At 47.8% G+C, this 52,963-nt stretch overlaps 3 protein-coding genes and 1 long non-coding RNA gene across 5 annotated transcripts; 1 reads left to right on the top strand and 3 right to left on the bottom strand.

The window, feature by feature from the left end:
- Nucleotides 1-2,452: 2,452 nt before the first annotated feature.
- RAPGEFL1 (Rap guanine nucleotide exchange factor like 1) lies at nucleotides 2,453-15,606 on the bottom strand. Its single transcript, XM_033091473.1, has 15 exons — nucleotides 14,708-15,606; nucleotides 11,874-11,952; nucleotides 10,829-10,964; nucleotides 10,507-10,604; nucleotides 8,676-8,788; nucleotides 8,251-8,418; nucleotides 7,448-7,545; nucleotides 7,215-7,337; nucleotides 6,500-6,678; nucleotides 6,317-6,407; nucleotides 5,750-5,800; nucleotides 5,327-5,414; nucleotides 5,094-5,158; nucleotides 4,664-4,718; nucleotides 2,453-4,416 (listed from the first exon to the last, which is right to left on the bottom strand). The coding sequence occupies exons 1-15, from the start codon at nucleotides 15,225-15,227 to the stop codon at nucleotides 4,292-4,294; spliced, it is 1,989 nt and encodes a 662-aa protein (XP_032947364.1). The 5' UTR covers nucleotides 15,228-15,606; the 3' UTR covers nucleotides 2,453-4,291.
- Nucleotides 15,607-18,730: 3,124 nt separating this feature from the next.
- On the bottom strand, nucleotides 18,731-36,539 carry CASC3 (CASC3 exon junction complex subunit). The gene is made up of 14 exons (XM_033091238.1): nucleotides 36,146-36,539; nucleotides 35,717-35,744; nucleotides 35,364-35,401; nucleotides 26,196-26,354; nucleotides 25,956-26,107; nucleotides 25,277-25,453; nucleotides 24,412-25,097; nucleotides 23,054-23,118; nucleotides 22,629-22,743; nucleotides 22,289-22,387; nucleotides 21,819-22,033; nucleotides 21,077-21,199; nucleotides 20,878-20,919; nucleotides 18,731-20,428 (listed from the first exon to the last, which is right to left on the bottom strand). Exons 1-13 carry the CDS (start codon nucleotides 36,374-36,376, stop codon nucleotides 20,896-20,898), a joined length of 2,112 nt encoding a protein of 703 aa, XP_032947129.1. The 5' UTR covers nucleotides 36,377-36,539; the 3' UTR covers nucleotides 18,731-20,428; nucleotides 20,878-20,895.
- A 1,773-nt stretch (nucleotides 36,540-38,312) lies between these two features.
- MSL1 (MSL complex subunit 1) lies at nucleotides 38,313-50,869 on the bottom strand. 2 transcript variants are annotated; one of them, XM_033091239.1, is made up of 9 exons: nucleotides 49,466-50,869; nucleotides 46,754-46,977; nucleotides 45,370-45,755; nucleotides 43,415-43,462; nucleotides 42,897-42,961; nucleotides 42,183-42,250; nucleotides 41,631-41,755; nucleotides 41,390-41,462; nucleotides 38,313-40,840 (listed from the first exon to the last, which is right to left on the bottom strand). In XM_033091239.1, the coding sequence occupies exons 1-9, from the start codon at nucleotides 50,231-50,233 to the stop codon at nucleotides 40,750-40,752; spliced, it is 1,848 nt and encodes a 615-aa protein (XP_032947130.1). In that variant the 5' UTR covers nucleotides 50,234-50,869; the 3' UTR covers nucleotides 38,313-40,749. The 2 variants fall into 2 exon arrangements, with proteins under 2 accessions (XP_032947130.1, XP_032947131.1); XM_033091240.1 differs by lacking the exon at nucleotides 43,415-43,462.
- Nucleotides 50,870-50,983: 114 nt separating this feature from the next.
- Nucleotides 50,984-51,977, top strand: LOC117013783 (uncharacterized). The gene is made up of 2 exons (XR_004421375.1): nucleotides 50,984-51,066; nucleotides 51,492-51,977. It is a non-coding gene; the product is annotated as an uncharacterized LOC117013783 (long non-coding RNA).
- Nucleotides 51,978-52,963: the final 986 nt, after the last annotated feature.

Raw genomic sequence — 52,963 nt, 5'->3', positions numbered from 1 at the left:
TGGCTGTGGAGTCAAAAAACTGGATTCAAATCCCTGTGAGCTGTGAGACTCAGGGCTCAAAACTTGGCCTCTCTGTGCCTCTGATAAGAAATCTCTCAAGACCTCAATTCTCATCTGGAAAGTAGAGCTGATGGAGCCAAAATCTTGGATTCGTTGGGAAGATTAAATGAGAGAATGCACATAAAACCCAACATAGTGAGTGACAACACTCTTCCAAATGTCAACTCTTTATCATCACCCCTAAAAGATGACGGATGGGTCTAACGATGCTGAGCAGGGGACAAGGGGAATAACTCATAGCACTTTTTCTGCCCTACCTGACTCCCCACTTCCATACTTTGGCCCTCAATCCCTACGCTGCTTCACGACCTGGGTCACCTCTTCCAAAAAGTTTTCTTTTATTGTGCCCCACCCACCATCCCCAGACTGGTAAAGAATCTCCTTGGCTTAATTCCCAGAGCACTTATTATCTTATGTCTTGTCCCACTCTACAGCTCCTATTTCAACCAACCTAATTTATTAATTCAGCAAATGTGTATTGAGTGTCTTCTCTGTGCCAGGTATTGTTCTAAGTACCGAATAGTGAACAGGACAGACTTGGAGCTAACATTCCGGCGGGAGAGTAACCATGAAGCAAATACACAAAGAAGTATCTATGATGTCAGGTAGTGATGAGCGCCTTGAAGAAAATACAGGATAAGGGGATAGAGAGTGACGGGTGGGGTGGGGTGGATCAGAGTGGTCAGGAAAGGCTCAGGGAAGAGCAAAGGTAAAAATCCCTGCGACAAGAATGAGTGCTATGAACAGTAAAGTGATGAGCGTGGCTGGAGTAGAGTGAGGGGAGAGGGGGTAGGAGATAGGGGCGGAGAGAGAGGAGTTTGATTTTTAACCGAAGTGTTATCAAAAACAGGGGAGTGTTATGATCTGAATTGTTTTAGTTGAGGTATAAAATAACTCCAGTGAAATCTACAAATCTCCCATGAACCACTCAGTGAACACACGTGTAACCACCCCCCAGGTCAAGCTACAGAATATTTCTATCACCACAGAGGGCTTCTCCATACCCCTCCCCAAGCAATACTCTCTCCCTTCCCATTGAGTAACTACTATTTTTACTTCTAAGCCCATAGATTAATTTTGCCTGATCTTGAACTTCTCTTAAATGGAATAATACAGTATGTGAGTCTTATGTGTCTGGCTTCTTTTACTCGGTATTATGTCTGTGAGATTCATTCATGCAGGTAGTCGTCATTGGTTCCTTTGTGTTGCTAGGTGGTATTCCGCTATAAGAATATTCCACAATCGATTTATCCATTCCCTTGTGGAAGGACTCTTGGGTTTTTTCCAACTTCTTTATCTTCTTTATCAACAAAATGGCTATGATCATTGGTGTACGTGTCTTTTGGTGGACATAGTTACTAATTTCTCTTGGGTATACACCTAGGAGTGGAAATGCTAGGTCAGAGTTGAGGTACACATTTAGTTTTAGTAGATACTACCAGACACTTTGCCAAAGTGGTTGTACCACTTTACACTCCCACCAGTGGTATATAAAAGTTCCAGTTGTTCCACATCCTCACTGACACTTGGCATTGCCACTCTTTTTAATTTTATCCATGCATGATCCGATTTAGGTTTTTAGAAGAGTACCCTGGCTGCAGTGTGGAGAACTCCCTAGTGGAGTTAGGGGTGGGTTGGAGAGAGGAAGCTGAGAGCCCAGGTAGGAGACTCATGTAGTCATCCACGGAAGACATGGGAGTGGTTTGGACTCCGTGATAATGAAAGAATCATAGAGAAGTGGACCAATCCAGGATATATATAGGATATATCCAGGATATATTCTGGAATTGCAGCCAAAAGGACTGGACAATGCGATGAGTGAGGGATGAGAGAAAGAACCACTAAGGGTGACTCCTATATTCTTGCCTAGAAAACCTGGGTAGATGAGACGATCATTTCCTGAGATGCAGAAGATTGAGGACGAGGGAAGGTCAAGGGCTCGTGTGCAGCTGTTTGAGTATATGGTATCGCCTGGAGCTTAGATGCCCCACACCTTAGTATAACTGGTAAATATTGGTTGTATGAATAGTGCTTGCTGTCTGCAGTGGACGATCTGGGTTAGAGGCCCTCATCCAACCCCTCGTTTTCCCTGTAACTTGGACCTTATGTTAGGACTGCCCAGCTTCCATCTTTCTCCTTACAGTGTTAGAATTAAACAAGATCACATATCTATGGCACCTGGAACATGCAAGAACTAAAATGTGCACTCTTCCAAGTTCCAGGCACTATGTGACCTGTCTCATGAGGTTGGCACCTTTCCCTCTCATCCACATTTTCGAAGTCATTCCAGAACCATCCTGCTGAGGGGCCCAGTACACTCATGTAGTCCCCTCTACCTCCATCCACTCTTCCCCAGGCTCAAAGAAACAGAATGGAGAACAGCAGGTGGGTTGATTCATAGACTTTATCGGCTTTTTCTCCACCCAGCAGTTTCTGCAATGACAACTGAGCCTGTACAGTACACACGGTTCACTCTGTTAAAGCTATGGGCACAGGGAGGGGGCGGGGAGGCCCCTGGGAAGGAGGCAGCAGGGCAGGTGTCAAGGCCATGGGCAGGCAGCAGCCAAGACTGGACCAGTGGGCCCCAGTGTCCAGGATGGTCGTGGGAGCTGGAATGAGAAGGCTGCTGAGAGGGGTCAGGGCTGCAGGGAGAGGACGGCACACCTGCTGTTGCAAGGAGGAGGCAGGGAGCACGAGGGGGGCCTTGGTCACTGTCTGTAAGGGATGGAAGGGGGTGGGACACAGCGTCTGTGTATGTGGGGCTGGGGGTGGGGAGGAACAAGCCAGGCCGCTGTATAAAAGGGACTGTACAACATGACCTATGATACATTGTTTACATATGATACAAGGCTCTTTCCCTCTTTGAGTTTTAAAAAATAAATTTACAATTCCAGAGCTTTTGGTAAAAAATATATACACCCTCAATGCAGGAGTAACAGCTGCTTTTGCTGCTGCTGCTGCTGCTGCTGCCTCTTCAAAAGGGAAAGAGGTGGTGCCAGAAAGGAGGGTGAGGCTGTGCCAGGAAACCTCACCCAGTAGCTGCCAGGAGCCCCTGCAACCCCTCAGCCCTAGAGGCCCTGCGGGGAGAGGGAGGGGAGACAGAGAGGTAATGAAGGCATCGCTAGAGTCTAGTCTTCCTTTACAGTCTCCGCCATTCCCTCCCCCCACTTTGGGGGTCTACCTGCCCCAGATACAGGGGTCCATCCCACCCTAACTCTGATGAGGGGGACCAAAGGGGTGTCAAGACTGGGAAAGGATAAAGATCATGTTCTTGGTGTCAGACATAGAGCCAGAAGGGGGACCATAACTCCCTTCTTAGCAGGGAGACACCCCAGAAGCAGGAGTGTGGGCAGCGGGTGCCCCAACTCCTGATTCGGCCACACCCCAGCCCACTGTAACACAGAAGGAGGGCCCTATAGGCAGCTTAGGCCTGTGTTTCCCTGAGCATCTTTTACCCTCTCACTGGAGCCCACCCAGGCACCTTCGGACGCCTGACTGGGGGACTGCCAAGGGCTGGTGGGTCACCCCTCCCACCTGCTTCTGCTCCCTGTCCTCCTGAGCAGCTTTGCCCACAAACCTAGGGATGCAGGGCAGCATGAGGAACTGAGCAGGGAGGTGGGGGTGCAGAAAGCACCGACCCAGGGGCAGAGTCGACTAGGGTAGCACCAAACAGAAGGACCACCCCCAGCACACACAACACCCTCCCTCAATTACCCGATGCACTCCTGCTCCTTAAAGAGCGACCCATGCACACGCACGCACGCACACAGACACGAGGGCAATATAATATGGGGGGGGTACGTCCAGGGGTTCCAGCACTGACGAGGAAGAAGACGGACAGGTGGTGGAAAAGAAGGCCAGTCCCTCCCCCATTTCCGTTCTGCGAGATGGGGGGTGGGCTTTGCTTCCTGTTTGGGAAGAGGAGGTTGGAAACTCCTATCTCAGAAACAGACCTCGATGGGAGGGGACAGAGGAAGGAACTCTCTGCCCCCTTCCCCTGCCAGGGCAGAAAGCAGCAGAGTGTGGTTTGGGCTCGAAGGAGCAATGGGGAGAAGACTTCAGCAGGATGAACAGGCTTATGCGTCCAGAGGGAAAGTCCATCCAACTCCTTCCTGTGGGGCGGGAAGTTGCTCCAGGGGAAAGATGTCAGAGGTGGGGTGGGACATCGTGCAAAGTGCTTGAGTGCCAGGTGTCCGAGAACCCTGGTGGGGGCCGACTACAACCTCTGTTCTCACTGACTATTCGCCTCCAGCTTGTAGGAAAGCTCGAAGAGGAGGTTCTGGTTGTCAATGACTTGGAACTGGCGTACGTAGGCCTTGGTCTGTAGGTGATGGGGCGACGCCTCCATATCCAGGCCTGGGGCAGAATGAGAGATTGGCGGTCAGGCTGCCAGCCTCCCTTCTTCCTCTACACACACACCAGCTGGAGGAGAAGGGTGCAGACTGGGAAAAGTGTTGGGCAGAAGGGCCCCCGGGGAGGTCGAAGGAGAGCATGGAGAACTGACAAGTATCAGGAAGTAAACATTTGAACAGGGCGTTCTCCCTGAACCCTCCCGCTTAGGCAAAGCTCTACCTGTAATACTCTTGGAACTCTGGGTACTCACAAAGGGGCCGGCTCCGGTATTTGCGGACTGTCCTCACTTTTTCAGCCACTGAATGCTGGGAGAGGACAAGGAATGAGCCCTGAAAAGGGCACAGAAAGACACTCCCCCCCTCCCCTATGCTTGCCTTCCGCCAACCTCCAACTCTGTTGGTTTTACTCCCTCCAGTCCCCAATTCTGGAGGGTCTCTGAAAGACCAAAGAGGTGGGTGTAACAGGGTGCCAGATGAGGCGGAGGTAGTAGAGTTGCCCCCCAAGCTGCCTGCCAGCTCTGCCACCCGTGGGCGGGTTGCCACAGCGATGCCACCAGGGAGATAGTCGGGAGTCTGTCAGGCAAGCTGGGCACCATGGAGAAAAGCTGCTGTCTTTAGGGGGGTGCCAGGAGAGGATGCCAGTCCCCCACTTACAGGACTTGGGTTGGCAGTGCCACTCACCAGCTTCTCAATGTTCACCAAACCATCCACAAGGGTCTTACTCCCCTCATGTAGGAAAGTCAGGTCTAGGGGACAGGGAAAGAAGCAAGTGAGTAAGAGAGAAGGTCCCCTGGCCTCCACCCAATCTTGGGGCTCCTCTCCTCTGGGCACTCAGAGCTGAGCTGGGAGGGGGCTGAGAGTCAGAACTCGGGCATGAAAAATGTGGCTGAGGAGCATAATTTGGGAGGACTCACCTTTGAGGATCAGAGGCACAAAAGGAATCACAGGGGGTTTCATCTTGGAGATCACTTCTCGGTAGCTTTTGTGGTTCCTGCAAGGGTCCTGGCATTCCACAGCAGAGGGAGAAAGGGACAGATAGGCCCAGTGTACCCAAAGGCAACCCCCAATCCCTCCCTCATGCCACTGCGCTTGCTACATCTCCAATCAAATAGGGGTGCGAATGGGCGTCTAGCTGGGGCTGTGCTGGGGAGAAGCTTGACTGCTCTCCCTGCGACTCCAGGGAAAACAGGGTAGCAATCCTCCAGCATGGTGGGGAGGAGGGGCGGGGGTCCAAGGCACTAAAACCCTTGAGAGGGAAGCTTGAGGAAGGTTTATGGGAACAGAGAGTCTCTGAGGTGCAAGTCCAGGGGCAGAAAAAACGAGCCAAACCCACTCACTGTCAGGTTCTCAAGTTTGCGGAACAAGTTCTTGAATTTCCCTGGCAGCTTCTGCAGAGTTTGAAGGAAGGAGAAGGAATGTCAGAGTGGAGCTCCTAGGGTTTCATGGGAGCTTCTGACTAATCCCCAGGTGTTAGAGGGGGAAAGCGCCTGAGTGTCTCGCAGGGGACTGGGAAGCTGGTGGATGGGGCAGTGGAGTCACCCTTGGCTGGCTCTGGGGAGCTGGAAGCAGCCCAGAGGAATGAATTATTCTGGGGAAACGGAAGCCTCTGCTTATGCATATGGCATGCACAAAGGTGCCTCACTGAGTGCTGGATGAAATCCAGCAGCCAAGTCGGTGACCTGGCCTGGGACGCCTGCCCTTCCACTCGGGCGGGATTCCGAAGACGAATCCGCACCAGGACAGGGTCCATTAGTCGAGCTGTGTGCCCTGGACTGTATCTGCCAGAAGAGGGCGCCTCCTTCCAATCGGAATGAGCACGAGATGTCAAGACTGAGGTTGAAGGCCAAGATCCCCAGGTGGGCCAGCAAAGGTGGGAGGAGAGGAAAGGGAAGACGTCGTATCACCTCCCAGGTGAGCCGCAGGCGGCTGACCGCGGCGTTGTCCAGCCCCATGACCACGGCGTAGAAGGACAGCAGGTCCTGGTTCTGCTTGCAGCTGCGGGGGTGGGAGGCGGGTCAGTGGGCTGCCAGGTGGCGGTGGCCACGCCGCGACATCCCGGCTGCCCCTCTCCCGCGGGCCGCACTCACATGGCTGCAATCTTGATGAACTTCTTGAGCAGCTGCGCACGCTTGCCAGCGGCCTCGCAGAGCAGCACCTCGGTGGCCACCCAGTGGGTGACTTCGCTGCAACGCTGCAGCAGCAGCTCCAGGTTGGCCGTCTCCCGGCGGCCGCGCTCCCCGTGGAACACGTAGTCCACGAACTCCAGCTGCACCCAAGTGGCGGAGGGGCGGCCAAAGCGGAGGGGGTGTGGGTGGGAAGATGGCAGTGCCAAGCGGTGAGGAGGGAATAGCAGGAGGGCGGGGGTGGGAGGGGTGGAAAATAGAAAGAAAAAAAAAAAACGGGGACAGGACAGGATGCAACAGAGATGGGGGGAAAAAAACCAACCGATATGAATAATACTCTACCATCTATTGAGCATTTACTAGGTGCCAGGCGCTTGAACCATCTGATAGACATTATTGTCACTGCTTGATTTTATTTCCTTAATACTGAATATTTTTTAAATACTAACGGTGAGTCGGGTTCTGTGTAAGCAGCGCTCGGGTCCTGAACCACCCTGCGAGGGGGTCTCTGTTATTTTTTATTTTTCAGATGAGGGCCCAAAGGCTTAGGGAGGTTCTGGCAACGCCCTGCCAGAGGGCAGGCGGCAAAGTGGCCGTTCTCACCAGGGGCTGCAGCTGCACACACTGCCACCCGCCAGGCCCCCCCCCCCCCCCCCCCCGCCGCAGCCTCAGCCCCCACCTCGTGCACACATCGGAACAGCTCCCAGTGGAAGGCAGTAAGATGGTTGGCAACGTCCTCTGGCTCCACGCGGTGAATCTCTGTGTCTCCAGGGGAGACCTGGATTTCCTCCGGAAGAGGCACCTGATGGCAAGCAGGGGCACAGGGCTGGGCTCCCCCGTGGGCTGCTAAGTTTCGGCTCCCAGCCCCTCCCAGCCCTCACTCCCAGCCAAGGCCTTGTGAAGCGTTCTTACCAGGGCCTCATAGCTGTCCCGGGTGCAGGCAAACAGGTGGCTGTTGATGCCCAGCGTGGTGAAGACACAGTCTTCAGTCGGTTGGAGAAGGACCTTCTCTGCAGAAGAACAGCTGCTCTGCCTCGGCCCTGGCCACCGGCCCCCTCACATATCCCAGCCACTGTCACCACCCCATCCAGAAACTCCTCACCCCACATGGACATATTCGAGACTACTGGGTCTCATATTATCACCAGTTTATGCTATATTTTTCTGAAATTTTTCAAATAATGATTTCTTTTGCATTTTTAACCTCTTGTTTGCTCCCAATGTTTTTCACAGCTCTCCTTTCATCCCTGTGACACTGGAAAAGCAGGATTTTTTTTCCCCCATCTTAGAGGGAAATAAGGCTATGTCTACTACATTGCAGGTTTTTTGCCTTCCCACAGGGATTGGAGGCCCACCCTGTGTCTTCAGCCTCAAAAACATAGCATCCTGTGGTACTCGATGGGGTTAAAGGACTAGATCCCAAGGTGAGTAAGAGGCAAGCATCCAGATCAGCATCCAAGTGTCCTGGACCAGTGCTTCCCAAATTTTAATGTACATAGAATAGCCTGGGGATCTTGTTAAAAGGTACCTTCCAATTCAGCAGGTGTGGAGTGGGGTCTGAAATACTGCATTTGTAATAAGCTCCCAGGTGATGCTCAGGCCTGGTCCCAGCATCACACTCCTAGTAGCCAGGGCCTAGACGTCAGTCTTTACCCTGCCCCAGGGCACCAGGCTTGTGAATTTCTCTCCCCAGCCCAGCTCTTCCTGACCCTCACCTCCAGAGGAGGCCACAGCTACCAGGATGAGGGAGTCCTCACGCCCCGCAGGCTCCTCTGAGTACTGCAGTTTCTCCGTCACAGAGCCCAGAATGTCCTGCACAGACGCTGAGAGGCGGCTTCGTATGGTCACGTAAGAGTGGTCAGGCATGTAGACCCGGCAGAAGACTGGATAGAGACAGGAAGGTGGCTGTTTATCAGATGGCAGAATGGCAACACTGGCACAGTCTCCTCCAGGGCACGTGTGTTCCCCACCCCATCCCACTCCTAACCCTAAATTGGGGGGTTAGCCTCTGAAAAAGGTGCTGTGAAAGGAGTGGTTCTACTACACGGGGAGATTCCACGGAGGGTGCCCAAGACCCAGAGACCCTGCAGGGACCCCTGAACCACTCAGGAAGCCCTGCCCTCTTAATGCCCACACTCACTCTCATCGGAGCCCCGGAAAGCCACTCGGGTCTGCAGACAGGAGTCTATCCGACGGAAGTGGCGGAAGAGTGGCTTCACCTGCTTGCTGGGTGGCTGGGTCTCCTCTGGGATCCTGGCATGGACACAGCTGAGCATCAGGAAGCCCTGCCAGGCATATGGAGTGCCAGGCAGGCAACATTAAGCAGGAATACCAGAACTGGGTCAAGGATGCACTGGCATCAGTTTCATTCAGAGAGTGGTGAAAGAGGTCAGAAGAGAGGACAATGGCTAACAGGGGACAACTGTCCAAGTGACCCAAATCCAATGCCACCTCTTCCATGAATTCTTCTTTGATTCACCCCACCCACCAGGAAAGTTCACGTTTTCCCCCTCAACTGCTATAGGACATTGGGCTAATTTGTTTATGTTCACATCTTATCTCTCCTACAAGATTGAGAGCTTTTGAGGGCTGCGATGAGTTTTTTCTGATTTTTCTTTTTTCATCCTCCAGGTCTAGCACATTGTTTAGTACATGGCAGGTGTAGGTCATCAGCTATTTGCTAAATTTTGCCAACAAGGACTTTGCAGTCTGGGAGGGAGACCGATGTGCATCCAGCTACTTCTAACACAAGGCAGGAGGTGTTAGGTGATATAACAAAGGTACAAGGAGAGTTATGTTGGTATGGGGGAGGGAGAACGCTACTCCTAAAAGGAGTATCTGGGAAACTTTCATTGAGAAGACAGCATTTGACCTGGCCCTGAGAAGACAAGAAGAGAAGGGGGTGGGAGGAGGTCCTTCTGGAACAGACCGTATAAATAACAGCAGGAAGTTGGGAAAGCATAGGAGTTCAAGGAATGGGGTGTATAGAGAGAGTGTCATGGGTATAGGAGAATGTGGAGAGGAAGTGGGAAGGATTATTCAGAAGTCAGAATGGGAAGGGTGTTGAATGCTGTGTTAGGATGTTGCAACTTTGTGTTGTAGGCAATGGGGAGCCCTGGATGTTTTTGGAACAGGAGCATGATGTCGTCAAGTTGGAAAGATCTCTCTGGTGTCAGCATAAGAAGGGAGAGGAGGACACAAGACCATACATTGAGGCCCTGGATAGAAAGTTGTGGCAATAATCCAGGTGAGAGATCATGAGACCTAAACAAGGGTTGTGGTGTTGGGGATGGAGCAGAGAGAAATTGAAAGGGCGGAAGAGATGGATGGATGGATGGATGGATGGATGGATGGATGGTTGGATGCAGTGGTTTTCTGAAGCTGGCTCACACTGGCTCATGCGAGCAAATGGTTAAATTTGGGGGTATTTTGCCAACTGGTTTTTAAATAAAGCCATTTAAAAATATATGAGCATGTGTGTTTCTAATCTTACAGCCAAATTATCACCAAAAAAATTAGTTTCCTAATTGTTTTACTACATTTTACTATTATCTCTGCTCTTCAGGATATTTACATCTGTGGTATTTGTAACGGTGAAAATACTACATAATGGCCTGGTACTGCACATCTCTTCCCAACTGCACATTCAGTGACGTCATGTCATGTTGGTAGCTTGAAATCAGCCATGGTGAGGGAATTTACACCATTGAAATCATCAAAAGCTATAAATCAGGGCTCTTTTTCCTGAAGTGCTCATTGTTATATATTTATCAGTACACCATTGGATCGACAAGTAAGTAGATGGGAGAATGGACCAAAAAATGCCTGAGACAGTGCTTTGTGCTACTCTCCAGTAAGAGAAAGGGACTGAAATAAAACCAGATTGGAGCCAAAAGGCCAGAGGCAGCCCCCGTAAGAAAGGAAACTAAGGGACTTCTTTCCTGTCCCCTTCCCCAACCCGTTCCCCTCACTTTAGCTCCACTGTTTCCACAAGCTGGTGCAGCCTCAGTGTGTCATCTCGGAGGTCCTGGTAAAGGGACTCATCCTTCATAATCAGCAGATACAGATCCTGGGGAGAGGAGGAGAAACGTGAGGGCAGGGGTCTCACCTAAGCATCACTCTCTGTAAGGGCTGGGGCAGGGTCTCCATGCCTTTGAGTATAGAAGAACCATATAAGTTAAGGCCCACTGGCATCTTTTTCTTCCAGCATCCCCCTTGATGATATGGTTCCTTCAATGGGGCCCCCTTCCAGACTTAATAGCCTGCTCACCCGCCTTCTCTTCCCAGGCCCACCTTGATGATGCGGCCAGCCCCCTCTTCCTCCTGCAGCAGTCCCTGGTAGGTGTCCAAGAAATGAAGGAGCATGGCTAGACAGGCCTGCTTCCGGCCCAGCCCCTCAGGGCCCTCCATTCCTCCTGCCCAAACAAAGCTGACCTCTAAGTTAAGAAAAAGCCCTGGGCAGGCAGACCTGAGGAAACTGGGAAGGAAGATGGGAGGCTAAGCTACTTCCAAATATTCTATAGGTTTGGGGCCAGGGAGAAAGGAGATCCAGGGGTCCCTGGAACCAAGACCCCTTCATGACCCAGCCCAGGTTTTTGCTGAGTAGGCAGGGATGGCACCCACTTGACCACATCCAAGCTCCTGCTTCTTTGAATTTCACTTGAGGATATCCTGCCTGGGCCCACCCAACCTCTGACCAGCCCATGCCCGGAGCTCATAGCAGGCTAATAAAAGCCAATGGTGCTTACAACAAACCTGACCATACCCCAGTGTAAGGCCTGGTGTTTCTAAGAGAGCCTATGATATTCTACTCAGCCTGACATTTATAATTAGGTCTTAAAATAACTCAGTGAGAGGCCCTATGCTTACACGAGACCCTATGAATAGCCCAGCCAGTGACTTGTCTCTAGTAGACCCTAATGAAGCACAGCCATGACCTGATGTTTACATCAGACCCTGTAATAACTCACTGGGCAACCAGATGTTTAGAGCAACAATTCAGTGGGGAGAAAAGCACTCTTAATAGAATAATAACACCTTACATTTATACAGGGCTTTGCAATCACCAATGCACTCCCATACCTATCAGATCCATCTCCACAGCAGCCCCGTAGGTAGGCAGAGCAGGTGCTATTCACCCCCATTTTACAGAAGAGGAAACTGAGGCCTCGGGACGTTATGATGATCTGCCCAAGGTCACACAGCTGGTGAGTACGAAAATTGGGGCTGAAACCCAAGTGTGTCTTCTAGAGGAGAGCTTAGGCCCTGACATCACATGCGGGATGGGGGGAGTGGCTCCCTCCTGACCTCCCCTTTTGCTAGCTCCACAAAAGGATATTACTGGTGTAGCTCCTGCAGAAATTTCTCCGTGGGGAGGAAGAGAGAATGGGTGAGGACGATATCATCCAGCAAGATATCTGTAGAGATCAATCGGCACCACCGATGTCAGGAGGGCACTTCCAGGACCCAGCTTGACACTCACCACTCCCTTCTCTTGACTCCAAGGGTGAGTCTTCGTTAGCTAGGCTGGAGCTCCAGCCACCTGCCCCATCGTGCTCTACACAAGCGTGTACACACACACACACACACACACACACACACGTGAAGGTTCTGGGCAGCCGCTGCGGGGGTAGGGTTGGCAGCTGCCAAGGCAGCTGGAGGGAAGGAGGGGGCACCCTTTGATGGCCACGCCCACTTCAAGCTGGTCAGCTATTACACCAAGCTTGATATCTGCCCCACAAAAGAGGTAGCCCACAGAAGGGTCTCTAGACAAAGAGAACTTCTCAACAGAGGTCGGGGTCAGCAGGGTGTGCGTGTGTGTGTGTGTGCGTGTGCGTGTGTGTGTGTGTGTGTGTGTGTCCCTCCTCCCCTCCCCACCTAACAGCTGTGAGTTCCAACTAGGCAGGTGAGAACCAGCCCCATTAAAAGGGGGAGGGAGGACTGCCATCTCTTTGATCCTAAAGCCTTTAAAGAGAAACCCTGTGTCTTCTGGATGCCCAGAGATGGAAGGGTTAATGATGGAAGGGTGGAGGGGCGTGGCTCCTCCCACCACCCTTTCCCCCTCCACACCCCCACCTGGGCCTGGCTCAGCCAGTCAGCCAGGTATAAGGTCGCCCTGACTTGCAGCCAGCCCTGGGGTGGGGCAGGGCAGCCTGGCACACACAGACAGGCTGGGTGCAGCGAGGGAGCCAGGAGTCCTCACCAGGACAGGTTAGGGCCAGGTCCCCAGGCACTGCCCCAGGACAAAACCACCAGCCCCTGGCCTCCAATTCTAGCCAGGAAGGTGGAGGAAGAAAACCAACAGGAGATCCTTTACTTCAAGTCTTTCATTTCACAAATGAGAAACCAAGGCCCAGGGATTTGCCTAGAGCTAGACTAGAACCTATACTCCTGAGACTTTGTCCTTTTCTCAATATGCCTGAGGTAAGCAGAATGTCAGAGTAGAGCCAGTGGTCAAATGGGGCTACTTAGATGTTTGCGAGACTGGCTACTTCGGGGTAACTTCTCTCAGTCCTCTGCTCCCCCACACCCTGGGAGGGAACCAAGATGGCTTGAGAACATTGGTTATATCGGAGAATATCAGAGTGGCAGGTTAAGCTGATTCTCATTCACTCTGGGACTGGTTTGGGGTTCCCCAAACCAGTTACTCTGGGAATCCAGCCGGCCAGGCCAGATAATACAGGTGACAATCAATTCAGGAGTCCCTCCCCAGATAGACTGAACAGAGTCTGTCTGTGGCACCAGGCACCAGAAAGACAGTTTCCCCTTTTTCCTCCTGCCCAGCTATCCCGCTGTGTTCTTAAAGTGATCCCGAGAGCGCCCCCAACCCTGACACCCAGCTCCAGGGGTGGGGACTAGGCATAGGGATGCCCAACATCCTTCCTATACCCTTTATCTCCCAGGAGAGTGAAGCCAGAGCGAAGGAAGAGAGTTGGGGAGATGCTGCTCAGGGGGGTACAGTTTGGCGTCTGTCTCTTCCAAGACAGGCTCTGGTCCAATGCACAGCCTCCCCAGGGAATGTGTCATAGAGACACAGGGTGTGTGGTGTAGGCGGGAAGTTATGGTTAGGAGAGCTGTGTGTGTCTGATATTTTTCTAATTAAATCCAAAAGGTGTCAGCTCCCCAGGGCGGCTACAGCCTGAGCCAAAGGAAAGGACCTGGGTCTTGAGGAAAATCTAGAGGAGTGGAGCCCCCTTCCACACATCTAGGCTAGGGCTCCCTGCAGAGGTCTGAGAGGAAAGTGTGTAACCCCCAACCAGAACTCCCAGTCCCCAGACCCTGCTGGGCTTAGTGACATTCTGAGAGGCAGACCTAAAGACCAGCTAGTCTTCTACCTCACCCACTAACCAGCAATTTGGGGCCTCAATTTCCTCCAAGTTTCCTTAGGAAGGGTGCTGGTGGGGAGTGGTGAAATAGCATCATCGGTTAGGGAATAAGCCTCTCAGGGTGTGGTTATTATTTCTGAAAGAGGCCGTGTGCTGAGGCCTGCCACTGGAAGGGCGGGAGTTGGAGAGGCTCAGACCCCCCCTGGGTGCTGCAAGGGCCTGATGTCTGCTCAGCCACCTCTCCCCCAACAATACCTCTGAGTCAGCCCCCTGACCAGAATGCCTCCCTCGCCACAAGCTGCTAAGGACAATGCATCCCTTTGCCAGAGCCCAAAAGGCAGCTCAGGCCTTGTGCCTGTCTGGCACTGCCCCACTGAGTGGGCCAGCCCTTTGCTCTAGGCTTCTAAACAGAATCGGGGACTCCTGGAAGGTCTTTCAGGGTTGGGCACCTCTGGGGGTGAAGGGGTAGTGGCACGGGCTGCTCTGGGCAGCTTCCATCTTAGTGTGTCAGGCTCTAATTTTGGGCCCCAGAAGGAGATCATCAACATCAGGGACTGTGGATAAAATGAGTCTGTGGATAAAATGTCCAGGGGAAAGCAAGGGTGGCTTAAAGAGAGAAAGGTTTAGCTTCTCCAGCTGTGGGTGAGGCTGCTACAGGGAGGAAGGTGGCACTGGCATCTCTCTTCTGCAGAAGGGTCTGTTCCTCTGATGGGCCCCTACCCCGCTTCAGCTGGCCACTCAACCCCGCATCGAGTCTCCGGCACGGAGCCACCCCTACTCTCCAAGGGCAAGTAAGAGGAACCAGGTGGCAACCCCCTACTCCAGGAGGGATGAGCCGACTCCTTACCTGAGGCGGCGCTGTCCCTGGTGGCCCCTCCCGCCAGCCGCTCCAGAACCCGGTTCAGAAGATGCTCCGGCCGCTCGGGGGCGCCCAGAGGAGCCCAAGGCGGGGAAGTCAGGGGCTCGCCGGGGGACAGCTCGTCGGAGGAGTACGAGGAAGGGGAACGCAGGGGCCCCCCGCCCCCGAGCGGCCCGGGCCCCGGCACCTCCTCTAGCTGCAGCCAACAGGGTCCCCCGCTGCCGAGCTCCTCCGCGACCCCCGCTGGCTCTCCCCCTTCCTCCTCGAGGGGCGGCTCCAGCCCCGGCTCAGCGGGGGGCTCCCGAAGGAAAGCTGGGAGCAGCAGGCGAGACACACTCTGACGCCGCTGCAGCGGCCGCGGTCCCCCGGCTGGACCGCCACCCCCGCCAGGTCCCCCACCCCCTCCAGGCCCGCCGCAGCAGCCCTGACCCCCGCCGGGACCTCCCGCCACGGTTCGCCCCGCCAGCTGCGACGTCTGTTTCTTCAGAAATTTCTCCAGTGGCTTCATGCCTCCCCCCCCCCCCCGCCCCTCTCCTAGGGGCTGCCGGGGGACCCAGGTGTCCCAGGCACGGGCGGGGGGGGCGGGGACAGGATGCTTAAAGCCGAAAGGGCAGAGCGGAGGGCCGTGCCAGGCGTTGGTCTGGGGGCCAGAAGTGCCCGAGGCTCGCTGGCTGGAGTCCAGTGGCCAGTGGCCGGGGGAGGTGCCGGAGGGAAGGGGTGCCCGTTCTTAGAGGACCCCCATGCCGGCTGCAGGCGGAATGCGGCCCGAAGGGTAGGAAGGCTGCAGGGCCAGTGCCCCGGCTCTGCACTCCAGGGCCGGGCTGCGGCGACAGAGACAGCGGGCGGAGCGCAAAGCTGAGAGGACGCGGCAGCAGCGGCGGCGGCAGCGGCGGCTGCGCTCCTGACGGGGGGAAGGTGGCAGAACTGAGACCGCACCCCCTCCTCAAGTCCCCGCCCAGTCCCCGCCCCTGCCCTTGCTGGGCCCACCCCCTGGGCAGCGCAAGGCTTGAATTTGGGCGTTGGGGCTGATCACGAGAGCAACAGTTAGGGCCTGAGTAGGACTGGGTGGAGAGTTCAGAGCAGATGCAGAAATTAAGGGCGAAGGTAAGGGAGTGATATACCAACTGAGAGGGATTCCTGGCTCAGGGGCTTACAGGGACTTTCTAGGGTCATTTCAAGGAACCAGATCTGCGGTCTGCACACCTTGAGTCACTTACCTGTACTCAGATGAGGCCTACAGATTGCTGATTGGGTGTCTGTCACTCTCAACCCCATAGCGTGCTCTTTTGCCATACTCACAGGACCATGTGGTCTTTATCTCTTCTTGTAACAAGGCCTGCGAAGGCCTTGGTGGATTGGCATTGGCCCTGGGGGCAGCACCCATATGCCCTTGCTGGTTGGGCACAATAGATGGTGCGCAGGCCTGGCCTGTGAGAGGCAGGTCCTGGCAGGCAGGTAGGAGCCGGGCGGGAGCAGCAGGTTGTGGCAGGTCTATTTGGGGTGAGGAGAAGAGACAGTAGGTGGGGGGAGGAGACCAGGAGCACCAGGGCACCTAAGCCCAGCTGGCAGCAGGAAGCAGGGCCGTGGAGATGGATGACAAGTTCCAGAACTGCCGACTGACACCAAGCAGAGCGCCCCTCCAGAGTTGACACAACCATGGAGTGGGGAAAGTGATGTCAGATTCGCATTTCAAATAATCCTTATTCCTGATGCCCATCCCAGGAGCACTCGGTCCCTAAGGGTACACTGCCCCAGGAGGAGGGGAGGGGGGTAAAGAGACATGCTCAGTGTAAGCACGTCAAGATTAAGGTAACAAGGTGGGGAGTGGCACCAGGTTCCAGATGGGTTGAGTCTCCTTGGCCAACACCCCACCCGTTTACTGTGCACCGACCAGGCAGGGACAGGAATGCTCACGGCTGGGAGTGGTGGTAGAACAGGGTGTCCACCACACGTGTCAGTGTGTGCACATCTGGTCCTGTGTGCTAGAGCATCGTTCACAGAAATAAAGCTTGCACACCCATCTGTTTGTGGATTTGGAAAGGGAACAGTAAATAAGGGAGAGCACAATTTTGACTAACAAGCTGAAATAGAGACCCAAGTACCAGCTTCCTGGGCTCCCTTTATTAGATACCCCGATATCTCTGAGGTTAAGGGGAGGAAACTGGCTGGAGTGGCTTGGAGCTCCCCAGACATTTTATGAACCAAATAAGAAGAGGGAGGGCTCCACTCCCAGCACATGCCACAGTTACCAGATTAAGCTGGTTGCCTTGGTAACCTTCTCTCTGGGCAGGATTTGGGATTGTCAGGAAGGGGAAGAATTGGGGGGTGTGGAGGGTGTGGGAGCTGGAAATAAAAGGGTCAGAGAGACTTCTGGAAACTGGAAGCTTTGGGAGCAGGACTCCAGAACCTCTCCAACTACTCAGGGGTATCAGGCAGAAATTAATTCGAGACCTTAAATCAGGGAGGAAAGCCAGCATCAAGTCACGGTCCTTCTTGAGCAGCGGTGGTACTTGCCCCAACTGCACACTGAAATCCAGGGGAACTTTTCAAAAATACTGAGGCCCAGGCCACACCCCAAAACAGTAAGTGCTATGTCTGAGATGGGGCCAAGGTTTATGGTATTTTTTGGAAGATCCCCAAGTGATTCCAATAGCCCGTGTTGAAAGTCACTGCCCTAGAGGGACACCCCTATCCAAGGGGGCTGCAGATGCTGGGAGACAGCTTTGAGATTAAGTCTTTGCTGTTCTGAATCACTCACAAAGTAGCTGATCTGTGTGCTGACTCCAAGCGGGAGGAGGGCTGGCAGGGCACCTACACTCTATCATGGAAGAAACTGAAATTGAGGGAGAGATGGAGGCAAAGAACTTTTGAGAAATCAGCCCATGGATTCTAGAAGGGGATGAGGCAAGGCTGATCTGTCTGCCCCTTACACTCTTTCTGCCCACTGAGGCAGGCTGGGAGGGCAGAGAACCTAGGGCCTTTGCTGAGCTTGAGTTTCTTCTTGCTGAGCCAGTTACCAGGGCAACAGAGAGCAATGGGATCTGAGGAAGCAAGAGGCAGGGGTGAGGGGGAAGCATCTGAACATGCTCAATCCTCCTGCCAGTAACCCATCGCCAAGGGTGGGTGGCATTCCTTGCATGACCCCAGATCAGGCCCTTGGATACCCATCACCCTGAGGGGAGAAAGGAAGCAAACTGACTTGATTTAAACAGGAATTAGGGATGGGGGTCATGAGAGTCATAATCCTCCAGCCGTAGAAGCAGCACCAAAGGGTATAGGGAGAGTCCCAACTGTCATTTTAAGATGTGCCATGATGCCCATGTCCCCAGTGCACAAGGATTTGTGGGACTCAAGAATAGATGCTGTCAGCTGCATATTCAATTGCTCCCCCCAACTGTGGATTGTCTCCACAGCACCCAGGATCGGGAGGAAATAGTCAATTCCAAGTTACAAACTGCCCCGTGCTCGTCAGAGATCAAGTGGCCGAGGTAACAGACAGCACGAGCCGCAGCTGGTGGTCTTTCAATTGCCCCTCCTCTCTCCCTGTACTAAGACTGACAGAGCCTCTCCCAGACTGTGGTCCTTGGCACTTCAATGTCAGCACGAGTCTTTACTTTTCAAGAAGCTAGCTAGCTACCTGCACCTCCCTCAGCGAGGACCTAGCACAGTAGTACTGCCGTGTGGCACATCACCCTGGGAAACTTCCATGCCTAGCACAAAAGAAGGCAACAGGGATACTATGTGCATCTGAGTAAGCAGCATCTCACTACTTTTTGTCCCTGACACTTCCAAACTAAGATACTGCATGATATCCTGGTGTCTATGTGGCAATGTGGCTAGGAGATAGTGGATGGGAGTACAGACACAGGCGCTCACAGGGGCTCCTCACCTCTCTGGGCTTCCATTTCACAAGTCTGAGCTGGCTCAAGTTGTGCCTGTGACTCTGAGGAATCAAGGAGTCCTCCTCCCTCCCTCTAAAATCAAAACTCATACAAAACACTGGCAAAAAAGCCAAGTTTACAGTCTAAATTTTATTATCTTCAAGTCACAATGCTGATCACAAATATGCACCCTTTAAAACTGTAACAAAAACAACACACATGGAGAAATTCTTGCAACGAAACACAGCAAACCAACAGAGACAACTGTCACAGTGTCTTAAGGTCTGGGAATCCGGGCATGCTGCCCACAGGCTTGAGGAGAGACATATTCAGGTTTAAGGCAAAGGGAACAGCCTACAAAAGGCACAACCACCAGCTGCCCTTGGAAGAATCTCTTAGTTATTTCCTCCTGAGGGTTACAGCTTGAGTGCCTCTCCCACCTCCCCACCACACCTGTGACTCAGAGTGGTCAGGCCAGCTGCGCAAGAGAAGGAAGAGAAATAGTGACATTACTTGGGGACACAGTTGTCACCTTCTCCCTCAGGTTCTATAGAAAGACAGGGACAGTTACCCCTGGCAGACAAAAGTGCTGCAATAGGACTCTCTTCCACAGAGGCAGCAGAGGAGTGGTTCAGCGTCATGGATAGGGAGGAAAGGAGAGGGGAGCCCTTGCCCCCAAAGCGACTGGCTTCCTTAGGCCTTAAGCCCAGGTGCGGTATCTTCTATTTGCAAGGACAGTAGAACTTGAGGAAAATAAGGTAGTAACATCTAAACACTTATAGCAGGAGAGACACGGAGAAGACCTATTACGAAGGGCAGGGTAGACTGCTTGCTGTATACTATTTGCCTCCAGAGATGCATTGGTCCACAGCAACTGGAAAAGGGCTGTGATAGGAGGGATGGAGAAAAGAAAGGCAGGGCCCTCTAATTCCACTTACCTCAAAGACTGAGCCCTGAGGACTGTGTGAATACACATCCCTAAGGTGCAAAGGCTCTCACTGCAACCTCCTTATCTCACAAAAACATCTGGTTTGCCATCCTTCCCTACTGCAGAGACACTGTCTTCAGTAGAGGCCTGAACCCTATCAGTGTACAGGAACTGATGGAGGCTCAGACTCCTAAAAACCGAAATCAAAAAGGGTTCCTGCCACACACTTTGAGCTTTCCTCCACAGTGGGACACTCGGTGCAGACAGCTATTTCCATCGAGTTAGAGGAGTTAAGAGAATCCAAGTATATAATAACAAAAGCCAACCAAAAATGAAAGGCCAACTCTTTGCAGACTTGGTGGGAAAAGAGTAGCTGTGCAGGAAAGAACAAAAAGTGAACCAAAGGAGCTAGCAAACCAGAAAAATGAACTTGCTGATTTAAAAGGAGCGGGGGAGGGAGTAAAGGAGAGGGGGAAGGGAGATACTGATTGAGATGAAAAGAACGTTAATTTACGAATGGCAAGCCAGGCTTTAAAAACAAACACCTTAGAAAACAAAACAAATAGGAAGGAGCCTCCTTCCCTGGGAGCTGAAGACACTTGTATTTCCAAAGAGAAAGTGAAGAAAAGCCAAAGACCTGGGCTTCTAGATGTCGACTCAGAAGCTTGGGCTGTCTATATCTCTGCTTCTCTGAGCACAGCCAATTCAAAGAGTGGAGATGAGGAGAAGTCCACGTGTTTGTCCCTTTGTCTAACAGAGCCTGTCCTCAGAGGAACACAGGGGTCCTCTTCATTCAGCTGCTTGCTGGCAGGAGCCACCCTCTACCTTTGAAGCGTTCCTGGTAGTAGACAGCCAGTTGTAGCTCTCTTCTTCCCTGGTTTCTCATCTCTTCTGTTCTGACTGGGGTGGAGAAAAGGGAAGAACCACCAAAGTGTTAGTGGACCTTCTGGGTATTTACATGCTGTTTTCAAAAAGCCACATTCTAAATAATGTTTGAAAACAATGTCCCTAAAAAAAACAAAACAAAACCCCCATGGTGTTTCTCCTTCATGACCTTTAGAATTGGCTCTGCTCTAACACCTCAATTTTAGATTTCCTCTTTCCTTAATAAAAAAATGCAGCTTCCCAAGTGAAATTCTGCCAAGTTAACAACAGTTTCTACTTCAACCCTGATCAATGCATTCATGATACAAAGAAACCGGCAAATTTTTGGGACTTCTTTAAGCCTCCCCCAAAGATAACCCATGATTACAACTTAAAGCATTAATTAGGCGATGGTTTGATAAGCAAGTAAGCATGAGCATTAGTTTTAAGAATGTTGTAAGAGTCATAGTAAGTTGTGCACTTACTTTTATATCATGTTAGATTTAACTGGAACCCCTGCTTACAACCTGAAATAATAAAGTTGGAATTTGTTACCAGGTCATTAAAAAATTTTTAAGACTGTTTTCCATAGAAACACATCCAGAAAAGGAGGAAAATCTTATGGAAAAAAGGCAAGCTCACTGACGTAGGCGGTGCCCTATGCATGGAAAGAAGCTCTCATACCTCAGGTGGTGGGGGCTTGATGGTGACTGGCTGGGGAGTCCTCCGGGGTGGGGAGGGCTTTGGCTGCACTTGCTGCTGGGCGGGGTTATAGTAAGTCACTCCTCCATATACCTGCGATGGGGCCTGGACACCCCAATAAGCCAGAAAAAAAAGTTAGGAATTAATCGAAATTATAACGAGCAGAATACATTTTTTATTCAGGCACAAAAATAAGAGTGTTGGGGAATTTATAATTTTTAATTCTCTAAGCTGCCCCCCTTTAAAATAAAATGATTAACTTCAGCCTTAGTATGTCCTAATTATGCTCTGGTTCCTACTTCTTCAAAATACTGCCCAGCGTTCTCTAATTCCCATCATCAGCTGCCAAATGGAAGAGGCTGAGCTCAGTAGTGACACTCCAGATACCACATGGTGTCAACCTGCTGGGAGTTAAGCACTACAGGGAGGCGTAGGGCTGGTAAGTAGAATAGTTTCTTTATGCAGCTGAATAAATGGCCACCTAAGATGAACTAAAACACTTGAATGAAATACCATTAAAGAAATGAAAAGGAATAAACAGATGATGGGCATTACATAAGCTGCATTTCCAGCTTTTGACCACCAAGAGGCGTCCTGGCACCACATGCAAATCAGTGGCACTGAAATAAAATGTTTTCTCAAATGTCTTGAACATTCTCCCCATACCATGTTCTGTCTGATTTAAAGGATGTGTCTAGAAAAATCTGCTCACCAGCCATCTCACCTGCGTATTGGGATACAGATGAGGCGGTGGTGGGGGAGGCAGTGCCCCTGGAGCATAAGGATAACTGGGATTACCAAAGTTCACGACGCCTGGAGCAGAGAAGTAAGTAGGAGCAAGCAACTGCTGAGGCGGTGGCTGTCCTGGAGACATGGACACGGGCGGGGGGTAGAGGCCGGGGTTGGGCAGAGGTGCTGGTGTCTGATGGGGATGTAAACCTGGACAGGAGAAGAAAACAGAAACTGAAACAGAAGCGAACACCATATCCACGGGGTGGCCTGGCTGGCCTGCTCAGCATAAACAGGTTCAGGATGGCAGTCCTTGGGATGGACCCAAGAGGAGTTTGTTGCCCAAGCAGCCAGAGTGGCCAGCCTCAGAGGGAAGCAGCACAGAGCTCAGAAGAACGGGCTTTGTAAGCCCCCAACACACCTCCTCATGCGCTGGAAGCATACAAGCAAAGGTGTAATGCTTACCTGGGTGGGGAAGGTGCATTTCTGGCTGCACAATCATGCCCTGAGGAGGCAGTGGGGCAGGGCTGTCACCATGGGTATAGATTGGTCCCTGGAACTGCACTGTAAGATATCACATTGGGACTCTCATAAACCCTCACTCTTCCACTCTTCATATCACATGGACAAGTCTCCTTGTCCCCCAAACCCTTTAAAAGATGTTCTCAATTTTTCATGTGACGAGAACAGCAACCCATGATAACCACTGAGAGATCAGAAAGGAAATGCAGGAGGCAGGAGGCTGGTCTCCTTAGATCACTTCACCCTGCCAAAAAAAGTACCCCGACAGTAAGAAAAAACTCACGCGGATCATAGTAATGTCCTTCCATGATACTGATATGCACAGGAGGGGCAGGCGGCTCGGGCACAGGTCTTTGCCGCTGAGATGAATAGCGTTTGGCTCGCCCACCCTGGACACCCTGAAATAAAGAAAGAGGGCTGAGCAAGACTTCCAGAAACTGACTCTCATGTCAAGTTCCATCCTCCTTTAGCTGCAAAACACTTTGTATATGGCAAGTGTTTATACAAAACATTTGCAAAACGAATTGAAAAAAATCAAGATTTGAACCTAAACCCTCACTCTACATTTGTAGAGATCCAAATTAAAAGAGTCATGGGTCAATCAATGGAAAAACTGACTTCAAGACCTTATCTTGGTTGAAACAATGAACAAGCTATTACATCCAGCCCCCTCCCCATCCTCCATCTACCCTTCTTCCCCTTCTGTACCATTTCTTCCATCCGGTTAAACTGAGGTGGAGGTCCTGCTCCCATGTGTATATGGTTGTGAATACCTGTAATATACCAAAAAAAAAAAAAAAAATCACTGCTGCAGAGCAGACAGATATGAGTGGGACTCAAAGATACCATCAAGAAAATGACAGGGTGAAGAACCCAACGTGAATGGCTTTCTGCTTTTAAACCAAAAAAATTCCTTTTAAAACATCTGTTTCCTGTCAACACCAGCATTTGGAAATTTGCCCCCACTGCCCACCATTTTAATATAGCAATAAAGCTTTTGAACATGAAAAAAGATTACTTCAGTGAGAAAATACAAATTCAAATTTTCTCCACCAAATACTTCCCTGTACAGAACCACTGGGAGGTTACAAGTAGCTCATAGTAAAAAATCTTAGCCCAAACGTTTCTGAGAAACAAGTAGACAGGGGAGGGATGTTCTGTAAATCTCCCTGGTTATTTCTGGCCACAGGGTCTGAGCTGGAAGTTTGGGAAGAGATTCCCCTCTGGGTGAAAATGGCTCAGGACAAAAAAAAGGACTACATCCTAGGGACTGTCTTCCAATGGTAACAAGACTGGTAGGACGGTGTACTCCTCTATCCAAAGATCAACTCCAGATTCCAGTTTAGGCTACTTTGGTTTTGGTGTTCAAAAACCATGTGCACCAGAGAAAGATGCTGAAACTCCCAGTCTGTATGAGGATTTCCAATCTTTGTTCAAATTATGTTTCAGAAACGAAGGAAAGAGATCCTCTGATCGATCTGGTTGGAGGAAGACAAAGAAGGACGGACAAAAGAGGTGACATCTAGATAGGTCCTAGTCTCTAGAACTAGGCTGTCTAATGTACTTGCTAGCCACATATGACTATTGAAATTTCAATTAATTAAAATGAAAAGTTCAGTTCCTTAATCACTCTGGCCACGCTGCAAGTATTCAAAAGCACCATCATTATGGAAAGGTCTATGGGCACCCTGGTTCTAGAAGATTAAGGAAATCAGAGAGGCTTCCCTTTCAAAGAGATGAGAAGACACTCATCCAAATTCAAATGAATAGGCTTCTGCCTTCAAATTTTAACCGTTAGCTTAAATAACAACACTGCTTTCTGAACTCAGGAGCTCATTATTGATGATTGATCAGTTAATAGAAGGCAAAGTAGTGGGGTAGTCTTGGGTAACACATAAAACTGCTGAGATCCTTGGATGAGTACACATAGGAATCTATCTGCTTCTTGTAGTTAATGACAACACAGATATTTGTCACACACCACATCCCTGAGAGATGTAAGTCCATTGCACCTAAACCCAACGATGCAAAGAAAAAAACCTAGTTACTAACCCTAAGGTACCTACCCCGAAGTTCACGTGGTTGCAGAAATGAAGGCTGCCCTGGACTCCAATTCTGTTCTGTTATATTTAGTTGTGCCACATCCTGCTCAAGTCCACCTGTAGTAGAATCCACTGGAGTCTCCCAGTTCCCAGTCTTAGCAGGTGGAGGAGGAGCAGTTTCTGGAACTGGAGGTGCTGGGGTCAGCCCTTCGGGTGCAGGGGGCACCTCCTCTGCAACCTTCACTGCATCTCCAGCTTTGATTCTGGTTCTTCTCACCCGGGAATAGGATTTCTTCTCAATAGGCCTGTCAGGGGCTGGTGGCGTAGTGTCAGGAACAGGAGCTGGTATCTCTGAGGCCGCCTCTTCCTTCTCAGGACTGCCAAGCACTTGAGCATCTGCTTCTGGAGATGGATCCCTCACAGGAGTCTGTTCTAGGCGTCGTGACCGGTAACTAGTCTCATGTTTAACAGTCTCACCAGAACGGCCACCATGCTGCCCACCAGCGTCCACAGGCCTAAAACCAGCACGACCTTCCTTGAAGCCCCCAGATCGCGAGTAATTCCTGGGAGCAGACATGCGGCCAGTTCCTGCAGCATTCCTATTGATAAATGTCCTTGGCGGTAGGGTGCCCCCAGGACCCTGGTGGCGATGGGACTTGATTGACCGCTCACCAATCCAGCTTGGATCTTTTTGTGGAGGACTCCCAAACCTGAATAAATGGAATGGAGAAAGACTTAAGAAATAACAAAAGGGACCATGAGAGATATAAACTAAGGAACAGGGAGACTTCCCACATTCCTCACCCATTCAATTATGGGCTAAGATGGCATTTTAAAAAGCAGAGTTCTTTCTACAATACCAATAGTCTAGGCTCCAAAATTTCCTCACCTGGGTTTCCGGATTCTTCGGGGTTTGATGTCATCAGGATTGTGAGCTGAACGGATGTCATAGCCGTAAAGAGCAATGAGTTCCTGTCGGGACTTTGGAGCCTGTTCATCTTCCCGGAACTTGTCATGCTCCCAGCGACCCTCATCTTTCCAGAGTTTTCGCTGACGCCCCTTGGGTCTGATAAAACCAGGGGAAAGTGTCTAACTAAAGATGTTAATGAAACAAACAGGGTTGAGCAGGGAAACAGGAGCTTCGTGTAGTCTCCCCATCTCCCCAGACAGATTCTACAAAGTGGGCCTCCCAAAAGCAAGAGTGGATCACAGGCCCTCGGGGCCTGCCAGGCTCAACTGCAACAGGAATAGAAGTGAGGCAAGATTTCACTTCCAAGTACGCAGCACCTTGGAAACCTCTCTCCAATAAGGCAGCCTATACCAGTACTTCATGTTCCAGAGACCAGATTAAGGCAGGCAGTGGAAGTGTGGGTCTGGGTCCCAGCTGCTCCATCAAGACTTATCCAATATTCTAATACTCACTTTCCTCATTTGTGTAAGAGAAATAATAATACTTACCTTAAAGTGTTGTGAGGAGTAAGTGAAATAATACAGGTAAAGCACTTTGCAAAGTGCTGAGGGTAGGGCAAACGCTAAGTATGTACTAAACAGCAGCAAGTGGCCGTTACCTGACTTCCTCCTCCTGAGTTTGCCCTCGAAGGTCATGCTCAAAGAAGAGCCCTTTCCGAGGGATATATGCGGGGTTCTTCCGATCTTCATCATCATCCAAATGCTTGGGGCCCTTTTTACCCGCTTTGTTCTCCACAGGCTCTGTGCTCTCCTGGAGGACAGACAAAGGCCTCGTACTCCCTCCGCAGCTGACAGACCCTCTTTCAGCCCCCAAATGGAGGCCTTTGGGAGGTACTGACCTGTCCATCCCCGCTCTGCCTCTCTCCTGTCACAGTGCCTTTGCTCTCAGGCTTTTCTTCTCCCTTTTCTTCTTTTGCTGACGAATTAACAGCATCATTGGCTTCTGATTTCAACTCCACTTTGGAGTTTTCCTCTTCACTGTATTCCCCTTCTTCACCCTGAAAAAAGTTTTCCTGTCAGCTGTGGAAATAGGATCTAAAAGGTGCATATTTTTATTTTCCATTCTTTAGAAAACATTTTCTAACAAAATTAAGAATTAAAAGCAAGCATGTCAATATTCTTACTAGAATTTCTAGAGGATAGGGACACTGTAAAAATAAAATCACATAAAAATATACCCAAAAAGATAACCTATATGTCCACATATACACATGCTAATATTGATCCATATAAGCTTTCTAGGAAGATATGCAAGCGACTGTTAACAGTGGCAGCCTCGGGAGAAACAGCCTAGGGAACATAGATGGGAGGCTTTAAAATGCCTCGCACACAGAAGGAGCTTCGTCTTTGTTAATTTCTCTCTCCATGAATTGTCTTTTACACATGCAGTGTCTCATAACTATACTCAAGTTGTGAATTCTCTCATCTTAAAATAGCTTAGAGCATACTCCCAACCTTTTAGATTACATGGACCCCTTTTTAGGATATAGAAATTTAATGGATCTCCATGAGGTAGCAGCTCAGTAGTGTATCCACTGACTGAGAAAACAGGATAATTTTCAATAATACTTTCAAATAAATTTGTTTTATTAATTTATATATTCAAAATAGTAGTATGTAAAGGTGAGAGAGATATATTTAGTCTATAGATAATGAGAGCTGAGCAGGTGGATTTGCAAGCCCCTTATATAACCTCATCATTTAACAAGACACCATTATCCTCAAGCTGGAAAATAGTGGCTTACATTTTTATGTTTATGATATGAGTACCCAATTTTCTGCAGCATGAGATCCCCTTAGCCAACAACTCTATCCAGAATTATATAATTATAAAATTTTAACTTGGGAAACCTTAGAGAACAGCTTAGAAATTGCACCTTAGAAATGAAAAAAACATGAAAGCCTAAGTGCTCTCTCTCCTCCCCACCATCTTTTTCCCTTTCTTGTCACATCAAGATTAGATAATCCTGCTTGTGACAAAGAAAGCATTTCTGTCCATTCAAAGGAGCGTCCTTAATCCATTCTCTAAATAGAGGCCACTAGGAAGGGTTAGGTGTGGCTAGTTCTAGGCAAGGAACAGGAGCAGCTCAGGCTCACACTAAGGGGGAATGGCTTTAGACTAGAGTTACTCTCATTTCCTGTCCCCCCAGGACAAGGACCTAAGGTTAGCCTAGGGAGGATGCTTTAGACCTGTGAGAACACAAACAAATGGGTTCGAGGGAATGTGGTCTAGTCCCCACTGCAGAGTGAACATGGCAGGGTACCAGTACATCTTTGCCACCTGGTAGACACATGTATAACTGGTCTCTTATTCTCCTCCTGGGTCTGGCACTTGACCTGAACCATGTACCCTTGTACAACTCCAGACTTAGACCAGCCTCAGAAATCTTATCAGAGACTCATTGTAAGATTCCCGATGAAGCAAGAAGATCTCAAGCTCTAAGTTTCTGCCTTTTCTTCAAATACAGTTGAGTCAGTCTGATTGGTCCACACAAGCTGATTATTATAATTTCCCTTCCCCATTCTTCCCTTTTCATCACCTGGGTATTTTGGCCTATAAGTGCTTTGGGTTAGGATTCCCAGAAAGGTGATACTGGTATCAGTTTTCCCTCCTCTTTAGACGGGGATAAGTGGGTGGTAATTATTCAGTTCTTTCCTTGATCCTGTAATTCCTTGCAGGTTCTGAAGCAGAAATTGCAAGAATCTTGCTTGGTATGTGTGTGTGACCTTAATTCATTACAACCCACCCCTCCACACACATACACTGAATGAATTCAAACATCTTAAACTAATATCAACATGATGAATGAGGGAACTTTGTTTTATGCTCTTATCTCCTGTGGTCTGTGGTGGAATATCAAATGAGGCAACTCATAATTACAAATGAGAAACTAATTTTGTATCCAGGGCAGGACAGAAAAATACAAATAGTACAGTGCTGAGGAGATTCCAAATTAGAGTCAAAGTCTGGTCTAACTAAAGCCAAAGTGCTACTCTAGGAACATGCTGCTTTGGCTAAGGGCTGACATCAAACTCCTTACTGCTAGTTCCACCATTTCAGTGAACACTCTTCTCAGCTCGACTCCTTCCCTGGCAGAATTCTCACTACAGAGGATTTAGCTCATTCTTCCACTTCCCACATATCCCCGAGGAAGGGGTGGAGATGGTGTCTTCCTCGTTTCTCAATGTCTCTTCCAGATCTAACACCTCTTCCAGATCCAGCCTTGTTTTAACCTGCTCCTGTGGGCTCCTATTACCTGGCTATCCCTCTATGCCTCCGCCTGGGCCCACCCTGTCAATGCCTTGAAGACTTCAGCAATGAGTTCAGTCTTCACCTCTACTTCAGTCATCCGTTTCCATGGCCACACTTCAGACCACTCTTACCTGTGTGGATGAAAAAAGGGGTTCTATGGAAAGTAACCTCACAGGGTGATCTAATCATAAATTCCTAACTGGGCAGGTCATGGTGGGTAGTCACACCTCAGGCATATAACTTCTTTAGTAAAAGGTTTATCTTTGCCTTAATTAAGCCCTGTTTGTTGCTTCTGTGCATCTAGGTTAACACAACTTTGAAATAAGCCACACTCAGGAGAGCACATAATCTTGTTAACTATCCTATAATCCAATCCTTGCCTTGCTTTCTCCCACCTCTCTTATCTACTCTAATGTTATAGCAGCATTATTCGTAATAACAAAAAAACAGAAACAATCCAAATGTCTATAATAGATGAATAAATGAACAAAATGGGGCACATCCATACAATGGAGTATCATTCGGCCATAAAAAGGAATGAAGTACAGATATATACTTCAACTCGGAAAACTGCTACGTTAAAGAAGCCAGTCACAAGAGTCCACGTATTACATGATTCCATTCATATGAAAGGCCAGAACAGGGAAATCTCTAGACACAGAAAGTAGATGTGTGGCTGCTTGGGGCTGGGAGGGATGAGGATGGAGGAACTGGGGCGGAGGCTGGTAACTAAAGGGTACAGGGTTTCTTTCTGAGGTGATGAAAATGCTCTGAAACTGTGGTGAGGGCCGCATATATTCGTGAATATACTAAAAACCACAGAATTGTACGCTTTAAAGGGATAAATTGTACGGCACATAAATGTCAATAAAGGTTTTAAAAAAACCCTGCCTATTATTCCTGTTCCTACAGAGTTTTTCCCTTACCCTTTCATCTGCAACTTTAAGATATCAACTCCCTTGACCTCCCCACCTTCTCCCTCTTGGTCCTTTCCCACATTCACTTCCCTCTCTGAATCCATTCATTTCAATCACTAATAGCACTCTCCGTTCTCTTACCTCTCCCATGTGCCCAAGACTGGATCAACTCAAATGGCTCCCCTCTCTAGGCCTATCAGCAGACTACTGGCCACCACTGAAAGAGTTAAGATAACTTCACATATCAGTGCCACCTCCAACCTCAGCTACTCAAACCTCCTTTAGTCTTACCACTCCTACCTCGCTCCTCCACCCACTTCCTTCTCCAAGTCTTTCCTTCTATTTCACAAAAAAGGGAACACCAGCTTCTTCCCCCCGCCCCATACCTTTCCTTCCCACCTCTCTGTCATTACAACGGGAGATGTTTCCCTTGTCTGGTTCCTACTTCTCCCATATTCAGTCAAGAACACCAGTACATGCATTATTACTCCCTCCCGTTTCTTTCCCTTTCTACTCATTCCTTCAATCTTTATTGGCCAACTTTAAAAAATAACCACCAAACCTTCTCTTAACCTCATAGGCTTCTTTCCAGCTACCATCTCTCTAGCCTCCCCTTCACATAGTCAAGTTTCTTTAAAAAATTTTTCTTGAAAGATTCTGGGAAAAGGGTAGTAGCATAGTTTTTGACGTCTTCAAATCTCCACATGAAATGGGAGCTTTTAGACAGCAAAATCAAAACCCTTCTGACAACATTTACAAAACTACGTCATAAGGTATCCCTAAGACCCCAAAATATAAGCACGTAAGAACAAAGCACCAACAGCCATAAGACCTGCATCTGATTGTGTCAGGGACAGAAAGCAGAGAGAAGTAAATGGATCTGAGAACAGGAGAACCCTGAAACAATCAACAGGGAGTCAACAAAAAGCAAAACTGAGAACAGCTGAAACTAGGAGGGAGTTTACTGTCTCTTACAGCATGAAGATCCTGCAATAAGAAGGTCTGAATGGGGCTAGTCTAACCCCTCTGAAATATTGAAAACTGACCTGACTACCAAGGATCCTTTCTAGGATAGGGTCCCACACCGAAGAGAAACTGTTGAGAGGAAGAGGGATAAAAGGAATGAAGGAAAGAGAAGGTACAAAACAAGTTAGGGAGGGGAACAAAAGCAGGAAATCTCAGAAAGCAAGCCACTATATATTCTTAACATTACTGGAAAACAACAGAAGAGAGAGCTCTATGAAGTTAGAATAAGCCATTCTGAGTTACTTCTAAAAGATTAGGAAAACTAATTTTACAGAAAAATACAGAGGTCAAATACCATATAAACGTATTGTAAGGAAAAAAAAAAGTAGAATAGTATTTCTACAGACAATGGAAGCGTGCCAAAAAGACATGCATATAGGGCCGGCCCAGTGGCTCAGGCAGTTGGAGCTCCATGCTCCTAACGCTGAAGGCTGCCGGTTCAATTCCCACATGGGCCAGTGGGCTCTCAACCACAAGGATGCCAGTTCAATTCCTCAACTCCAGCAAGGGATGGATAGTGGGCTCCGCCCCCTGCAACTAAGATTGAACACGGCACCTTGAGCTGAGCTGCCGCTGAGCTCCCGGATGGCTCAGTTGGTTGGAGCGCATCCTCTCACCTACAAGGTTGCCGGTTCGACTCCCGCAAGGGATGGTGGTGGGCTGTGCCCGCTGCAACTAACAACGGCAAATGAACCTGGAGCTGAGCTGCGCCCTCCACAACTAAGACTGAAAGGACAACTTGACTTGGAAAAAGTCCTGGAAGTACACACTGTTCCCCAATAAAGTCCTGTTCCCTTTCCCCAATTAAAAAAAAACAAACAAAAAACAAGATGCGTACATCAAATCAAGACTGTAATTTTTATTTCCAAATGAGCTAAAAAGACATTAAGAAAATTATGTGAGGCATGAAAGAACATCAGTGAAAATTAGAAAAACTCAAAAATAAAATGAAAGAACTCAGGAAGGTGTTGGAAATTAAAGAAAAAATCATTTCAAAAATAGTATAAACTAGAAAGAACACAAAAATGAATACAACAGTAATGCCAGAAGAGAATAAAAAGTGGAAAGTATTTAAAAATCAAAAAGAGGGGTGAAAAAGAGGGGTGGTCAGTTGGCTAGAGCACAGTGCTCATAATAACCAGGTTGCCGGTTCAATTCCCACATGGGTAGGGAGCTGCGCCCTCCACAACTAGATTGAAAACAATGACTTGAGTTGGAGTTGATAGGTCCTGGAAAAACACACTGTTCCCCAATATTCCCCAATAAAAAAAAATTAAAAATCAAAAAGAAATGGGGGCAGCCAGATGGCTCAGCTGGTTAGAGTGCGAGCTCTGAACAACAGGGTTGCCAGTTCGATTCCCACATGGGCCAGTGAGCTGCGCCCTCCACAACTAGATTGAAGGCAACAAGCTGCCGCTGAGCTGCTGGAGGGGCGGCAGGATGGCTCAGCTGGTTAGAGCACGAGCTCTCAACAACAAGGTTGCGGGTTCAATTCCCCGCATGGGATGGTGGGCTACGCCCCCTGCAACTAAGACTGAAGGACAACGACTGGATTTGGAGCTGAGCCGCGCCCTCCACAACTAGATTGAAGGACAATGACTTGGAGCTGATGAGCCCTGTAGAAACACATTGTTCCCCAATATTCCCCAATTAAAAAAAAAATAAAAATGGAATAAAGAAAAAGATAAAAAGTATTACAAAGGAAGGGTTAAATACTGAAGACAAAGAATATTTAGGAATTCTATGATATATGCCGTGGAGCACATCTATCTATGAACACTGACCTACAATGACCAACACCAAGACAAATGCTAATAGAATTACCGGACCTTAAAGAAAATATCCTGAGTATACCTAAAAACAGCAAGTGACTTGTAAGGGAAAGAAAATTAGGTGATCATCAGTTTGGCTCAAGATAAAATCTTTGGTTCACACTGTCTTTCCATGAATCTGAAAACACCAATTTGCAGGACATACAAAGGACAGAGGGAATGCATTGAATTGAGTGAGCAACCATCAAAATATTTTCAACAGATAAATTGTAAGAAAAAGGATGAAAAACTAACCTGTAGGCTAAGAGATATATCAAATTTTAAGAAATAGGCAAGACTGAACTGTAGTGTCTAAGTATACACAGCTAGTAACCAAGAAGAAATGCAAGCAAATAACAGATTACTATGAAAATCAGGATAGCAAATCTTTTTCTCTAATCTAGACCAGCACAATCCCATAGTGTTTTTATCTGTGCTGTCCAACACAGCAGCCACTAGCCATATGTGGTACTGAGTATGTAAAATGTAGCTATTCCAACTGAGAAACTCAGTTTTAACTTAGCTTTAATTAATTTAAATTTAAATAGCCACTTTTGGCTGGGAGCTAGCACAGGTTCCTCAATCTCAAAACATCCAAAATTTAACCCACTACTGTCCTTCCTGAAACCTTCTCCTCCTGTGGTCCCATTCTTAGTGAATAACACCCTTCACCAACCTGGGCATGCCTTTGACTCCTTAGTGTAGGCTTCACGTTCAATCAATCGAGAAGTTCTGTTAGTACCACCTAAATCTCTCAAATCGGTCTACATCTTGCCAGTCCCACTGCCATGTCCCTTCATGTTCCTTGGACTATCCTAACAACCTCTGAACAGCTCTCCCTGCCTCCAGTCTTGCCTCATCCACAATTCATCCACCACACTTAAGCCTTCAGAAGCCTTTCTTTCCTCGCTATTAGGATAACATCCAAACTCCTGTATATACACAATGTTAAGCTGCTATAAATTCAATCACAACTCACTGAACACTCCAAACTGCATGGTAGTCTTTCCAATGTTTCTATTCTCTATTGACTACTCCAAACATTCCCTGCCCCAAAACCTCTCATCTCCCTTTTACTCTTTGCAGACAACTTCACTGACTTCAGAGAAAATAAAAGTCATCACATTCTGTCAATTCCGAAACCTAAATAACTTTCAGTTCTGTCCACTTCTATTTTCACTGCCACCATTCTACTCCATGCCAAACTTACTGCTGGCCTAGACTTCCACAATAGCTTCTTAACTAGCATTTGTCTCCAATCTTGCTGCCCTCAAATCAACTCTCCCCACTGCAGATAAAATTATTATTATAAAAATTCGCAAATTTTACTGTGCATAAGCATCAACCTAGAACCTTGTTAACACGTGTCTCAGTCTTCCTTCCCTCTGAAGATTCTGTTTCAGGAGGACTGGCCAACTGAATTTTCTCACGCATGGGTTCCTTAGATCTGAGAAAAACTGCTTTAAAAGTTAAGTCTAATCATATCACACTCTTGCTTAAAACCCCGTCATATTTTTTCACTTCCTTGGGATAAAATTCAAATACTTTTTAACCTGTCCTACTTATAAGTTACTTTCAGATTTGGACTCGAACTCATCACTTCCCATCCAGTCATACTAAACTCCACACTCTCCAATTCATCATGCAGTCCATTCCTTCTAGAGCTTCCCAGACAGTGTGCCCTCTACTTAGAAAACTATGCCTGGCTGTCTCCTACTCATCCTCCAGGACTCTATTTTAATACCCTAGACTCTCTAAGCGTTTCCAAAAACCCTAACCCCAGTTAGTTGCTCCTGCTCTGTGCTCCCAAAGCATCCTGTTTCCAAACGGGATCATGGCACTTACCAAACATTATTATAATTACTCAGCTGTTTTCCTCTGCTGACCAAAAATGTCAATTCCACGAGGGTAGAACCACGCCTGTCTTTTATTCCAGTGCCTAGGACAGCTCCTGGCACGGAACACGTACTTAATGAACAGAGCAAGTAAGCCTCTTCGTGACCTGGCCCCTGCTCTCTAATTTGCCTTTATTTCTGGTATCCATCCTGTCCCAACAATGTTCCAGTCATACTTTCAAGTTCTCAATCTTCTCTCATGTCTCCGGGCTTTCGCACCCATTGTTTCCTCTGCCTAGAACATGGTTTGCCTGGCTAAGTCCAATTTATTCTTTCCTGAGTGCCTAAGATGTATTCAGCATCCAGCCATTAGCACCCTATTTAATCCTATCCTCCAACAGTTGTCACCAATTCCTATCACTTCCTGAATGTTTGTCTCATTTCCTTACAGTCTTAAAATTTCTAAATTTAGGAACCCTAAATTTAGGAATTTTGTTAGTGTTCCCTGTTGCATCACCAGGGCTTAATGGAAAGCCTAATATGTAGTGACAGTTCTTTAAAATTTATAGAATGAACTTTTGATCCAGTTCCTCTTGTACATAACCCCAAGACCCAATCCAGAACTCAGGATTCTGTTCAACAACCCTAGGAAACAGCCATTCTGATGGCATCTCTAGTAGTTTATCCAATCAAAACAAGTAAACTCACAAAAGCTTTGGCTTACGGAAACTTAAGCCCCATCTATGAACTGAAGGATGTTTCTGACAAAAACCACTCTGAATCCTGCCCTTTCACTTAAAAAAAGAAAACAAACCAAAAAAACCCAACTGGCTGGCTTCACAACCTAGGCAACATAAAACGAACTGTCAAATGTCCTGTGAAAGGCTTCACAATGTTCTCATTTTTTTATTTAGAACTTTATCTCCTTCAGATAATGTGTGAAAAGCCAACAACAATGTAATACGTGTGGCCTAAAGAGGCTTGTACCAAGTTTCCTTCACTCTTACTGAACAAGAACTTTGTTAACAGTTTTTCAAAAGCATAAATGAACAGTGCACAAAAAAGTAACAAGAAGGTCACAGTACTTTTAAATCACAGGGGCATACATGTTTTCAAAATACATTTTCCAACCTACACCAAAGGAAAAAAAACCTATCATACTCACTTCTGAGTCTTCTGCACTTTCATAATCTGAGAGAACAGCTGAAACAAAACAGAAATATGTAAAGAAAAATGCAGCAGAAATTATATTTCTTCACTGCTTGCTGTGGTTCAGGCTAAAAATCTCATTTAATTCTGACATCAACCCATGAGATAGATAAAATTATAGTTCCCAATTCCAGATAGGAAACAGGCTCAAAGAGTGACTTGCCCGAGATCACACTGCTAAAACGTACGCTCTCAAGCACTACGCTACAAAGAGCCACTCTGTGTCAAACTCCCCCAAATCCGTAAGAGGATCTCAATTGCTGGAAAAAGGTGACCTGAGTTTTGGGGCACAAAACTCGTGTTACTCACCATCGCCTTCGATGCCATCTTCACTCTCCTACAAGAAAGAAGTCATGGGTTAGTTCTGTGATTTCCAGAGGGCGGAGAGACGACGACTCAACGCAAAATGGTTGAAAAGGGGGATGAGGTCTTGCACATCTTCAACAAGTAGCATCCGAAGGAGGGCCGGTCTCTTTGCTTCCAGACCCAATTTCTGAATCAACATTTGCTGTCCATCTGCAGCGCTCTGCCCCGCCCCCCGCAGAAATCCCCAACCCCCGCCCCGCCCCGCCCCTCCCTTAGGGCTCCGGCTGCAAACCGCACTCAGCTAGCTGTCCTCTATCCCGACACTATGTGCCCCAGCACCTACCACCAACTCCCAGCCTCCCATCACCACCTACACCCCGCCCCCAGGCCGGGACGCCACCTGCCCCGACCCGCCCCGCCGTGCGCACTCACACACTCCGACTCCTCAGCGCTCTTGGCACCCCCGCTCTCTACCCGCCGCAGATGAAGGGCCCCGGCTCGGCCTCCGCGCTGGGAAGGCAGCGAACCGCTGCCGCCGCCTCCAGCGCTACCGCTGCAGCTCCCGCCGCCCCGTGCCGGGGAACCTCCGCTGTCTGAGCCGGAAGCACCAGACTCTTCGTCTTCGGTATCCTGCGAAGCGCGCTGCCGCCGCCGGTCCGCCATCTTACGGAGAACGGCCGTCGCCAGCCTGCTCCTTACGTACGCCCGTCGCAGGGACTGCCGGGAGGCTAGAGAGCTACTCCCAGCATGCTTTACGTGCGGCGCTGACCGCCCCGCTTTTAGAGCGGGGCTGGCGCTCTGCGGCACGTTTGCGGGGAGCGGGATTACGTAAGTCGATGACGTGAGGGGGCGTGGCGCGTCCCCTGACTTCCCCTGGATAGGCCCCGGGCGAGCGGAGCTGTTTGGCAGCGTCCTTCGGCTCCTCACCCGGCCATCTTGAGCTTTCCCGGTGAAAAGCGTCGACCTGTCATAGCTTCACTGCGCCATTGGAGCTGTTTCATGGTTTCCTTTTTCCATTTCTCGTTTCTGCCTACATTTGAAGCAAATCATTTTACTCCATTTATTTGTTTTGTAAAATCACGAGTCAAGGTAAACCTCTAAAGCCCTTGTGCTGCATCAGATTTGCCACACCATCCCATTTTAAGCTAAAGGGCGGAGGAGAAACCAGTTGTCTGCAGTGAAGCCCGAGGACTTAGTGCTGCAGTATTTTCCCCGAGGTCTCATTTTTCTCGTCCCTTTTCATGTGTCTTCCCACCCCAACCATCCCCTCTCCCAAAGTGCTGGTATGATGCTAGTCTTAAGATTTTAGAACCCGCTTACAAAGAGATGATCATAGGAACCCGTTGGTTCAATATGTTGACATGATTTCCTTCTTGTTAAGGGTTACCAGACGGGTAGATTAGGGAATGCCTTGATTTTGACAAGGCATTTATCAGCAATGAAATCAATATATTTTCTTTGGACCATAATGACATACAAGATGTGTGAGCTAAGTTATCAGTGCACCTACAAGAGTGCACGTTAATATATTGAACAGAAAGGTCACTATGGCACAGTACAGGATTCTGTTGTGTGAAATATATTTACAAATTATGTATGGTTAAGGATCCTGATGCTTATCAAATTTATAGACAATATAAAACTAGAAGGCATTCGGAATGCCTTCAGAGATAGAATCGGAATCCAAACAGATCTCAACTGGTAAAACAAGTGGCCAAATGTGACAACTTGTAAATCCAACTCCAAAAACCAACCGCCCCAGTTCAAAATGGAGGATGTTATGATTTAGTGTCTAAAAAGAAAGAAAAAAAAGACCTGGAGGATCTTATTGATCACAAGGTAAATTGATGTAAATAAGGCTGCCAAATTTAGTGTCTAAATAAGGAAAGTGATAGTGGCCACTTTGCCTTTCAGTTGTTTGGTCTGGGTTCAATTTTTAAATGGACATGAGCAAATTGTTCACTCATCCAGAGGGAACTGAAAAATTCAAAATCCTTTCTTTTGAGGAACAAGTGTAATATCTCTGAGTGATTACCATGAAGAATTGGGATAGCCACAGGAATCTTTAATCGGGACTAGGAGGAAAAGGAAGAGTTGATCTTTTTCATCACTGGAAGGCAAAGGCAGAACTGATGGGGCTGAATTATAAGAAGTTAGATTTTGTCAATGAAGAATTTTCTAACATTTAGAAAAAAATGTATAGGAAAAAAAAAACCCAAAATGTTGGAACAGAATCTGGACTTCATTTGTCTGGAATGTTGTCAAGGGGAAATCATGGATTAGAGGTCAGACTAGATGACCTCTAAGGTCTTTCCAACTTTGAGGTTTTATTAATTTAGACACCAGGCACCAAGAATCTTATCGTATAATCTCATTTTTAAAGTTGCCAATTATGCGTAAGGAAGAACACAGGACAAAGAGGGATGAAACATACGAGTACATTGTGCTCATACACAAATGTAGATGCATTCTTTATATAAAAGGGAAAATGGTGTGTTTTTCTATTCTGTGAAATTGATTTTTTCCTAATCTTTTAAAATCTACAAGCAGAATTGTTTGATGCCTCCCGATAAAATAAATTGAAGCAGGAGTTCAAAAATTAACAGCCACAATAGTTTATTTACAATTGAACTCTTTATAAGATATTTACAAGACAACCAATTTTACACATCAGAAATGGTATCAAAAGTATGAATTACAACACAGACAACAATATGAAATGGGCTTAAAACAAAGCTGAAGTGGACAGACAAGCAATTTCTTTTTAATTTATTAACACTAGCTTAAACTTTGTTAAAGAAAGAAACAAAGAACTATGTTTTAGGAGAATGCAGGGCTTTCAGTTGAAGATTGAATTTCACAGTGTTGTATCCCATGTAGGGAAAAAAATAAAACTAATTTTCCCCCCCACACTCTTAACACACTGTAATTTCACTCTTGGAATTTTGCTAATCTACTCTCCAACCTTCTCAACAAACCTCAACATATCCCAATCAAAGGAGAATTGATCTAGAAGAGGGGATAACAAGGGTCCTAGGTAGAGGGAGAACCAGGGAAATAGAATCCACTTAAGTCTGGCCAGATAGCACCTCATGGATTCCTTTTAGTCTAGCTGAAGTTCAGAATCTGGAGAGTCCTCTGGGTAGGGCACAAACAAAAAGTTAATTTGCTAACCCATATCCAAATTCGGAATCCAACAAATGCTAAAAATCAAGCAGAAACTGAGAGGAATCAAGGAACAAAGAAGTAAAGAGACACTGGTCTTTTTTTCTTCTTGGACACATTATAAAGAAACATAACATAGGTCAGAGCAGGAAAGCCAAACAGCTTGCCATATTAAAATGATGGAGAACAAAGAAAATCTGGCCCAGTTTTTGTAGAATTCTCCTTCCTCTCCTTAAGGTGTGAGATGAGAGCCCCTAGTGGAATAAGTCCTATTTCTCTACATTCTTGCTGCAGTGAAATTCACAGCAGGTTCCCTTGTGGAGAGCCCACTCTCCTAAGCAGATGGAGTTACAAATGAAAACCCATAGCCACACACACACACAGAAGGAGAAATAAGAGCAGCAAGATCACCCAAGAACACTACATGTGCTGCCGGAATAATTCCTTTAAAAGTCAAACCCAGGGAGCACAGATCAACATCTCACAAAAAGCTGTAGCAGTGGGAGGCCCCTGAGGAACTTTTCTTTTCTTCCCACAATGGTATCCCATTCTCTCACGCTCCGCTGATGGGCCGGCCACACACCCTACATACCTTGGCTTCTCCTCTAAAAGTGCTAATAATCTGGGGACATATTCTCTTCAAGGATAAAAGCCCCTATCTTCTAGGAGATTAGACCCCTACTTTGTTTTCACACAATAGTCCTGAAGACTAAAGAAAGGCAATTCCTATATATTTAAGACCAGAGGTCTTGGCTCTATTTTCCTTCCAGATAGTTACAGGGATCTTAACTGAGACCAGAGTGGCCTGGAGTGCTGTCTTGACATTTTTTAACCAAAGGGGTGGGGTGGGGGGACCAAGATGGTACACATACAAATCTATTTTTACAAAGTGAATGGAGAAGCTCATTAGGTACATCTGTTTGTTTCAAGATGTAGACATTTGCCAGCCAAAGGAAGCACAGATTTCCACATAAACCCCCCACCCTCCCTAAATCTCTATCCCACCACCAAGAGCTCAGCTAAAAGGATAAAGCCCAATTAAGGAACACTTGCAAAGTGATGCGACACAATGACATCTATACAGGTTCTGGCATGCCATCCCCAAATGTCAACTGCTTTCGTTTAGAGCCATAATTTGTCCAAAAGTAACCATTCCCCATTTTCTTTTCCAAAGGTTTTATTTTTTGAGGGGTGGGGTTAAGAAATTCAGTTACCCATTAACTAAGAAAGTAAGTCACAGCCAACACCCCTGCTCACATGGCTACATCACAGAATAGTTTTAAGAGAACAACTGTCTTTGAGGACATTTATCTACCAACTCTCCAATCTCTTTTCTACCCTGTGAAGATGACTTGCTTCATCACTTCACTTGTTATTCCTCATCTGGTCCTTAAGCTCATGGTGAGGTTTTTTTTGTTTTATTTTAGGGTAAAAACCACTACACTCAAACTATATGGAAGGGTATACCAGGGCGAGAAGAGTGCCATGCAGGCACAGGTCTAAAGGCAGGGGTTGCTTTATCTTCCACAAGTCTAATGAAAGAACGCTTTTCCCCTTTAACAGGCAAATGTATAGAAGCAGACCCCTGAAGCTTCCAAAGCTGCCATCCTACAGATTTGGCTTGAGAGCTCATTTCCCCAAAACGGGAAAAGATATCCCAATCACCCTCTATAATTCACAATCCGCCCAATGAAAGAGTTTTCTGTGAAGTCAGAGCAACGAAAACAAAACAAAGATCGAGGGAGTATGGTAGGGTATTATCAGCGAATGACAACATACATGAGGACATAGGTCACATATACAGGTCTCTGCCACTCTCTGAGAATGGCATGCTACAACTATCTGAAGACAGAAGGTTCTCGCCAGCACAGCTATTTCCTACACGTCCGGTGAGGTGTTTGCTTCTTCTGGATCTCCAGCCTACATCGGCTACGCTCATCCAACCAGGGCAGCTCAAAATTCCTGGCAAAAAAAGGACAAGGAAATGAACTTCCAAGACTGGCAGGGATTCAGTGTGGACATGAGAGTAAACTCGGAAAAAGACACTATGCCCCTCACCCCACCCAGCCCTGACTCCCACATCCCAAGTTTGGAATCTTTCCTGCCTCAAAGCCAGAGCAATAGTGTGCTATTAAATTGACTGAATGATCTCTTTCTACCATGTTTCCCCCAAAATAAGACTGGGTCTTGTACTATTTTTTGCTCCAAAAGACACATTAGGGCTTATGTTCAGGGGACGTCATCCTGAAAAATCATGCTAGGTCTTATTTTCCAGTTAGGTCTTATTTTCCGGGAAACACGGTCACTCAAAGAACAATCTTTCTAATCCCAGAGTTGGGAATCTTATCACTGCAAAAGATAGTTGCCCAGGTAACCTCACTTCTGTCAAAGAACCATGGCTATCCCTAAGCCACCTGTTCCACCTTATATCTAGGCTTTCATAAAGTCTGAAAGGGAGGTGAAGTACAGGCTACCTAAGAGGGTAGAGGGGAAAAAACCCTTTATACTTACTGTGGAGTTAATTTTGGTAATGGTCGTCCAAATGCTACAACAGGCAAGAAGGGAGTAATCATCAAACTTTCAACTATGGAAGAAAGCCAGATGTGACCTAGTTAGTGACATAAATGGGAAATGTCTAGCAACTATACCTGCTCCAACATACTGTTCATTCATTCAATGCAAGTTGTATCCTGGAGCCTTGCACCCTTTTTCTTCTTTGAAAAATCTACTCTTTTAGATAGGTAAAACTTACCATCATCTGGCTCAGGGAAAAATGAGGTAACCTCAGGCTCAGATTCCTGAATTCCTTTCTTTTTATACATTCTGAGCTGTAGTCGCTGTAAAATTCTTTGTTCCCTGATCCTCTGAATATCCCATCTGGGAAAAACAAACCAGACAAACAAAACAAACAAACCCAACATTACTAAAAACCTGCTCTATAAAAGCCAACTCACAATCCAGATTCTAGGGAGATCTTTGTTGACTCTTCTTGATTGGGGGTGGGGGTATGGGGGTGGGAGGTGTTAAAGACAACTGCCTGCCTGTTTAGGGAAGAGCTGTTCAGGTCTAGCAGTCCAAATCATGTGTTAGTGTTCCAGAGAGAGTAGAACTGAGGAAGGGCATACACGAAGAAAAAGAAGCCAAACATCTTTACCTACAATAGCTACCACTTCAAACTAAGATACTCAAACTGGGAAGCCAGGAATTTAGGAATGTTAAGAGATCCAGGACTCTCCAAGCATGGATGAGAGAGGGCAGGGTCCTAGGGCTCAGTTGTCCCCAGGATGAATCATTCTAACCTCACCTTTTCCTTCTCTTCTCATCCAGCTCCAGTTTTGCATGTCGCTTCGAAAACACACTGTCATCCAGGTTCTGTGTAAAAAATAGCAGCTGATAAGCTATTTGTCACCATATGGTATCATATGGTATACTAACTCATTTCCAGCTTCCAGGAAGGTAAAATCTCACCTTCAGGTCCCACCTGAGTCTGTGAGTTCTATGGATATTATGGGAACCTCCTGGTGACAGAGTTAACAAAACACATACTCCACCTCCTACCCCCACCCTTGTAGAATCTCCAAATTTCAAAATCATTTCCATAACTTTTCAAAGTGAAAGTCACGTCAAACTGAAGCACCCCTTGAGACTGCTATAAACGCCCCTCACCTCCATACTTTGTAAGAGTCCGAGTTTAAAATAAGTATCAAACTTTTAAGAGTCAACTGAGTTTGGAATACATAATTTTGTTGCTGAGGGATTTATGCCACCTTTTCTATCTAACGTGAACTCTAGCTTCGAACACTCCCAAGCTATTTATTTTTCAATAAATCACTTAACCACTCTGTACCTCAGTTTCCTCATCTATACAACAAAGGAGTTTGACTAGATAATCTCTCAAGTACCCTTCTGGCTTTAAAGTTTTATTTAACCCATCCATACAATTATGACATTTCAAGTTTACTCCCCCATTTCTACTTTGTCTCTCACTCCCTTCCACTGACAGGTCTTGGATACCTACCTCCAAAAGGTCTGAAGGATTTGGGTCCCTTAAAGGCTCTACTGAATGGTCCCTCCAAGAAGGAACTGGAAAAAAAAAAGAAAAAGAAAAAGAAAGGGAGGAGGGGTGGAACCACCTTTAAATCCAAGGTCACACAATGCTACTGTTCACTAGGATAAGAGGTCTCTCCCCAGATAAGACAAAGTTACCAAGTGACCGGAATCCATTCTATGGCCTCACCTGAAGCCATATTCAGTGTCCTTGCTATGGTATAAAAGAACCTAAAATGCCATTGCAGTCTGCCAAACACAGATCACAAAAAAACCCTAAGCCAATACCTGACAATTCATATAATGGATGCTACTGCAGTTCCTGAAAAACAACTGAAATTTGTAGTCATTTTGAAGTCTATAGTGTAATCACACACCAAGGAATCTCACTCTCCCACATCCAGCTGATGGGGAATGCAGCTCCCAACCATCCACCATCCCACCAACCCCCACCCCAGGCCCAGCCAGCACAATTCCTATTCTACTCACCAGCCAAGACTGAAGTTTCTCCTGCAACACTTGATGGCATCAGACACCCTAAATAATGCAGGAAAGAAGAATCATCTCAGTGTAAAAAGAAAAAAAGCCCATACCCAAAATGGAGGAAAGGATCATCACTGAAGTTCTCACTAGGAAGCCATTTTGGTTTTTTTGAGTTGTTCTTTTGAGAATTTCTCTCTGGGGGAGGGGAAGAGGGAACAACAGACAAAAGAAAAGAAAATAAGCCCACCACATTTTTTTTTACACTGAGACGACTTCTTTTCTTCATTATTTAGGGTGGTTTCCCTGCAACAGTTGATGGCCAAGGATATCAAACCTTAAACTCAGAACATGGCAGGTGAGTAAAAGTTGACCCTATTTTTCAAATAAAAGATCAGTGTTCTCAAAACTTACATATGTAGTCTTCTTAAACAGCTCCCTCCTCCCTCCAAACAAACTACCTTGCTGGTCCAGCCTGAACAACATGCACAAAGACTTTGGCTTCCTTAGAACAAGCCATTGAGACTTCTCTTGAGACAGGGCGTCAAGAATAAGGATTCACACGTTATTCACAACTCAGGCTCCTCAAAGGGCTGGGATCCCCTCAGTCAGACTCCTTCTGTACTGCTATGCCCACAATCTCAGAGGTGTTTGGAATTTTCTGTACTAGAGCAGATAGGGTTTTCAAAAACAGCCAGTCACACAGAACAGCTCTGGACCAAGCCATTTCCCAATCCCGGATGGGAAGTTGCTTCATGGTTTCTCTTAAGTTGTTACACAGCATTACTATGGCAGCAAGAAGGTTAACCATTAAGGATGAACCTGTTCAACTGACTGAACCAACAAAAAACCTGAACCTAGATCAGGATCCTGGTCTATTTCATGGACGCAAGTGTGAGACCTAATGAATTTTAGATAATTAAGAAGAGTAATCTATCTTCCCCACTTCATTTTGTCACCAGAACAGCCAAACAAAGCCTGGAGAATGCTTTTGTCTTATTGGAATGGATTGCCATCCCCATCCCTGCTGGGGCAAGACACAGGGGTAGAAATTCGGGGCTGCGGCTCTATCCAAGAAAGCTTCCCCCACCGTCACCCTTGAGCATCCGCAGTGACTGTCATAGACTAACATTACACGATTGAAGACACATTGCAGTTACTGGTTGATGTAGGAGATAGGGGAGCATCTCTGTGTGGAAGCCATAAAGAAAAACAAGGGAATGAAGACCAAGGTCCCACACCACACACCCTCCCCAAGCAGCTCAGATATCCCAAGATAGTCCTTATTGTTTGAAAAATAGTTTGTAGACCATTTTATTTAAATATATGAACAACCAATGGGCTACTGCAATCCAAGTAAACTCTTCACATTTAGAACCTTTGTGAAGTAATAGTAAGATAAAATAAGACTGTTGGTCTTTGGCAGATTCCTCCTGCCCCCCAGACCGGGACACAGAGATACAGATAAATGTTTATATAGTTAGAGCGGAGGCCCAGGTGAAATTCCCCACCCCAAGCTGGCTCCCCAACCCAAAAATTACCATTGGCCCCTGAGAATACCCAAAGACCACCCTCCCCGGTTTCACACAATATCAATTGCAGGAACAGTCGTGCATGGCAAAGTATAAGTTCTATGCATTTCACAGCACAGAAAACCCTTCTTTCAGAGGGCATGCAAGCTGCCAGAGATTACACCCCCAAGTCTGGTGCTCCTGTGATGAGCAACTTACTGGCAAACACATCTCCCAGTGTTGTAAGCAGGCAAATACATTGAGCACATTTTGCTGTAATTCCATCTATTTGCAATGCCTGCACAGTGTCTGTCTCTGGCTGTTAACTTACTCATTCTTGACAGAACTCTGCTTTATTGATTGCACTTTTTTAAAAATGCCAAGGGCATTTTCACACTTGTTAGCTTGACCGCCACCACTAGGGTATAAGAGCAAGTGTTCTCTATGCCTTACTTGCTACAGTCTCCTCCTTCTTTGGAGAGGATTCCCGTAATGGTAACGGTGATGGGGGAGGCTGGTGCCAACGACACAAATACATTTCTGTGGTGGAAAGGTACGGCAAATAATCTTCTATCTCACTTAAGAAGGCTTTCTCCTTGGGATGGGTGCTGGGTCCCTTCTGGGGAGTGGAGAGTCTTGGCGGGGTGTCCACTGAAGACCGGGGCTTTTCTGGAGTTTCTTGGCTCCTCAATTCACGTTTACAAACAGTTTCAGATAAGGAACCACAGGGTTCCTCTTTAATGGGAGAGTGCTTAGGAGTTTTTGTTTTGACTTTTGAAAATTCAGGAGCCAGCTTTTTAACAGGAATCTTTCTTTCTGTACTTCCAAATGGGGATTTCCTATTAGATTGGGAAGAAAACATTATACAATTTATTGATTCTTAGATAAAATCTGACTTGATTTCATTTTGGGGCAAGAGAACTAGCTTGTATTCAGGGATCTAAATATCTGGGTTTATCTGGCAGTTATAAGCAGAAACCACTTCATGCTTAACAGTACATATAATAGGCCCCCTTAGTAAATGTTTGTTGAATAAGTGAGTTTCCATGCTTAAGATCTTTTAGCTAACATCAGGTGCCACTACCCTATGGCCTATTTCATTCCTATCAACCAGAGACCAGTCTCTTATTTTTTCCGCCGATCCTGTACCATGTTAGTTACAATCTCTATTTCTTTTTTTTCTTTTTTTTTTTGCTATCCGCTGGCTCTTCTTTCTCCCACCAAACCCACCCACCCCACATTCCTAGAATGCCATGTCCTTTCCTTTTTACCAACCTAAATTCTATACTTTTTTTTAAAGATCCATCTCCTCCTTAAAGTTTCACAATTCTAACTCAGAATAATCTTCACTATCCATGAATCTTACAAAACTTAGTTTGTTTCACTGTTGTCTATCTGCATATTTTATTGCAGCTGAATTCTTAGTTCTTAAAATTTATGCCATCCTCACAGCTAGATTAATCTCTTTGAGTCCAACGACAGTTAGATCTTACTTTTTTATGTCTACCAGTGCCTAGCACAATGAAGGAATTCAACACTTCTTAACTTGAAGTGAACTGCTATAGTTTTCTTTAAGAAACTCAGCTGTCACATTTGTTGCTCATTCTCTTTATGATGTACTCTGCATTCTGTAATTACTACAGTAGCCAAAATGTTCCTAACAGACTTTTATAGTCTGCGCAAGAATATTTCAAGATAGTTTCTCAGCACCTAAGACCTCATAATTCAGGATATGGTTGTATTAGAACTAGTTCATAAATCCCAACCCCCTACTCTTGGTCATTGGAAACAAGTGTCCTTATCGTGTTTAGAAAGTGTAACAAAGTTATCAGCACACCTTTTGTGTCCCTTTCCACTCCGCCCACATGAAAAAGGCTTGGGAGGCAGAGTCTGGGATGTCTCAGAAAGCTCCGGCTGGCAGTCCAGTTTAATTTTCTCAGATAGCTCTGTTTCCTCTCTTTCTTCAGTTTCATAGCCCTGAAACAGCTTATGCCTTTCTTTCTCGTTATCCTTCTTTACCAACTGCATCCGCCTTTCCATACGTTCAATCCGAGCAAGGAGCTAAAAGAGAGATTGGCAAAATGTAGACTTAAAACACACAAAATTAAATGCAGGTACTTAGCCCCATTTAGGAATCAGTATGGTCTTCTAACTCTTTCAATGGACTACAGCAATTCAACTTATTTTTAATAGGTAGACATTAACCCAAATAGTTTTTCCTTAAACACAATAGAGAAGGTAAGGTACACTGCTTAATTTTAGGGGCTAACCTAGTTGCGGAGGGATGTGGGGGAATTTGTAATTCATTTTTCTGAAAGAAGATCCTCTTCACTGAGAGGGGGCACCACATGCCTTTTAAATGGCATGGTCTCTGCTACTGCTAACCACGTGGCTCCAAGTCAGTTTGGGAGTTTCCAAAATTAACCTTAGGTTCTTTTAGGAGGGCCTAGGGTTCTCCAAATCCTATCCTTTCTACTGCCACTCCAAAACACTATACACAAGGGCAAAGTCCAAACAGTACATTGAGAAGGAATTAAACACTCACAGTCACAGTGCCACTAGGGATTTCAGTGTTATTTGAAAGGGGTGTGTGAGGTGAGGGGTTGGGGTGGGCACCGCTTAAGCAATGAACACTCAATTAGGAAGAATTATAATAGAAACCAGTACCCATAAATCCCATCAATGATGAAATATGCATATTGCTTTGCACTTGAGATAACAGAAGAAAATTATACGTATTTATTTAAATGTTGATTAAAAACAGTCTTTAATGGGAAAACTACATAATCAAACAGAAAATGGAAGTCTATTATCATTGAAAACTTCATGTTAAAATGTTCTGAGAAAAGGTACCAACTATGCCACTTATACCCTATAATAAGAATTTTACTTGAGTTAGACAGTAATATTAATGTTTCTTTCATTACATCTACTTAGCTGCATAGATTTCAGTACAGGCCAAACAACAACTGCAATCAGAGAAACAAGCTTAAGCAACACTAAGACTCCAATACACAACAGAAACAGTGAATGCCAAGTTCAGACTGACACTCTATCCTTAACTCACCCCACTTTTCTTGCCTAGGAAAGTCTGCAAAGGGGCCATTACCTCAGGAACTGAGCAGAAACCTCCACCATCAGCAGAGAGCCCCCCTGTCAGCCATACTCTCATTTCATCTCCTTCTGTTTTGATTCACAGCCTTAACATTACTTAACCACGGTTTGTGGGTGACATTTCCTTGATTTCTTTTCCTTCCCTGGTCCTTCTCTTCCCACCCCCTCCATGTAAGGATATAATGTGTGGTAATTACAGTACCATCACACCCTTAAGACTGCAGTACAGTAGCTGAGCAGTGCCACCTCCATGTTGAGTAACTTCCACAAATCAACACTATGAGATATTTTCATGAGACCTGCCCCAGCTCCCATTCCACCTTGCAGAAATGTATTCTCCAATAAAACAGCCGCGGCCTGATGCGATTCATTTGGAAAGCAAACAAAATGAATAGCCTTCTGCTCTCTTGCTCAGCCCTTGGCACACACAATGAGAGAGAGAGAGAGAGAGAGAGAGAGAGAGAGAGAGAGAGAGAGAGAGAGAGAGACTGCTGCAGCCTGAACACAATTGTAGAAACCATGTTTATTTTTAGGCAGCTGTAAGGTATGCTAGCACCGTAATACTCCATCACCAGCTTTCCTGATATCTGAAGGAATATGTTTCAATACGTAAGGTGCCCTTAACTACTGCAGCAATAAAAAACAAGCTTATATAGTCATGCTCCTCAGAAGTACAAAGAAATAATAAATGACTTCCCTATTACCTTAAGATTCTAAAATAGATCTTTTTTTGGGGGGTCTACTCAACACATTTAATAAGCTTACTTTTCCCTGATGCCTTAAAACCTTCCCGCGTCTAAACACCATGTTTATATTATACAAGGGAGCTGGTCAGTGGGTCAGGTTTTAGAACAGATTCCTATTAAAAACTGTCTGCAATCAAAAGCAGTGATCCTCTTAATATAATTTAAGAAAATTAAAATAAGCTTCCTCTGTGAATCACCTCTACCCCTCTGCCAATTAAAAGGCCTCCTACCCTCCTATCTAAAGATGCTACAGCAGTGGTTAGAGCAACAGCTGCTCTGTCTCCCTCCTCCAGAATGCATTTCTAACGCAAAAGCTCTTTAATTTAACCCCTTCCATAAAGCCACCACATATGCATCCCACCTTTTCATTTTCAACCCCTCATAAATCAGGTCTTTTCCCACTCTAAACGTCTTTCCCACAAGTCTGGGGCTGTCATTTTAAATTAACCCTTTGGCACCTGAAACCTCCCCTCCCCCTCCGCCTGGGAGGTTGCCCTTTAACCCTTCCCTCCAACCCAACGTGTCTGTGAGCCAGGATCCCAAGGACCCGTCACCTAACATACTCCTTTGCTGGTGGCCAACCTCCTTACCCCTAACCAAGGGATACCTTAACCTCCTACAGCCCCCCTTCCCGTGAGCATGCGCACAACTCGCTCCTCGTCCCGAACGCAGATTAACCTCTCCCGTACCGTGTCTCTCTCTGACTTCAGCTCCTCGATCTCCTTTTCCTTGGCCTGCAGCTGCTGCTGCTGCTGCTCGATGAGGTCCAATTGCAGCAGAAGTATCTGTTTGAGGCAGGCGGCCTGACTGGAGGCTCCCGAGCCGCCGCCACCCCCGAGAGGGCTCTTCCTTATACTCTTCCATCTGCCCTCGCTGGCCGCCAGGGTCCCGGCGGTAGCGGTGGGCGCGAGGGGTGGCGGCCCGGGCAGAGGTAGTGGTGGGGGTCCCGCAGAGTCCGAGGCTGTGGCAGCTGGGGGAGCCGCCCCAACCTTGTCCCCAGCCCAGGGCGTAGGCTCTTTGGCCGCCGCCACGAGAGAGCCCGTCTGAATGGGCAGCACCGCCTGATACTTGGGTCGAGGGCTGCAGCCAGCCCCGGCTGCCGCTGGCTCCCCCCCAATGCCCGCTTGTTTGGTGGCCGGGGGCGGACAGGGCAAGGGCACCGAGCCGCCCCAGCTCTCTTCCTGCTGCCCGGGGGCTGCCCCGGCTGGGAGTAACAAGCCCCGGCCCTTGCCGCCGCAGCCGGCTGGGGAGGGCGCGGGACTCCCGCCCTGGGAAGAGGCCAGCGGGGGCCCCGGCTCCTTGAGCTTACGGTGCCGGGGGAGGAAGTGGGCTTCAGCCGCCCCGGGTTCGTCCTCGGGCCCGCCCAGCGCCGCAGCCCGCTCGTAGTCCAGTCGCTGCTCAGGGTTGCCGCCGGCAGGGGCCGCGGCCGCCTTGAACACTGCGGATCTCATGGTCATAGTGGTCCGGAGCAGCGGCGGGGACCGAGACAGAGGAGGGGGTGGGGAAGGGGCGAGGTGCGGGGGGTCGAGGACGGAGGAGGGGGAGGGGAGTTTGGCGGGCTCGCCTTAGGAGCGCGGCAGCAGGCCTAGGCTAGCGCGGCTCCTCCGGGGCCCCGGCGCCATCCCGCCGGCGTGCGGAGAAGTGGAGGCCGCGGCTGAGGCCCGCCGCAGGCCCATGGGGGCCTCGCCGCCGCCTCTGCTGCCGCCGCCGCCGCCTTCGCCTCAGAGGCAGGAGCTCGTACCCAGCCGCCCCCGAGCTCATCCCCGGAGCTCGCTTCGGCCCCCCCTGGCCCGGCCGGGCCCGCCTCGTCTCCCCACCCCACACCCCCCCTTCCCCGCCCCGGCCCCCCGCCCCGGAGCTCGCCTCAGCCGCCCCGAGCCTCCATTTCCCCCCGCTCCTCCTCAGAAGGGGGTGAGAGGGATGGATCCGCCCAAAGCCCTCCTACTCCGGGAGGGGATCTGTCTCTTCCCCCGGGGGTCTCCGCGGCTCGGGGTCCCCCTCCCCCACAGTCACCCCCAGCGCCTCAGCGTTTCCCTTTAAAAAAACGGAGCCGCTCGTAGCCGCCACCGCCGCAGCCGCCGCCGACGGAAGGGCGCATGCGCCGGGAGGGCAGCGGGCGGGAGCGAACCTGGAGCCGAGAGGAGGGAGGCAGGCCGCGCTATTGTGAAAGGGGCAGCCGCCGCGAGGGGGGCGGGTAGGGGGCCGCGGGGGCCCCGGCGCCGGGGGCCGGCGAGGGGAGGCCGGGAATCAGGGGCGAGGACCGAGGAGCCCGCGGAGGAGCGGGGTGAAGGTGGGCTGCCGGGGGAGGGGCGAGTCGGGGGTGGGTCGGGGGAGGGAAGAAAGGGCGAGGGCGGCGAGTGGATGGGGAATGCGGAGGCTCCCCGGGAAAAAGGAGCGCCAGAGAATGGAGTTGTGAGGAAGGAAGGGGGGCTTCGGGAGGTCCAGGCGCCCTTAGCGGACGTGCACCTAACTCCCCTGTACCCGGCCTAAACTGGGCGGCCCCTTACCCGGGCACCTTGACAACCCGCCTAGCCCTGCGGGAGGGGCCCGCGGCCCCCGCAGACCTGTAGTCCTCCTGCACCAGAGTCAGGATTTAGGCTCCTATTGGAGCCTGTGGGTGTTTCCTGGGGGTAGAATTCTGACCCCTCCACCCGCCTCTACTCCCCAGCTGCCTCACACTGGTATGGGAGAAAATAAAGTCCTTTGTCTCTTAAGGGATCCAGACCAGAAACGGACAAACCTCTGGTTCCCAGAGGGAGGAAAATCCATGATGTCTGCTGCCGAGGGAGTTGTTGCTACAACCTCCCTGGAATGAAGTATTGCCAACTACCAACAGTTCTTTCCCAACGGCCATCTCTCCAGCCTTCTTAAGTCACTTCTATCATCTACTGCAAAGGAAATCTCGGAAGAGATTTTTACCTTACTGGAAATAGGAATACTTGAGTATTTTCCTATGCTGAGCACTTATTCCTGTCTCTAAATGTTCTGTGTGTGTGTGTGTGTGTGTGTGTGTGTTTTAATTTCCAGCCAACTTTAGCCAACAAGTCCTCAGAGAATTCCTCGTGGAAAAACTTTTAAATAGTTTTAATTGATTGTTTTTCTTTTCTGTTGAGGTATATATTTTTTCAATCCATATGGAGATGGAGATGACTAACATTCTTGGCTTAATGTGAAAACCTAATTAAAACTATGTCTTTCTGCCTTGTGGGCCCAAAGCATGACTGAAATTTTTAAACAAATGAGTGTGAATGTATTAAGTCAAGAGAACCCCAGTCCTCTTCCACCAGACCGTGGCCTCAGATCTGCAAGGAACTATTGGGATTAGGGATACCAATGAAGGGGATTTGGTGAGAGGACAGTAGAATATAGTCATCTCTTTCAGTGTCAAGACTTTCAATACTTTCTACACTGACAACTGCCAAATTTACATCTTCTTCCTGGACTAATCCACTAACTTCAAAATTGTATATCCAACTGCCTAGGAGACATACCCACTTGGATGTCTAATAGGCACTGCAAATTTACACATCTAAAATCACACTTCTGAATTTCCCCCACGCAAATTCTGTTTTTTCTTCAGCCTTCCTCTTTCTTTTCACCTCATTATCCAATCAGTCTTCAATCCCATTGGCCTTCAAAATATGTATCCACAATCACACACCTTTTGGAATACCTCCACAACTTCCACCTTGGTCTAAGCCATAATTGTATCTTACTTTTTTATAGTAGTAACTTTGTAATTAGTCTCAGTTTCAACCTTTGCCTTCCCCCACTTAAGTCTGTTCTCAACACAGCAGCCATCGTCATCCTGATAAGATGTGAGATCATGTTCTTTCTCGGGTCAGAACTCTTCATGGCTTCCCACCTTACTTGTAGTACAAACAAAATCATCCTCATTATGGCCTATGTAGGATTTGGCCCCCTGCTCTCTGACTTCGACTCCTACTGCTCTCCCCTTCTTCACTTCCCTCCTGCCACACTCACCTCCTAGCTGTTTTTCAAACACACCTGACTCAGGTCCTTTCACTTACTGTTCCCTCCACCTGGATCACTCCATCAGATAGTCATACATGCCTTCACTCACTCCTTCAGCTCTCTTTCCTAAATACCATCTTTTCATCAGACCTTCTCTGGCGACCCTATGTAAACTCCAAAATTCCTCTCCCCCTTTTCTGCTTTATTTTAAT

The sequence above is a fragment of the Rhinolophus ferrumequinum genome, chromosome 21, assembly GCF_004115265.2.
Source record: "Rhinolophus ferrumequinum isolate MPI-CBG mRhiFer1 chromosome 21, mRhiFer1_v1.p, whole genome shotgun sequence".
NCBI lineage: Eukaryota > Metazoa > Chordata > Mammalia > Chiroptera > Rhinolophidae > Rhinolophus > Rhinolophus ferrumequinum.
The sequence above is the reverse complement of the archived record's forward strand: the minus strand, read 5'-3'. Positions and strand labels throughout refer to the sequence as shown.

Bases quoted from the DNA above. Each gene is read 5' to 3' on its own strand.
- RAPGEFL1 (XM_033091473.1), bottom strand. From the start codon at position 15,227: ATGAAGCCACTGGAGAAATTTCTGAAGAAACAGACGTCGCAGCTGGCG. The intron at 8,419-8,675 runs GTGAGTGTGGGC...GTCTCTATCCAG, and splicing joins TTTCCGGGGCTCCGATGAGA to TCTTCTGCCGGGTCTACATG. The intron at 5,415-5,749 runs GTGAGTGGGTTT...GTGGAATGCCAG, and splicing joins GCAAACTTGAGAACCTGACA to GACCCTTGCAGGAACCACAA.
- MSL1 (XM_033091239.1), bottom strand. From the start codon at position 50,233: ATGACCATGAGATCCGCAGTGTTCAAGGCGGCCGCGGCCCCTGCCGGC. The intron at 42,251-42,896 runs GTAGGTATCCAA...TTTTTTACACAG, and splicing joins ATCCTTCAGACCTTTTGGAG to AACCTGGATGACAGTGTGTT. The intron at 41,463-41,630 runs GTAAGTTTTACC...TTTCTTCCATAG, and splicing joins TTTCCCTGAGCCAGATGATG to TTGAAAGTTTGATGATTACT.
- CASC3 (XM_033091238.1), bottom strand. From the start codon at position 36,376: ATGGCGGACCGGCGGCGGCAGCGCGCTTCGCAGGATACCGAAGACGAA. The intron at 35,402-35,716 runs GTGAGTAACACG...GTTTTGTTTCAG, and splicing joins AGATGGCATCGAAGGCGATG to CTGTTCTCTCAGATTATGAA. The intron at 22,034-22,288 runs GTAAGCATTACA...TCTCCTGTCCAG, and splicing joins AATGCACCTTCCCCACCCAG to GTTTACATCCCCATCAGACA.